Here is a 72089-nt window from a genome sequence, read left to right as displayed (position 1 = left end):
TTCCAGCATACAGGTACTAGTTTCTGTAATTATGCCTCCGGCTCGTTTCTTTCTGAACGTCCCTTATATATCGAATGGTTACAATTTAACGCCAACTTATAACACCATGTATACAAGTAAATTATAAATCTCTATATTCACTGTAGTCAAGAAAATTAACGCGTTCGAGGGAAGTTTTTGAACCACGTGTACCAGTCTGATTCTAGCGAGACTAAGCAGATGTCGCTGACGTCTTGGTGGATCTCCTCACAATGGCAGTTTGTGATAGAGCGATCTGAATTCAATAGAAGTGCTGACTGTAGGTGCCGGTGTTGAACTTCAACCTGGCAGTCCTCAAAAATGGTTCAAATGGCTCTAAGCACTATGGGACTTAACATCTGAGGTCATCAGTCCCCTGGACTTAGAACTACTTAAACCTAACTAACCTAAGGACACCAAACACATCCATGCCCGACGCAGGATTCGAACCTGCGACCGTAGCAGCAGCGCGGTTCCGGACTGAAGCGCACAGAACCGCTCGGCCACAGCGGCCGGCTTGGCAGTCCTCCTTACGAACTTATGTCAGTTGATTTACATGTCATATCCCGCGTTACGTACAATGAAGCAATGGGCCTTTGGTAAATGTGGGTGGATTTGTTTGCACCTGGTGGCCTTGTGCTGCTGATCGGTTTCCCATGCGTTATTCTGTTCTCTTTCGGCCACGTCACTGACTACAACAACTAGAGTATTTGCTGGGATTGCACCGCTCTTGTATTCCGTTCTTTCTTGCGTTCTTTGCCAATTGATCAGCTTTCTCATCGTCCACAATCTGATAGAGGAACAGCTATTTGGTATGCTAAATAGTAACTCCCTTTGTCTGTAGCAACTGATGTCCGCTTTTATGCCGCAGGGAGCGAGTACGCCATCACTGCGGTATGACTAGCTGTGCGAGCCGGGCAATCCCAAAAGTAAGGTCCGCTATTATTTGATTAGTACATAGACCTGTTTATTTCTATAATGGTTTACATCAATTTACAGATTGAACATTAGCTATTTTTCGACATAATCACCATTTCTGTCGATGCATTTTTGTAGACGCTGTGGCAGTTTATGTATGCCCATGTCGTACCAGCTCGCCGCCATGCTGTTCAGAAAGTTATGAACCTCTTCTTTCACCTCGTCGTCGGAGCTGAATCTCTTTCCTGCCAAATGTTCTTTTAACCAAGGGAACAGGTGATAGTCACTGGGCGCCAAGTCAGGACTATAGGGTGGATGGGTGATTATGCTCCACTGAAACTGTTGCAGGAGAGCAACGGTTTGCCGAGCGATGTGTGGGCGAGCGTTGTCATGGAGAATGTGTACGCCCTTGCTCAACATTCCTCTTCTCCGGTTCTGAATTGCCCGTTTGAGTTTTTTCAAGAGTCTCACAGTACCTGTCAGCGTTAATTGTGGTTCCAGCGATTCAGGTCCGACGACTAGGTGAAAGAAGGGGCTCATTACTTTCTGAACAATATGGCGCCGAGCTGGTATGACATGGGCATACAAAAACTGCCACAGCGTGTACAGAAATGCATCGACAGAAATGGTGATTATGTCGAAAAATAGCTAAATGTTCAAGCTGTAAACCGATGTAAACCATTGTAGTAGTAAACAGGTCTATGTACTCATAAAAAAATAGGAGACCTTACTTTTGGGATTACCCTCGTATTAGTGCCCTTTCAGCGGCTAGGAGTTCGACCGCGTAAATTGACTGTTTCTGCAGAGTCATCGTAGTCAGACCCGTCGGTAATACACGCACGCAGCACGTGGCCACGTTCTAGGAGGCTTTCTGAATCGTTATTAACTATATGGGTTCTGTGAGTAGTCCATATTAATATGTACGTCCATTACTTGCTTCGTATATACGTGCTCTTGCTCGTAGTAGTGTAGCAGTTGCGTTCTTCGAATGAGTTTCTGCTACCCGCTTAACATTGAAAAATACTTGCACAAGTGGTGATGCTGTTTTGCTGATCCAATATCGGTTGGCTTAGCATTCCACTGTGAGGTCGCAGATTTTGTCAGGTCATCCACAAAGGTGTTCCTGGTTAAAAAGCGGAGGTATTTTGTAAGTGTGTACTTATCATCCATTGCAGGTCATTTAGTATGTCACTTGTCCGATTTTCCTTCCGCTACGGTTGTGACCGAGTCGCCGAACTCTTATGCGTGGGCCACGTGTTTCTCGCTTCCCGAGCAGCGGTCAAGGTCAAGGTCACGGGTAAACGAGCGAGCCTGATGTGGATGTGTGTGCTGACCGCCTCTGGACTGTGGCGCGGGGACTCCCACGTATACCAGGACTGCAGGTATGTGCCCGCAATCAGACAAAAAATTAATTACGCCGCTTTGTTTTATCTAATAGAACTATATTATCCTGGTGACATATGAGTCTCAGTTTTATCTTCGAGAATGATAGAAGCTGAAGAAATGAATTAAAATCTGAGCCGTAGCTCGTACTTGAACTCAGGTATCCTACTTACTAGCCAGATGTGCTAACCATTACCTCACCATGGTATTGTGGCTAACACGGCTTTATGGACTAGTCAAGTCCAATGCCCTCCCGAACACAAACGAAGCTCACACCTTCAGCCTATGAAGCTGAGGGTCACAAGTCTCCGGGTGGGTGGGAAAGGGGGGGGGGGGGCAAACCTCGGTACCTGCCACGGGTGGCAATTTCAGGGGGCGCCAAATTCATATTCTTGAAGAAGAAAAGCCTTATTTCACAAAGCGCCTAGCATCCAGCGCACGTTGGTCTAGCGATTCTGAATGAATCATAAGTTGATTTTTTGAATGCGTGCATAGTGGAAGCGATGTCACATCAAGATATGAAAAACTCCCGCATACGAAAGGGGACGGTAGTATAAAAGCCGAGCCGAATAAACCCGAACGGGTGAATACCAACCGCTGTTTGTTTATGTGGTTGATTGAATGTGCGAATGATAAACTACGTTATAAAAAAAATGGTTCAAATGGCTCTGACCACTATGGGACTTAACATCTATGGTCATCAGTCCCCTAGAACTTATAACTACTTAAACCTAACTAACCTAAGGACATCACACACATCCATGCCCGAGGCAGGACTCACTACGTTATAATTATTAGTGAAATCCATAGATTAAGACTACCAGAGTGGAAACAAACGACTAACAGGAATAACAAGCAAAGAAGACTACATAGTATCTTCTCGGTGCATCCAAGAAAACGAAATCTTGACATAAAATTCTTGTCAGATCGCTACAATACTAAGGGCCAGTTGTTCAGTCCTCGATTAGCAGCCGCTTGAGTTCTGTTCTCGGAATTGTGCGGAAAGCGCATTGTATGAACATGTACTAATGCCTAACCGGAAAATAAACGCGCGATAATTAAACCAGTGATTCTGGCAGGGTTAATGAAGTTAACCGGAGATTAGGTTTGGCAGTGCAAGAATGGTACAGAATTAGTAATGAGCAGATCGTTCGGTAGAACGAAGCAGGAGAAGAAACGGGGACAACACACAAATTATGTGGAAGAATATGACGATTCCAAATTTGTTTGAAAATTTCGTACTACTAATACCTTTAGGTCTCATGCCTAAAAAACTGTAGCATATGAATGAAATGTGGTACTGTTTCCTAACATAAAACTTTTTGCTTGTAATAGGCCTAACAGTTATTTGATGTTGGTACTTCGTGAATTATATTCTGTCGTGTTATTTATGTAAATGAGGTAGATAAAAATGGCCATTTGTACCTAAACGCTCTCGTTATTTGGCGGGTGTTACAACTGCTGCAATATTAGAGAGGCCTATTTCGTTTTATCTAGCGGAGAGTGACAAAATAGACGTAATCAAATCGAGAAACCACAACAGTCTTGGGTAAGCTTTTTCAGTATGAGACAATGATATATTGATTTTTCATGTAGCAAAACGTTTGACGAACACTGATGATGCAATACATTCTTTCGCACAAAGGAAAGCACGCCTTATAAAGCTGTAACAAGATTAGAGATCAAAAATGCTGAGACCTAAGGATTCGAGAAATGTGTACTGTGTTGCTTGTCTCTTGTCTTTATTGGTTTCATGTTTCCTATAATTAATTTTGTGTCACACAAAAAAGAAAGTTATTAGCAAATAACCAATAAAGAGTGCAAATTTTCTGAAGAGTTCTTATTCACCCGGTCGCAAATAATCCCACCCAGTATTAATTGTGAGTTTTTCGTAGGTGGGTAGGATGTCAAATCGGCCGACTGGGATTAGGAGAGGCACTACAAGACACTTTAATTTCCACTCTCATGAACATAGATTTGACTGCTTTCATTACAAAAGATACACGCCTGAGTTCCACAGAGCGAAATACAGTGACGTGCGATAGAAGAATTCTGCGTGAAGAGGCGTGGTACTGCACTTTGGCGCACTTAGAGCAAATAACATGTCTTACATTTCCTCGAACATAAATGTTTTATATACATCAAGCACTTCAGAAGGATGGGCGCTACAAAACAAACATATTATTGAAAAATCTTTTTTTCTTAATTTTTGACGTCGTATGTCAAACGCTAGAGGGGGAGGGGGGGGTGCCACTATCAAGTTTTTGCCCGGTTCGAAAATATCGTAGATCCGGGCCTGTAATAGATCAACTACGCCTGAGGTACAGGGATTTCCCCCACAATACAAACGGCTGGGGCGCTGTTCCAGTAATAAAGAACCTCGGCAATACTGACGATTCCAAAAAGAGGAAAATAGGCTGAAGGCATGAACTGAAGTGTGTGTTAGGGAGAGCATTGGACTTGGGTTGTCCGTGCAGCCGTGTTAACCATAGTACCATTTACCTCAAAACTGAGAGTCATTCCACATTGTATTACTCCATGTTCGCAAAAGCAACTGCCGGTTACATATCGCTGCGAAGTAAATTTCATTTCCAAACGGTGAGAAGCTATCACCACAGAAGAAGCAACTTTCCTTCCTTTTCTTTACGTTTATTTGTTGTGAATAGCATTCATGCGCAACATTCATTTGGCTATTACGAGAAGAAAGCCACTACATGAACGTGATACCCTCTTCGTGTTCTGATGCATCCAAGTTGGGAGAAAGGATCTTTCGGAGCGTGACGCTGAGAGTTCAGAGAAGATAAACGGAGAAACCTAAACTCGGGAAACCAGAATGTGGATACATAACCTGACACAAAGCGGAAAACCAAGAAACTTGTTCCGGCGTAACGCAAGCTCCGGCACGGCGACGAAGGAGGGAAGAGCAGAGGGGGCTGTCAGCCAGTAGCACGCTGACTGGGACGACACCAAGGCAGGAGCGGCGTCTGTACGGAGAGAATATAAGCGACGCGCCGCCAAGCCGCGGGCGATGCTACAGCCGTGACTTATGAACTGTTTTGTTTTGCTTCCATTGAAATCGTATATGTTGTGGTTGGCAGGAGAGCCAACACCGCGTTACTAGAGGAAGCCGAAAGGCACGAGTTTTAGCTCACGCAGGCTGGCGTGGGGTCTGGAACATGACAAGGAAATTAGAATTTAGAAAAAAACGGACGTAGCTGGTGGAATACTTAACTTTAATCCATTAATGGTGAACGTCGCTCTTGACGGTACATTATTCAGTATTAATAGTAACTGGTAATGGCGCCTTGCTAGGCCGTAGCAAATGACGTAGCTGAAGGCTATGCTAACTATCGTCTCGGCAAATGACAGCGTATCTTGTCAGTGAACCATCGCTAGCAAAGTCGGTTGTACAACTGGGGCGAGTGCTAGTCTCTCTAGACCTACCGTGTGGCGGCGCTGTGGTGTCACCGCCAGACACCACACTTGCTAGGTGGTAGCCTTTAAATCGGCCGCGGTCCGCTAGTATACGTCGGACGCGCGTGTCGCCACTGTCAGTGATTGCAGACCGAGCGCCACCACACGGCAGGTCTAGAGAGACTTACTAGCACTCGCCCCAGTTGTACAGCCGACTTTGCTAGCGATGCTACACTGACAAATACGCTCTCATTTTGCCGAGACGATAGTTAGCATAGCCTTCAGCTACGTCATTTGCTACGACCTAGCAAGGCGCCATTACCAGTTAACATTGAAATTATAAAACGTGTACCATCAAGAGCGATGTTCTCCAATTACGGATTAAAGTTAAGTATTACATCAACTACGTACTTTATTTGCTACTATTAATTCCTTTACCTTGTTCCAGACCTCACGCCAATCTGCGTGAGCTTAAAAGCGTGCATTTCGGCCTCCTTTAGCAACACGGTGTTGGCACTTCTGCCAACACTTCAGGCGCTCGGTCTGCAATCACTGATAGTGGCGACACGGGGGTCCGACGTATACTAACGGACCACGGCGGATTTAAAGGCTACCACCTAGCAAGTGTGGTGTCTGGCGGTGACACCACAGTACATACTGAAGGACATTGGTTATTTCCCTGTTGCCATTTGCTTGCGACACACCTTCGTGAATACGCAAAGTTGAAGGGAGTTAGAACGGAAAAAAACTTCACATTTTCTGATTTTTATCTCAATATAAAACCTGCCATTTTCCGAATAAAATGATATATATATCATATACAGGATGAAAAGTATTTAAACCGACAAATTCTGGGAGGTTATAGGGGACATGAAAACAAAAATTTTTCCCTAAAGTCATTTTTTTCCTATGAGGAGTATTTAAACCGGTAGAGGAAGATTTCTCTGGCGGCAAATTAATTAAACCAACGAACACTTTTCCATTATTATATGACCAGGAGACAACAACTAGGTAGCAGATACGGCCCAATTAAACAGTCCCCAACAACACCGACCCACACATTAACGAAGAACCGTACTAGATGAGCGCTAGTAACTGTGGCATGTGGGTTATCCTTACTCCAAACATGCGATTGGTTCAAATGGCTCTGAACACTATGGGACTTAACATCTGTGGTCATCGGTTCCCTAGAACTTAGAACTACTTAAACCTAACTAACCTAAGGACATCACATACATCCATGCCCGAGGCAGGATTCGAACCTGCGACCATAGCAGTCGCGCGGTTCCGGACTGGGCGCCTAGAACCGCTCGGCCACCACGGCCGGCAAACATGCGAATTGTGCATGTTGAAGACTCCATCACCCCCGAACGTTGCTTCGTCGCTAAACAAGACAGAGGATGGAAATGTAGGATGCATTTCACACTGTTCCAGGTACCACTGCGAAAACTGTGCTCTGGATGGATAATCAACTGGTTCCAGGTTGTGGACACGCTGTAAGTGAAATGGACGTTACAATTGCTCTAGAGGGATTGTTCTCACAGTCGTCTGATTCGTCCCCATGTTACGTGCAATTGCACGAGTGCTGACTGAAGGATCCCACTCCACATGCTGCAAGACAGCTTCCTCAAATCGCAGAGTTCTTACCGCGCGACGGCGTCCCTGTCCAGGTAATCTGCTAAATGACCCGGTCTCACGCAGACGTTGGTACACAGCAGCAAAGGTCGTATGATGCGGGATATGGCGATTAGGATATTGTTGTTGATAAACCCGCTGTGCAGCTCGTCCGTTGTGGTGCGCTACGTAGTACGCACCAACCATATCAGTGTACTCACTCCAGGTGTATCGCTACATTAGTAAACAGAGACAATGCACTACTGCACTGGTGGACAGCAATTGCCTACAGCCTAAGAGCGTAATACGCCCTCTAACAACTGAAGATCGTAATACGGCCCTTAACAACTGAAGAACGTAATACGGCCTCCACCGGTTTAAATAATCCTCATAGGAAAAAATGACATTAGGGAAAAATATTTGTTTTCATGCCCCCTACAACCTCCCAGAGTTTGTCGGTTTAAATACTTTTCACCATATATATATATATATATATATTAAACTCACATGGGAAGTATTTGACTTTTTAAATACAATCTACACCGGATGAAATGTTAAAATTTTTACGTGCATTACTTCAAGAACTAATAAAATCTGTAATTTTTTTATAGAAGGCTGTGAATTGCTGTATTATAAAGGTTAAATTACGTGTTTGTGTTGGTAGCACTGTCAAAAACAGTATCGTATGGTTTCATAGTATAAACATAGTATATAAACTGCCATAAGAGGCAGGCTGACGGAAAAAATGATTGAAGAACTACAGCAGTATTACGGGATGGTCATTAGAAATAATACTGAGGATTTGTTGAAAATGAAGCAGGCTGTATGGGCTATCATATTCCACAGACTGTCAGCTGATGAGGAACCAGTATACCATCTTTGCCCTCCTGGACCTGATTAATGGTGTAATTACCGCAATGTCCAGTACTCAAACCGTTCATACAGCCATAAACATTCCATCCCAGCAGCAGTCATGGATATCATAAAACCTATTCACAGAGACCTGGCAAATCCTGCATTACTGAAGAAGTGTCTGCATGGTCAGACTCAAAATCCCAATGAGTCGTTCAGTAATCTTATATGAACTCGCTTACCAAAAAAATGTTTTTGTTGGAATGAAGACACTAAAGTGATGCTGTTATTGCTTTTAATGATGGCAACATTGGTAGGGTGAAAGTGTTACAGCATATGGGATTTAATCCTGGAGCAAACTGCATCAGAGAACTTGAACGGATGGACAAGGTTTGCATTGATAAAGCAGAGTATGCAGCACAGTAGGCCACTAGGGAATCCAGAAAGAAGAAAAGAAGAAAAAAGTTGGGAAAAGATCAAGAGGATGATATACAGTATGGTGTAGGGTGCTTCTGGGTGACTAAAAATAAAAAATTAAGCATATATTGAGTTACAGTTTTTTGAAACTTTAAAAGTCGTTCCTGAAAATTTACATTTTCTGTTGCATTTTTCCCCAAATCTCAGAAACCACTTCGAGTAGAGTATTTAAATTTTCAAGGAGTAGTAACATACATATCCCGAGTCTACTGAACTAAAAGAAGAAGATAATGTTATGTAGTTGTATAATTAAAATTATTTAGGATAACGTACAAAAAAGTACACAAAATTTTAACAGTGTAATTAAAAAATTGTATTTCCGAAAGCAGTGGCTGAAATGCAATCATTGTAGTTCACTAGACACAGAACATATAGTATAATGTCCTGTAAAAGTTTCATGTGAATAGCTACAGTGGTTCCTGAAATACAGGGAAGCCAAGTCGCTAATTTAACATTGTCGGGATACGGCATTCCAACTCCCCTAGTATTGTCAATAACTTCATTAATATGATTTGCTTGAATTGTTGTCTAGCGATCCGAGAAAACAGCTTCCTAGGCACCCTATATTGGACGAGTGGGCAGGACACTACAAAACTTCCCTTCGAGAAGACCAGCTTGAAGCAGTCATTGAGCTGGTATTTCTCATGCAGCGAAGGCAAGCGTAGACGGCTGCGGCTACATTTCTCGCGGATGCAATACCCACATGATCGACGGCTGTCCTCTGTAAGAAGGAGCCTGAAGCTGTACATCTCGTACAGCGATCACGATCTTACAGTCAAATAATGGAATAAATAGTGAACGTCATGGAAGTCTTCAAAAGTGTAGTTCAGTCTTTTGTTGGCCACTCTCGAACGACTTTCACTTTAATAGTATGTTTTGTTAACATATTTAATGTGGTCAAGCTGTGTAATATCTTATTTGAACAGTTCTCGGGTATCCGACCGGGTAGCGTCGTAATTTCTCTACAATATTTCGGCAGACGTACACGCTGCCATCTTCAGGTGGTTCCTGGCGTATGCTGTACCGTCTAGTAAAGTCATCAGAAGATTGAAACCAATTGCAGAATGATTTAGACACGATGTCTGTATGGTTCGAGAAGTGTAAGTTGTCTCTGAATAAGGAAAAGTGTGATTGTCATCCACAAGAGTGCGAAAAGAAATCCATTATTTTTCGGTTACGCGATAAATCACACAAATTTAAAGGCTGTCAGTTCAACTAAAAACCTAGAAATTACGATTACGACCAACTTAAATTGGAACCGTCAGGTAGATAACGTTGCTGGGACGGCAAACCAAATATTGCGTTTTATTGGCAGAATAGAGAACAACAAGTCTACTGAAGAGACTGCGTACACTATGCTTGTTCATCTTGTGCTAGAGTGCTGCTGTGCGGTGTGGGATCCGCATCAGATAGGATCGACGAAGGATATCGAAAAAGTCCAGAGAAGGGTAGCTAGGTTTGTGTTACCGCAAAGTACAGGAGAAAGTTGGAGGGATATGATAAGCGCCCTATATATACTAGCCCCCAGCAAAAACCTTGACCCTACTGGGTTCAGTGAAAGATGACCGCCGGCCGGTGTGGCCGAGCGGTTCTAGGCGCTACAGTCTGGAACCGCGCGACCGCTACGGTCGCACGCTCGAATCCTGCCTCGGGCATGGATGTGTGTGATGTGCTTAGGTTAGATAGGTTTAAGTAGTTCTAAGTTATAGGGGACTGATGACCTCAGAAGTCCCACAGTGCTCAGAGCCATTTGAACCATTTTTGAAAGATGACCTAGGCCTTCGAATACCGGCCGTTTATCAAATTCCCTGCCAGTGCGGAAAATCATACATTGGGGAGACAGTCCGCCCTGTAGAAGAGAGGTGCCGCGAAAACAAGCGCCATACCGAATTACGCCAGGCCACTAAATCAGCCGTGGCTGACCATTGTATAAAGACTGGCCATAATATGGACCACGAAAAAACAAAAATACTCTGTCAATCCTCCCACTTCTGGGCCTGCGTTACTAAAGAGGTCATCGAAATCCGACTACAGGACGATCTAATTAATAAAGAGAGCGGCCTTTAACTTAGGCTTGGAACCCTGCACTCAGCCTGGAGAGAAGAATGCGGTCCCAGTGATCGAGGACCGCCCCCGACGGTGGCAACAGGGAGACTGCAGACCCCAGTTCAGACCCAGGCGCCGCTTCCCCCACCACCTCCAGCAGCCGCCGCGCCGGCCGCACCAAAGACACCAGCAGAGGAACGGTGGAGGGGGTAACGGCTAATATATATAGGGCGGCGAGAGGAGCGGCACAGCATTCAGCCTTGTCCTGCTTGATGTGTCAAAGGCTTTTGACACCGTATGGCACTGAGGCCTTCTCTACAAGCTGTTCCACCTTGGCATCCCATCATGCTTCGTACGCCTCCTTGCCAGCTACCTCGAGGTGCGTGCTTTTGTCGTCCGGGTTGGCACTACGACTTCTTCTGTTCGCCAAGTCCTTGCTGGAGTACCACAAGGGAGCGTTCTTGGCCCGATCCTGTACAACGTATACACATCTGACCTGCCAGTTTCTCCGAGAGTCGGTCGCGCCATCTACGCAGATGACACGGCTCTCTTCTCGCGACATCGGAACACTGATGCCGTCCTCCGACGTTTACAAACCGCACTGCAAGACCTCGAGCGTTGGGCTGCCGACTGGAGGATCGGCTTCAACGCCACCAAAACGCAGGGCATGATCCTTACCCGCCGTCGCCCACCTGATGCGCAACCACTGGTTCTTTGTAACCAGCCCATCACCTGGACAACGACTGCCACCTACCTTGGAGTCCGCCTCGATCGCCAGCTAACCTGGAAGGCTCACACCGCCAGTGTCCGCCAGAAGACGTCTCAGAGGGCCGGGGCATTATACCCCATGCTCAACGCAACCTCCTCGCTCCCAGTCGACAATGGTCTGCGCCTATACCACACCTGCATCCGTCCAGTCATGGACTACGCATGTGAAGTCTGGGGCAACGCTGATCCCTCGCACATACAGAAGCTCCAACAACTTCAAAACAAGATTTTGCGACGCATTTACCATGTACCGAACGACTTTCCTCACCGTCTCCTACACGAAGCTGCAGAAGAACCCCCTAGTAAGGGAACGATTTCAAGAAGCGGCGCGCCGGTTTTACAATACCACGCGCACTTCCGACAACCCACTCGTCTACATCTACATCTACATGATTACTCTGCAATTCACATTTAAGTGCTTGGCAGAGGGTTCATCGAACCACAATCATACTATCTCTCTACCATTCCACTCCCGAACAGCGCGCGGGAAAAACCAACACCTAAACCTTTCTGTTCGAGCTCTGATTTCTCTTATTTTATTTTGATGATCATTCCTACCTATGTAGGTTGGGCTCAAGAAAATATTTTCGCATTCGGAAGAGAAAGTTGGTGACTGAAATTTCGTAAATAGATCTCGCCGCTTCGAAAAACGTCTTTGCTTTAATGACTTCCATCCCAACTCGCGTATCATATCTGCCACACTCTCTCCCCTATTACGTGATAATACAAAACGAGCTGCCCCTTTTTGCACCCTTTCGATGTCCTCCGTCAATCCGACCTGGTAAGGATCCCACACCGCGCAGCAATATTCTAACAGAAGACGAACGAGTGTAGTGTAAGTTGTCTCTTTAGTGGACTTGTTCCGCCTTCTAAGTGTCCTGCCAATGAAATGAAATGAACTGTCGTGTGGCTAGGGCCTCCCGTCGGGTAGACCGTTCGCCTGGTGCAGGTCTTTCGATTTGACGCCACTCCGGCGACCTGCGCGTCGATGGGGATGAAATGATGATGATTAGGACAACACAACACCCAGTCCCTGAGCGGAGAAAATCTCCGACCCAGCCGGGAATCGAACCCGGGCCCTTTGGATTGACAGTCTGTCACGCTGACCACTCAGCTACCGGGGGCGGACCGTCCTGCCAATGAAACGCAACCTTTGGCTCGCCTTCCCCCACAATATTATCTATGTGGTCTTTCCAGCTGAAGTTGTTCGTAATTTTAACACCCAGGTACTTAGCTGAATTGACAGCCGTGAGAATTGTACTATTTACCGAGTAATCGAATTCCAACGACTTTCTTTTGGAACTCATGTGGATCACCTCACACTTTTCGTTATTTAGCGTCAACTGCCACCTGCCACACCATACAGCAATCTTTTCTAAATTGCTTTGCAACTGATACTGGTCTTTGGATGACCTTACCAGAGGGTAAATTACAGCATCTTCTGCGAACAACGTAAGAGAACTGCTCAGATTGTCACCCAGGTCATTTATATAGATCAGGAACAGCAGAGGTCCCTGGACGCTTCCCTGGGGAACACCTGATATCACTTCAGTTTTACTCGATGATTTGCCGTCTATTACTACAAACTGCGACCTTCCTGAAAGGAAATCACGAATCCAGTCGCACAACTGAGACGATACCCCATAGGCCCGCAGCTTGATTAGAAGTAGCTTGTGAGGAACGGTGTCAAAAGCTTTCCGGAAATCTAGAAATACGGAATCAACTTGAGATTCCCTGTCGATAGCGGCCATTACTTCGTGCGAATAAAGAGCTAGCTGCGTTGCACAAGAACGGTGTTTTCTGAAACCATGCTCGTCCAGCAGCTAGGACGACCAAATGACAATCACGACCACTGTAGGCGGCCCGTTTCTCTGATTGAATAGACAGGTCAACATCGAAGCTTCACCACCACCGACTCCTCTCCGAGACTAACACTATCAAACGAGATGTCCACCACAGCCTACAACCCACAGCAGTGGTAGGAAATGCTCATCGGGTAAATCCTACGTTCCAGATAGACTGGGCTATTCCACGCGCATTCCAGAAGATATGAGGCCGCGCGCGCACAGCATTCGTCAGGAACCACCTGAAGATGGCAGCGTGTACGTCTGCCGAAATATTGTGGAGAAATTACGACGCTCACCGGTCGGATACCCGAGAACTGTTCAAATTGGAAATACGCTGGGAAAACTTCAGATCGCATATCTGTGTGATATCGTTGGTGTGAATGAACCAAGTTAAAAAAAAAGGGGGGGCTGGTGTAATGGTTAGCACATGTGTCTAGTAAACAAGAGACCCGTGTTCAAGTCCCGGTCGTGGCACAAATGTAATTCATTCTTCTATCAGTGTCGAAGGTGCCTTTTGATTTGTCGAGGTGATAATTAAAATTTTAACGACTACGCGTCGTGTTGGCTGCAGCACACGCGGATGGAGACAGTAGTGTGAGCCGCAGCTTTCGGCGGTGTCGTTTGGTCTGGCACACGGCCTGGCTTATCGCGGCCGCGCGGATATCCGCTTGTCGCTGACGGCCGTTTCGCGTGTGCGCAACAGAGCTCAGCAGCGCGCGCAGGGCCGAGCCACGCAGTCGCCACCGCCTCCAATCGGCGGCCGTTTGCTACTTTTACTTTCGGTTCCAGGAATCGCGTCGTGCCGCGTGGAACAGAACGAGAACAGTTGTCGCCACTGAACGCAGCCTGTTATCTCGCACCGGCCGGCAGCTCCCACGCAACACGACTCGTCGAGCTGGGATGACCGGCCAGGGCCGAGGCCGTTGTCCCCCGTTAGTGGGCCACCTCTGAAAAGCACGCCGCGGGCATCGCTGCACGTTTAAAGCGACTTGGACTGTCACCTCCCATACCGAACGCCTCTGTTTTTACAGGAAATTCCTGCCTTAGGCCGGTATTACACTATCAGATTTCTTTGTCAAAGATTTGGTCAAAGATGTGATCAAATATTCCGTCAAATATATTTGACAAAGATCTTTGACGTGGCGCTAAAAAGGGGTATTACACTGTCATCATATTGTTCGTCAAAGTTCAAGATGGCTGACAACAACAACTTGTTATTAACCGCAGCAGTTGCATGTACCACAATTGCACTGTGTGCACATGCGGATGAGAAGTGGGGGAAAAAAAGGAAACATACTCGGGTGAAGCCGTGGGTTTGACGACGACACGATAAAAGCATTCAACAAAACTTGTTACGTGAGCTTATAGTGGAGGACGTCGAGTCGTACATCAATTACTTAAGAATGGATGAGTATACATTTCTGTATGTACTCAAACATTCTGCGTGGTGCCGGCCGGTGTGGCCGTGCGGTTCTAGGCGCTTCAGTCTGGAACCGCGTGATCGATACGGTCGCAGGTTCCAATCCTGCCTCGGGCATGGATGTGTGTGATGTCCTTAGGTTAGTTAGGTTTAACTAGTTCTAAGTTCTAGGGGACTGATGACCTCAGATGTTAAGTCCCATAGTGCTCAGAGCCATTCTGCGTGGTGTCTGTTTGTTCTAATTCGTGTCTCCCTACCACTTTCGCGCAACGACGCTCTGAGCGTGTTTTTTAGGGAATTGACTAGTTCGAACCTGGGACCTGTTGCTGGTAAGGAGACGCCAGACCACACATGACATGTAGAGTTCACAAGAGTTCAGTGAGACTAGCGATGAGATAAGCAAATACTTAATGATTTCAGCGTCAGCTCCACTGCACTCCCTGTAAAAGAATCTTAATACTAACTAAATTTAGTGGAAGGGGTTCAAGGCATTCCTATTTTTACTTAGCTGGTAAAATAACGTCGAAAAAGCAGTTAAGTTTACCATTCGAAATTTTATTCTACTCAATAAACATTGTTTATAAATTGCATTATTGATAAAAGGAAATATTTTAATATAGGAGGGTTAAAACCAACTGCGTTCAACAAAAATGTGAACTAATATTCCCTGAATGGGTTTCCAAGTTCTACAATGGATCGAAGGATGACCTATGCCATATCACATCTACAATCTAGGTTTAAATTAAGTTTCATAGAAGAGAAAACTATCAAAATGGTCTACAGTGACCCTCAATTATCTTTAATTACTTATCTAACTTGTCGTAAATTACAGTGGCTGATGTGGCTTCTCAATAATTATATAACAGAAAAATCATCGCGTTTCAGATTTTTAATTCTAGTGGCAAATGTGAATACCACGATCGACACTAGTATTATGTAAAAAGGGGATGCAGCAGATGAGACTTCTGCAGTTCTGAGAGAAGCCTTATGGCGGCACCGCGTGTGTTCATTACCTTGTCGGTGGTTAGGCAGCGTCAGGGGGCGGCGGGCGGCGCAGCTCCACACACCTCGCCGTCTCGGAAGCAACTCTTCTCTAACCTCTCCTTACTACAATTTACTGAAGTTGGTTTAAAAAAGGTATCTGGCTGTGTTTTCAACTGACCAATCAGGGTCTCAATGTTAACTTTAAGCTCCGCCTACAAAAATTCTGTCTATCCAATGAGAAACGTTATACTTTTCGTGGTGAGGCAATGTTTTTAACGTTTGCAACGTAACAGAGACGCGCATAGTCTCACGCCAAAACTTTCAGCTGGTGTGGTCCTTTTAGTGTTATCGTAACATCTATACTGTTCTTCTGGAGGGCTCTATCTTTTAACATGGGCTGGGGGGTGGTCTTGGCGGTCGGCTAGCAACGTGGGTGTCCGTCCCTTATCGTGGGGCCTCCTAGCCTACACGACTCTGCTCTCGGATTCTGTTCTCGTTTCTTCCCTTGGAATTGCGTCTGTTTCACGGTGGGAAGGTATGACATGCATTTAGGCGTTCTTGTGCTAGTCTGTGGTATTCCATTTGCTCACTCGTTGATCGTATTACTTTGGTTACTTTAATGTCAGGATTTATTCGGAGGTATGTGACATACTGCCGGATTTGCTGTCATGTCAGGGTTTTCATGGAAGGTGTTGGATTTGCCTGACACCTTACAGTACTCAGTGAAGTGTATCCTAATATCACAAAGCACAATATTAACTTAACAACTGCTACATCTGCAGAAGACAGGTTCACTGTAACACTCCGATTCCTTGCTACAGGAGAGGGTTAGGTTAGGTTAGGTTAAGTTAGTTTAGGTCAGGTCAGGTCTTCAATCTTCTTAATCTATTTTTGTATTCAGGGTGCCTCATGCTGTAAAGCGCCTCACCAGCTTCATACATTTCTATTAATTTTGTAGTTGTCGGCACACACCAATTGTATTTACCGGCAATGTTTATAAAAACACTACAGACGACAGAATTCTGCAGCGATGCTAGCGCTCCACGTGGTAACACGTCACATTGCAGTGAACAGAAGACAAGCGACTTCTTTGATCAAATCTACAGCGAGGCCCTAGATTTGATCAAATATTGGACGACATTTGACAAAGTTCCCTATTACACCATCAAATATCTTTGACAAAGATATTTGACAAAGAAATTTGATAGTGTAATACCGGCCTTACAGGTACTGCTCGCAGTTGCATGAAAGACGAGCCACGCCGTTTTGAAGTGAACATAATTATACTTCCGAAGAAAGCAAAAAAAAAAAAAAAAATAAATAACTTTCGAAAACGCAGCAGGGCAACGTCTTCATCAAGCGTCGAAATTTAGAGAGACCAACACCCCGTCGTTTTAAAGCGCTGTGCATTGCAACTTAAAACCTCGGCCGGCGGGACTACGTAAGCCAGGAACCAACATACAGCATATGCGGAAGGACAACACACACGATCGGAACCATCGTTGTAGAAATCGAACTTAATGCAAGCCACCTATGCGTCTCACTTAAGCGTAAATTAATTGTATAGACCTACGTGGCATTCCTTATGTCGAAACGAATTATTTTCATTCTTGCTTCAAACACCATCTGTGGTAGTCTCCATAGATCGCGGTGCCACAGCAAATTTTGAAATACTAATCGATACCACAGACATTAGCGAGGGCTCGTAATCTGCAAAGACGTATGGCGGGCGTCTCTGAAGGCCACGCCTCCCTTCTCTGCAACAGCAGCGCATTCACATAGAGGTCAATATGGTGTTAAGCGTACAACACCTCAGCGCAGCTCGAGATATCAACTACAGCAGTCAGTACCATAGTGTAGGACGATCGAGTCGTTTAACCCTTTCAGACCCTCTGGCTACAGCTGTGTCTCAGCTGCACCAAAAGTATTTTTTCCCACTGGAAACCTGAGGTAAACATTTTTGAACGTTCAACCTTTTCATCATGCGCAAGCGCTGCCAACTGTTGGACATCACTATGAAAACTCGAGAAAGTCAGTGTATCAGTGGACAGCAGCTGGGGTCCACCAGAATACACGGATGTGGTTGGTTCGGTATATTCCACTGTATAGTTGAATACTGTTATTTTACATGGCAATTATTGAATGATCCTTTTACTACTTATTACAGTAGACAAAATCTCATAATTAGTTACTTTAGTACATAAAATGAAGCTGAGTGTACAGAGCATGTTTTGAAAATGGTTACATATTTTCGTGTAAACCGTACATCCAAAAACATGAAAAAAACTCACCTAAGAGCATTACCACATAAAAAATTTTCCTCCCTCCAGAAAAAAATCAGGTCTGAAAGGCTTAGGTTTCAGTGTTAATGCTGAACATTTCACCTCAAGAAAGCGGTTTGTTACTTAGCACATCAGTCCATGACAGTGGTAAATTATCCAGTAGTCGTATGGCAAAGAAGTGTGGCAAACTTAAGGATATATTTTATTCATTTATTCTATTCTAGTTTGATGAGCCTTCTTCTAGAGCAATCCAAGAATCCACAATTGTGACCAGACGAAAGTAATTTCTCCTAGTCACAACACTAACAACCGAAGTTGTTATTCCGCACAATAATTCCATAAAACAGTTTAAAGCAGCAGCGCAGATCTTATGAGAAATGTTTCTGGCATAACTTTGTCAATGCACGAAAAAACTGTATGTTTAGCGTTTGTAATTACCAAAGAGTGTATGTACTGAATTACGTATGAACAACACAAAAGTAGATATTAGATACAGTTTCACAGAGGTGTCGCTTGTTTCTCTTTCCTTGAATGGTGCTCAGTTATTCAAATGTGATACTGCTAGTGGTCTATGAAACTGCCCCTTACTGAAAATGCCATACAACGTGCTCTGCAGTTCTTCGCCAGTCGTGAACGCTTGCCAATTTGTATTAACAGAAGAGAAAACTTTCTGTGAAGAACTGCACATTGTATACCGGGGTCACAGAAATACAGAATAAACTGCAGAGCGACGCTATGATTTGCGGAGAACTTCATTCGCAGAATTCAGGCAGCTGAGTTCCGAAATGACTCCAGGAACATACTACGTCTACTGTATAACATAAAAAAAAGGAAATACTTCCCCAGTCACTCAACGTGTCAAATCTTCAAACCTTCAGCCCATCCAAATCTGCAGTCTGCTGTCCACATTTCATTTCTGCTTCCTGAGTAGGCTTGTAACAAACACATCAACTTTTCAGTGATATATGAAATAAAAGTAAGCAACATTAATTTTTTTTTATGAACTCACCGCTACATTGAAAAAAAATTATAGAAAATGCGAGTGCGTTTCTGGTTGAGACCCAGTCGCCACAATTGCAACCGGAACAAGAAACTTTTGTTTTCTTCCTTCCGTCGGTGACAAATGGAAATGAATCGGCAGCATGTACGTATTTTCTCAAGTGAACGCTTAACCGACATCGAAAGAACTAAAAAATAAAACAACAAAGGAAACGCACAACGAAAACGAACTGACTGTTTCAGAGTTCCGACAAATTCTTTGAGTGACGTCATTTTCTGCCTTTGGATCTATTTTTATTGTGCTATTGCTATTTCGGCGTATGCGCCACTGCCAAACATCTATAAACGTATAATACGACACTCCAAGAAAAATAAGGTAGGAGGTCAGCAGTATGTACACCAAATTTGCAGTCTATTGATTTTCGTATACTTGCGAGATTATATGTCACGTTACAGTAGAGAAACAGGTGAAAAATAACTACTTCCTTGCAGAGCTGCGCCACCCTTTGATAGCTTCTAAATAAATCAAGGGTGCATTCGTCAGATTTAGCGCTACGGATTCAAACTGCTTGTGAGCACAGAAGACCATTGCACCGAGAATATTTGCCATAGAGCCAACGGTCGCTACAGACGTAACATGATGCGTGAACTAGTGCTGTTTACATGCAGGTTGAAAGCAGTGATCTCTACATTACTGGATATAGATCTCTGTTCTCAGACCACGGGACTTCGACGTCATCTGCATAGTCCGTCGTGTTGTAAGTAGGCAACAAAATTTCCGCAGGCAGATGACGCAGAATTCCTTACTTATTTTTGGCTTTGAACTTTATATCAATATGCGATGAATACGCTGGCGTGGCAACGGAATAGAAAAGTATTTTCAGTTTGCTTTCTCGTGACATTTCGTGTCAGCCAAGATGTAATAGTCAGGAAACGAAATACGAGGATATTTTGCCCCGACGTTCAGACCATAGCGTATAAATGTTTATGGGGTGAGCATTCGGATGAGCAGAACGAGAATTCTGTTCGCAACATCTCCTGCAGCTCAAGTCACGTGATTTTGGGACGGCGTATTTTAGCCCGTGCAGCACTTAGTGTATTCTGTTATTACTTCGCTACTACAGATAGATCATCTTCAAATGTACCAGGAAACTTTGCATACGCCTTTTACAGATTGGCCGGCCGGAGTGACCGAGCGGTTCTAGGCGCTACAGTCTGGAACCGCGCGACCGCTACGGTCGCAGGCTCGAATCCTGCCTGGGGTATGGATGTGTGTAATGTCCTTAGGTTAGTTAGGTTTAAGTAGTTCTAAGTTCTCGGGGACTGATGACCTCGGAAGTTAAGTCCCATAGTGCTCAGAGCCATTTGAACCATTTATTTTTACAGATTTGATACCAGGAACTGAAGTTGGCTTAAATGTGTGAAGAGTAATGATATTGTGCTTTTTCGCCACAGTATCATTTCTTAAATTCCACTTTATTTAAGTCGTTTCGATAAAAGGGTAAGAAGTGTCAGTCAACATTTTTTTACGCTTTCTATTGCACTTATTCACATTGTCGCATCTCTGTTCTAATTATGTTACAATGACAGTATGAAACTGTACAGTCAATGCGGTAAGCGATTTGCACTACGCGCTTTTCCGTTATTATTTTCAATTTTTCTGTATTTGCCTTTCGACTTTTTAGACAAGTAAAATATCGATAACATTTTTCCATCTCATTAGAAAATTAAAATCATTCGCTACGCACAAATAATAAAAAATAAAAAATACAAGATCAATGCACGTATTTTGGAGCAATTAAAGAAGTGACAGCCTACAATGTTTTTGGTTTGCTTTTCTATTGCTCTAAATCATATTGCCGAATCTGCTCTAATTAATTACATTACAATGTTTTGTGTAGGAAACAGTCCATGCAGAAATACTTAGAAACACACAATGGTTTCAGAACCTTCAAATACACTCCTGGAAATGGAAAAAAGAACACATTGACACCGGTGTGTCGGACCCACCATACTTGCTCCGCACACTGCGAGAGGGCTGTACAAGCAATGATCACACGCACGGCACAGCGGACACACCAGGAACCGCGGTGTTGGCCGTCGAATGGCGCTAGCTGCGCAGCATTTGTGCACCGCCGCCGTCAGTGTCAGCCAGTTTGCCGTGGCATACGGAGCTCCATCGCAGTCTTTAACACTGGTAGCATGCCGCGACAGCGTGGACGTGAACCGTATGTGCAGTTGACGGACTTTGAGCGAGGGCGTATAGTGGGCATGCGGGAGGCCGGCTGGACGTACCGCCGAATTGCTCAACACGTGGGGCGTGAGGTCTCCACAGTACATCGATGTTGTCGCCAGTGGTCGGCGGAAGGTGCACGTGCCCGTCGACCTGGGACCGGACCGCAGCGACGCACGGATGCACGCCAAGACCGTAGGATCCTACGCAGTGCCGTAGGGGACCGCACCGCCACTTCCCAGCAAATTAGGGACACTGTTGCTCCTGGGGTATCGGCGAGGACCATTCGCAACCGTCTCCATGAAGCTGGGCTACGGTCCCGCACACCGTTAGGCCGTCTTCCGCTCACGCCCCAACATCGTGCAGCCCGCCTCCAGTGGTGTCGCGACAGGCGTGAATGAAGGGACGAATGGAGACGTGTCGTCTTCAGCGATGAGAGTCGCTTCTGTCTTGGTGCCAATGATGGTCGTATGCGTGTTTGGCGCCGTGCAGGTGAGCGCCACAATCAGGACTGCATACGACCGAGGCACACAGGGCCAACACCCGGCATCATGGTGTGGGGAGCGATCTCCTACACTGGCCGTACACCACTGGTGATCGTCGAGGGGACACTGAATAGTGCACGGTACATCCAAACTGACCCATCGTTCTACCATTCCTAGACCGGCAAGGGAACTTGCTGTTCCAACAGGACAATGCACGTCCGCATGTATCCCGTGCCACCCAACGTGCTCTAGAAGGTGTAAGTCAACTACCCTGGCCAGCTAGATCTCCGGATCTGTCCCCCATTGAGCATGTTTGGGACTGGATGAAGCGTCGTCTCACGCGGTCTGCACGTCCAGCACGAACGCTGGTCCAACTGAGGCGCCAGGTGGAAATGGCATGGCAAGCCGTTCCGCAGGACTACAGCCAGCATCTCTACGATCGTCTCCATGGGAGAATAGCAGCCTGCATTGCTGCGAAAGGTGGATATACACTGTACTAGTGCCGACATTGTGCATGCTCTGTTGCCTGTGTCTATGTGCCTGTGGTTCTGTCAGTGTGATCATGTGATGTATCTGACCCCAGGAATGTGTCAATAAAGTTTCCCCTTCCTGGGACAATGAATTCACGGTGTTCTTATTTCAATTTCCAGGAGTGTAGTTCAAATGGCTCTGAGCACTATGGGACTTAACATCTATGGTCATCAGTCCCCTAGAACTTAGAACTACTTAAACCTAACTAACCTAAGGACAGCACACAACACCCAGCCATCACGAGGCAGAGAAAATCCCTGACCCCGCCGGGAATCGAACACGAGAACGCTACCGCACGACCACGAGATGCGGGCAGAACCTTCATAAATTGGAGGAAATTAATTACACTGTCATATTAATTAGAACTGTCATTATCTGCATATGAACATAGCATCAATATGGATGCACTGACTATCAGTTTACTCAGACACACTTCAAATTTACCTAGCACTTGTCTCGTTAACACATGATTATAAAATTAGACAGATTATCTCTACAATAAAAGACTTTATAACACCATGGCTCGATATTTTTCAACATATAAAGGGCTTCATGATATTTGTAATTATACATTTGTTGTACATATCTATGACAACTGGCCTTCATTTCACGTATTTCTCTTTCCATCCATACACAAGAGCGATTACTAAAACTAAGATGTGCAGCAAGGCGTAAAAACATTTAAGTTCCGCAAATAGTAGACAAGCAGCGTCGCCCCGAAATCACGTGACTAACCTGGTCTGATGTTGATAACATGCGCAGTCGGCTATACTCACTCCATGGATATACATACGCTACGGTTCAGACGGCTGGAGTTCTACATCCAGATAGTACAGAGATCAATGGCTGAAAGTCAGCTGCGGCTGTACATAATCAGTCAACGTGGGGCAGAGATAACGACGTGCGACGTGCGTACACAAAAGAGGAATTAGTTAACAATACATTAAAGATCGTCATACTTTAACTTCTTAGATCGCAGATGATAGACACAGAGCATGCATGACGTCACTATAATGAAACCAACATGTTTGAGTCTAAACATTACCAACTGATTGAAGGGGGCATTACAATTCTATCTCGTAAAAAGCACGCGAAAATTTATGAAATATTAATTGTAAACTGTTTCTTTTTTTCTGGTTTCTCTGCAACTTCACGTAATCTCAGGCCGTGTTACTGTTTCCCACTGATGAAGTACGGATAAAATGTTCGGACCTTTGCTTTGATAAGGAAAATTTTTAAGCCAAACGACTACACAAAGCTATGCACAAAACATATTTCACAATTCTTGCAGAAATATTGTCACGAATTGAAAGTTAATGTTATGTTGCTCCTTAGATCTAAAAGCCGATGAATGACGAAGATTTTAAGACGACAGAATGTCAATATCTAAGCTATGGCAAGAATTTTCTCTGTAATCAGTATTTTCTAATATATTATATTTCTTATCTTGATATTATTTCGGTATCTGTAATGGATTAAGCAAAATATACGAAACGTTTACGCTAATTTAGTCTAAAATCCAGACGTTACGGATAGAAACAGAATATAGTTTTTATAAGACCGTAATAAAACATGTGATGCGTATTGCGGACAAATCGTCAGAACATTAAATCCATCGTACAATTTTCTGTTCTTCTGTGGTACCAGTGAACTAAATGAGTTGTAATGAAACAAGTATACTAATTCACTGAAGAACTGCGATTCTGTCACTTGTAAAAAGGAAAAATAAAAAGCCGCCAATATAACGTTTCAAACTGTTAACGTTTCACATGGCCAAATGAAAAAAACAAAGCAAAAACAGTAACCATCACGTTAAAATCGGAAATTACTGAGAAATTAGATTAACTGTATCACAACGTGTGTATAATACTAACAGAACAAGTCTTTCAATTTTTAAAATCGGTGCTTGATTTCAGGTATAATGAGAAAAACGGTAACTGGCAGTGCCCCTTCCTTCAAGTTGTAGTGACAAAAATTCGGCTTTTTGCCCTCCGCCGCCAGACTTGCATGTCCGATTCAAACCTGAACACGGTATTATTAATGGCGTGCGCGGTTTTGATGTATCCGTGGTATAAGCATAGTGGACTAAAATGCGCTGGTGAGGGAGTAAAATATCATGTGTGTGTGTGTGTGTGTGTGTGTGAGAGAGAGAGAGAGAGAGAGAGAGAGAGAGAGAGAGAGAAGAGAAGAGTTGGAAGGTATTTTGGCACGAAAGAAAGGTGAATGACCTTAAAACACAATAAAAATGGTTACAGACGAAAGCATTGTGACCATGTTGCGTCTTCCTTTCCGCCTTATAACAGGAAAAGGGACGAGGGAGGGAAGGGGGGGGGGAGATGACACTGGTATGTACCCTCCGCTACCTATCATTTTCATTGCGAACTCATTCAGACGTCTCTTATATTGGATGAGTCACTGCTCACTGTTGCCCTGCCCTACTATCTATTTCTATCGTAGGTGGACGCTCGGAGCGGGATGGAGCTGGACAGCGCTGGTTGGGTCGAGTGTGGTTTATAAAGGGGATAGCGCCAGCGATCTCTTTGTGGGCTGCCAAAAGCTCAGCGATGGAGGAGGGGGGATTTGGCAGCCCGTGTGTTTACCGGCAGTCGCAGAGACAGCGCAAACAAATCCCAGGCATGCCGTCTCGCCATTCAGCACTGAAGCCACCGTCCTCTGTCTGCTCCGCTTAACCTGACACTGAGGCGGTGGTGTCTAACAGGGACAATCACTTTGGTACTGTCGTTTTGTTTTAGTTTTTGTCGTTTCTTGCTTGCTTCTAGGTCATTATTACTATTATTTTCATCATCATCATCATCATCATCATCATCAACGTCTTGGCGACGTCCATCTATGCAGCTAAATGAAAGCCCATTTATTGTGTTAATAATTTTCACATTTGATTCATCTGTTGTTGTTGTTGTGGTCTTCAGTCCTGACACTGGATTGATGCAGCTCTCCATGCTACTCTATCCTGTGCAAGCTTCTTCATCTCCCAGTACCTACTGCAGCCTACATCCTTCTGAATCTGCTTAGTGTATTCATCTCTTGGTCTCCCTCTACGATTTTTACCCTCCACGCTGCCCTCCAATGCTAAATTTGTGATCCCTTGATGCCTCAAAACATGTCCTACCAACTGATCCCTTCTTCTTGTCAAGTTGTGCCACAAACTCCTCTTCTCCCCAATTCTATTCAATACCTCCTCATTAGTTATGTGATCTACCCATCTAATCTTCAGCATTCTTCTGTAGCACCACATTTCGAAAGCTTCTATTCTCTTCTTGTCCAAACTATTTATCGTCCATGTTTCACTTCCATGCATGGCTACACTCCATACAAATACTTTCAGAAATGACTTCCTGACACTTAAATATATACTCGATGTTAACAAATTTCTTTTCTTCAGAAACGCTTTCCTTGCCATTGTCAGTCTACATTTTATATCCTCTCTACTTCGACCATCATCAGTTATTTTGCTAACAAATAGAAAAACTCATTTACTACTTTAAGCCTCTCATTTCCTAATCTACTTCCCGCAGCATCACCCGATTTAATTCGACTACATTCCATTATCCTCGTTTTGCTTTTGTTGATGTTCATCTTGTACCCTCCTTTCAAGACACTGTCCATTCCGTTCAACTGCTCTTCCAAGTCCTTTGCTGTCTCTGACAGAATTACAATGTCATCGGTGAACCTCAAAGTTTTTATTTCTTCTCCACGGATTTTAATGCCTACTCCGAACTTTTCTTTTGTTTCCTTTACTGCTTGCTCAGTATACAGATTGAATAGCATCGGGGAGAGGCTACAACCCTGTCTCACTCCCTTCCCAACCACTGCTTCCCTTTCATGCCTCTCGACTATTATAACTGCCATCTGGTTTCTGTACAAATTGTAAATAGCCTTTCGCTCCCTGTATTTTACCCCTGCCACCTTCAGAATTTGAAAGAGAGTATTCCAGTGAACATTGTCAAAAGCTTTCTCTAAGTCTAAAAATGCTAGAAACGTAGGTTTGCCTTTCCTTAATCTAGCTTCTAAGGTAAGTCGTAGGGTCAGTATTGCCTCACGTGTTCCAACATTTCTACGGAATCCAAACTGATCTTCCCCGAGGTCCGCTTATACCAATTTTTCCATTCGTCTGTAATGAATTCGCGTTAGTATTTTGCAGCCGTGACTTACTAAACTGATAGTTCGGTAATTTTCACATCTGTCAACACCCGCATTTTTGGGATTGGATTTATTATTAGATTCATCTATAACAACTGAATAAAACGATTTTTTTTTCGTGCCCTATGCGTTTTACCTCTGTCTTTTGATAGGAATCATCAGCGTCCTGAAATATGCACATTTTTCTGTTTGTACTACTTTGTTTTACGAGAGTTGGCCAGAAATTAATGCACCGTATTTTTTCTTCAACAATTATTTATTGAACACATTGAGAACTACACACACGAAAGAATGGTGTTTTATCTACACACCTTATTTTTCCACGTAATCTCCATCGGGTTCTATGGCCTTCCTCCAGCGCGGAAAAAAGGGCGTGTAAGCCCTGTCGGTACCAATCCTTGTCCTGGTGACGAAGCCAATGCTTCACTGTGTGAACTTCCTTTTCTGATTGACAGATGCAGCGCCAACTGGCGAGTCGTAATGTGTCTGTCATCGCGAATGACATCAGCTCGCTGCAACATGGCAGGTGTGACAGCCGCGGATGGTCTACCCGACCGCTGCAAATCGTAGAGCTCCGCCGAACAACCTTCGTATGACCTCACCCTCCGTGCTCAGCGACTAACTGTACTTCTGTTCACAGCAGATGCTCCATAGACTTTGCACAAGCATTTGTGAATATTCCCCACAGTTTCTTTCTTTGCAGTGAGAAATTCAATGGCGGCACGTTGCTGGTAACGTACATCACCTACAGACGCCATTTTGAAACTGTCCTGCAGCTACGCTATCTGACGGAAGTGGCGGAAACTTGATGCGCTGACGCACGAGACTTTTTTTTTAATACATACGTAAAGTTTACCATTCACAGCATTGTTTTCGGCTGGGAAAAAAATGCGGTGCATTACTTCCTGGCCAGCCCACGTATTTTTAGAAATTATACATTGGGGTTAGAAACAGTTCTGACACGTTATGATTTTTCTATGGCGTAACACCTAGTTTATATTCTTATTTACAAAGTTTGTAGAGGTTGCGTGCTGTACACATGTTCATTTTCTTGTTCTGGTTTTATAGCAGCTGATTTGCACGCCTGACATTCGAATTTCATTATCACACCGTTAAGAAATTAAGTTTCATGTTACGTTTTTGGTGTTGTTGCTCTGACGACATAACCGACATTAAAGCCAATGTCAAGCGCGAGTTGAACGACATTCTAATGAAGGTCTTTTCTGAGAGTTTTATATGGTTGTATAAAATGTTATGTGCGTTCTGTCCTAGTGAGGAAAGAATATGGAGAACACCTGAAGCAGTAAAAGCATTATCTTAACGTTTCTCTATGATTTTATTGATCCATTCTGGAAACTTCTTGAAGTGATGCGATATTTGAAATACACTCTTGATCACATTTGGCAGATTTATTGCAGTAACCAGGTACTACTGTAACAAGTCGTCTCCACTACTAAAATTCCTGTATCTTGTTGTGAGAATAACATGTCAATTCGTGAGCATGTAGTTATTGAGGTCACGTAAAATCAAGGAGTAAATTATTAGTTTCGAAGATGACCTATTAGAACCGAAAGTATGCCTGCCACAAGCGAAGTATATTGTCTATACTGACAGGCGTTGTCGACTTCGTGCAGAAAACATCAGGTAGTTAATTATATGATGTGTTTGCTGAAAGACTGTTAGACGTAGAAAAAAAAAAAAAAAAAAAAAACCAGCAGCAACTGATGTGTGTACCAAGTATCATACTGTATAGCCCCAACACACTGTATATATAGTGCCCACTGTGAGTTAACCTGTCTCAAGGTGTATACACAGTTTCTAACTTTAATTCTTGACTCGTATTCTGTTAAACCTTTAATGTAAAATATACCTCTCAATGAACAGATTTTGTAAACTTTTAAATTCGGCCAGTAATTATATGAAGCCACCAATAACCCCGTGCCGCATTCTTTAGAGAATCCAACTCGCACGTATCCGTTTCACGCATCTTAATGTTTATAACATCATGTGTCATACAATGTTGTATGTTTGCACGTACCTTCAGCGGTGTGTATCTGTACTTTCTGTAAAATGGGTTGCGAATAGAGTTAGCTCTTCACACATGGAGATGAAGTTGCAGTGACAAGGCGTGGCCTTTTGAAGGAAGCAGAATAGAATTAGTAGTAAAGAAATAATAAATTGAAGGACGTCATGCCTGATGCTGAACTTTTACTTCATGGGCAACGAAAATGTAGTAAGCAATACACTTTTTTCGTTTCACTGTTTGGTGATGGTGGTGGTGGAGGGGTGTATCGGCGAGAAGAAGTTTTGTATAAAGTTTACTGGAAGTTGCTAAGTGCTATCATTTCATTATTAAATACCGAATGAATATCGCTTGCGTAATTTGCACGCTGTGAGTTATGTTTTGTCCGAAGACATATACACAGCTTCTAACCGTATTGTTTGACTTCAGTGTAAATACCTCTTGATGAAGAGATTGTGACAGAAATTACAGTTTTTAAATTTGTTCAACAGTTATAATAAGAAATACGAGTGGCGGATACATATGGAGGGGCGCCTCCCCCCCCCCCCCCCCCCCTCTTGCGAGGCCGCCTGCATTGCTGCCCTCGCCAGTCAGCCCGCACGCTATTCGTTCATTTCTTTCGTCAGTTGAGTCGACTGAATCGAGTTAGCGAGTTGTTGTAGCACGTGCGTCCGCGTAATCGTATTTTATACGTTTCTGTCTGGCACATACGTTTCTGTGTCACATATACAGGGTGTTTCAAAAATGACTGGTATATCTGAAACGGCAATAAAAACTAAACGAGCAGCGATAGAAATACACCGTTTGTTGCAATATGCTTGGGACAACAGTACATTTTCAGGCGGACAAACTTTCGAAATTACAGTAGTTACAATTTTCAACAACAGATGGCGCTGCAAGTGATGTGAAAGATATAGAAGACAACACAGTCTGTGGGCGCGCCATTCTGTACGTCGTCTTTCTGCTGTAAGCGTGTGCTGTTCACAACGTGCAAGTGTGCTGTAGACAACATGGTTTATTCCTTAGAACAGAGGATTTTTCTGGTGTTGGAATTCCACCGCCTAGAACACAGTGTTGTTGCAACAAGACGAAGTTTTCAACGGAGGTTTAATGTAACCAAAGGACCGAAAAGTGATACAATAAAGGATCTGTTTGAAAAATTTCAACGGACTGGGAACGTGACGGATGAACGTGCTGGAAAGGTAGGGCGACCGCGCACGGCAACCACAGAGGGCAACGCGCAGCTAGTGCAGCAGGTGATCCAACAGCGGCCTCGGGTTTCCGTTCGACGTGTTGCAGCTGCGGTCCAAACGACGCCAACGTCCACGTATCGTCTCATGCGCCAGAGTTTACACCTCTATCCATACAAAATTCAAACGCGGCAACTCGTCAGCGCCGCTACCATTGCTGCACGAGAGACATTCGCTAACGATATAGTGCACAGGATTGATGACGGCGATATGCATGTGGGCAGCATTTGGTTTACTGACGAAGCTTATTTTTACCTGGACGGCTTCGTCAATAAACAGAACTGGCGCATATGGGGAACCGAAAAGCCCCATGTTGCAGTCCCATCGTCCCTGCATCCTCAAAAAGTACTGGTCTGGGCCGCCATTTCTTCCAAAGGAATCATTGGCCCATTTTTCAGATCCTAAACGATTACTGCATCACGCTATCTGGACATTCTTCGTGAATTTGTGGCGGTACAAACTGCCTTAGACGACACTGCGAACACCTCGTGGTTTATGCAAGATGGTGCCCGGCCACATCGCACGGCTGACGTCTTTAATTTCCTGAATGAATATTTCGATGATCGTGTGATTGCTTTGGGCTATCCGAAACATACAGGAGGCGGCGTGGATTGGCCTCCCTATTCGCCAGACATGAACCCCTGTGACTTCTTTCTGTGAGGACACTTGAAAGACCAGGTGTACCGCCAGAATCCAGAAACAATTGAACAGCTGAAGCAGTACATCTCATCTGCATGTGAAGTCATTCCGCCAGACACGTTGTCAAAGGTTTCGGGTAATTTCATTCAGAGACTACGCCATATTATTGCTACGCATGGTGGATATGTGGAAAATATCGTACTATAGAGTTTCCCAGACCGCAGCGCCATCTGTTGTTGAAAATTGTAACTACTGTAATTTCGAAAGCTTGTCTGCCTGAAAATGTACTGTTGCCCCAAGCATATTGCAACAAACGGTGTATTTCTATCGCTGCTCTTTTAGTTTTTATTGCCGTTTCAAATATACCGGTCATTTTTGAAACACCCTGTACCTATGAGAAAAGACACATGGAAAGCTGCGATCATAATGGGGATGCTATCACATATTGGAAAAAAAACTGTTTTTATTCCAACACTGGACCATGTTACGACTGACATGAGAGAACGTTTTACTGAAGAAAATATTTTCTACTTAAAATTCAACATACTTTTGCCCTCACAACTACTGAAACATGACGGTAATGATCTGGCACATATGGCACATAAATTGAGTCAGTGCTTAACGGAACTATCCTTCTTTGAAGAAGAATCACTCTTTGTGATTAAAAAGAGACTAATGGGAGAGATTCTTCAATACAAGCAAACGAGCATTAGCGCCCTTAATTACCGTGATTCTCTTATGCAAGCGTTGTGTGTTTGTCCTAGATCTGACTATCCTGCTTTGCACACGCTGTACAAAATATTTGCTTGTCTACTTGCATCTATTGCTACTGTAGAAAGAAGTTTTTCGAAATTGCGGCGTACAAAGACATGACTGAGATCGACAATGAAGGAAGATCAACTTAATGGCTTAGATGTGTTGAACACTCACCCTGACATTGATTGTCCTGTTTGAGCCGTGCGTAGCTCGTGTTCCCGCCATCACATATTTTACACCCTGTTTTTAACGTACTTCCATCTCACTACGTTAATTTAAATTACTACCGTCACTGAGTTGCCACTTTGCCTGACCCAGAGCGGCGTTAGCAGCGCGTATCGATATATCCCCCTCGTAGTATCTTTGCTCGACTGCTATTACTTCCCGTTCGTTGTCTGTTGTAAGGGAACTGGTCGCAGTTTGGGTGGACCGTCGGTCGGTCGTCCTACCGGACGACGCGTTTTGGCTCGCCGATCGTCATGAGTGGGCTGTGTGTGTATGCATCGACTCCCGATTTGTCTTCATGCGTGCTTAGTGACTGTTGGGTACCGTTCAGGTCTTCGTGCAGCGTTTGTCAGGTTGTGCGTCTAGTTGGTGTTATTTCCACTGACCACTCTTTTAGATGTTGTCGGCATTCCGAGAGCAGTCGGTCGGTTGCTGCGGACCAGGGAAGTTACCTGCGCGCGGTGCAGTCGCTGGGTCCGCTGCCGGTCCCTGCGCTGTCTCGGAGTGTGTGTGGAGCTGACCGTTCGCTACGAGCTTCGTGGTTCACCGACCCAGGACGTCAAAGTTGAGTAGCGGTTTTAAGTACCCAAGTCCCATCCATGCATGTTGTGGTTCGTTTCGGTGGTTCGCTGTTGGGGGAGTTTTTCTGTGAGCAACACCGTGTGTTTGTACATATTTGATTGTGGATAATTACGTCCGTAACATTTTGCATTAGAGTTCTTATGTACCGACTGGTGGCAAGCAATTCGTTTTGTCGGTCGGTCAGTGGCTGTCGCTTGGTTGGGTTCCGACAGATCAAGTGTAGTTGGGCTCACTGCCTGTCGCGCCTAAGTGAACGAGGGCAGACCGACCTCCCAGGAGGCGTGTCTAATTTCAGCTACTTAAAATTTAAGGCTTATGGTTATTTTTCTTTTTTTCTTAAAAATTCTGTAAAATTAATTGTGAGCTTTCAGTTTTGCAACCTTATCCTTAAAATTATCTTTCAAGCTTAAACACTGCGGCCTTCTGCGTTTAATAGATTATGGTAATATATTTTAGAATTTTGAAACTTAATTGTGGCCTTCAGTCATTGGTTTTGGACCTTGCACATCTTTGTTCTATATGCTTTGCCTTGAGGCTTTCCACTTAGCTGTGATACATGTTTTTATAATTATTTTATTTTTTAATTATTTTGTTTGCTATTGTAATTGGATTTTAATCTTTTTTAAGATTTCTTGTTTCGAGGCGTTCAGCCGTGAAAGAGTTGCATTTGGTAAAAGTTCGGCTGTGTGCCGCTTTGATAGTTAATGTGTTATTAAATTATAATAAATTACAATTAGAAGGTGGAACTGACCCCAACCTTATTTGGCCCTTTCCATAATCCTAATTACCTGTTCTGCCCAGAGGATTTAGCGGGCGTTTCACTGTTGACGATGTAATTAAGCAACTTGCCAGGAAGAATAGGGGTGTAGCATTCATCATTAAAGGAAGAGAACCACAAGTGGAACTTTATGTCATAAGGTGGAATTGTCTTGTATATTGTAACCTCCCCGCAGAATTTTGAAAAGGACAATAATTAAATGTTAATGGGCATCGTGCTAAACGTAACCTCCCAGCAGATTTTTACAAGACAATATAAATGTTAATGTGAATAGAGCCAAGTGTAACCTCCCCGCAAATGTTATAAATGACAATAATTTTTCCGCAAATAATGTAAATGACTATAATTGAATGTTAATCGAAATAGAGGCAAATGTTGTTGAGCTCCCACAAAACATCGTTAAATTGAAATAAAAGCGACTGTATCTTCGCTACAAAAATATTGAAAAATAATGGCCAATGTAAACTCGACACAAAAATTGAGAAATGAACATTAATCATTAAACCCACAATAATAGGGCAGCATCGCTGACCTTAGGCCCTGTGCAATAATTAACCTGATAAATTGATTCTGGGAGGAAAAACATAGGAAATATTGTTTCAATTGTAATGATTCTTTTCTTAAAAACGATTGCTTTGAGAACAAAATTATTATTGGGGCATTACTTGAACAAATTAATTACAATTAACATACATTACATTATCAGATGTGCGCAATGCTGCTTCATTACCTTATTTAACAATATACCTCGTCCCGAACCTTGACCAGAGGCCCATGTCGACGCCCGCCGACTCCTCACACACAACTCCGACTGAGTACAATTCACAACTCAACTCTCGCGCAGTCAAGCGCAGACTAGCCACGATAAATAACTCTCTGGTCAGAGATTCTGTCATGCCTCGCCATCGCTGGTACTGTTTCATAACCCTCCACTGGGGCTTGGGGGGCAAAAATTTGGCAGCGATGGTGAGTCATTTGGACTTGCCATGAGCAACAAATTTTTTCTTAACTAATTAACTTTACAAACAGAGAATATATGGATATAGGACATGAAGTAAATGTGATGCACATGCACCAAGTACAAACCATATTAGACAATAACAAAAAGTGAGTACAAAACATATTAAAAAATGACATAAGTGCACACGCACTGAAAAATTCTTTAGCATTTTCACAACAAATAAACATAATGGCAAAAAAAATCATGTTGACAAGTGACATAAGTGCACATGAACTGTAGTTCAGAATATATCAGCAAATCACAAAATGTATATACAATAAGTAGAAATCATGTTAGAAAAATGATAAAAGTGCACATGCACTGTAGTTCAGGATATATCGAAAAAATGTGTAGGCCATGAATACAAATGATGTTAGCAAAAAAAAAATGATTTTCACTATGTTACAAGAATTAGGATAGGAAAGGGAAGGATTGCATCATGGTTGTAGCACTTTAGGTTGCACGCAGCTGCACTGAAAGTCCATATCTTTCCACAGAAGTACAACACCAAGTGAGACAATCTGAAGTTCTTTTCCCAGAAGTGTTTATCAGCGTAGCCAAGACACTAAAATGTCGTAGTAATATTCCATGTTATCATTTTGGCAGTACATCAGGTACACCAAACAGTGGGACATAATAACGTCTTCATCGATCACGGTGGTGGACAGCATGTCATGTCAACACCACGCTCTTACAAGGCACACCAACGTAGAATTAGTGCAAAAACCAAATAGAGTGCTCCATGATCAAGAGGATATACAGGACAAATGGATATTGCAGTAATTCAGGGTAGTTAGGGCAGAAGGTGAAGGACATTAAGTCACATACTAGTCTTCATTGGGAATTACATTAGTAGTTTGCGGCATTCATAGCCCAGTCATTGAACATTTCTGTACCATGTACGTAGTATTACAGAAAAATGTTCATTAATTGTTTTACAGAGAACATTGGCACTCATTCTCTAATTACAAATCATCAGAAGTCATTACTTAAAACAGGAGGTAGTCAATAACATACGAGGGCAGTTCAATAAGTAATGCAACACATTTTTTTTCTGAAACAGGGGTTGTTTTATTCAGCATTGAAATACACCAGGTTATTCCCCAATCTTTTAGCTACACAACACTATTTTTCAACGTAATCTCCATTCAATGCTACGGCCTTATGCCACCTTGAAATGAGGGCCTGTATGCCTGCACGGTACCATTCCACTGGTCGATGTCGGAGACAACGTCGTACTGCATCAATAACTTCTTCATCATCCGTGTAGTGCCTCCCACGGATTGCGTCCTTCATTGGGCCAAACATATGGAAATCCGACGGTGCGAGATCGGGGCTGTAGGGTGCATGAGGAAGAACAGTCCCCTGAAGTTTTGTGAGCTCCTCCCGGGTGCGAAGACTTGTGTGAGGTCTTGCGTTGTCATGAAGAAGGAGAAGTTCGTTCTGATTTTTGTGCCTACGAACACGCTGAAGTCGTTTCTTCAATTTCTGAAGAGTAGCACAATACACTTCAGAGTTGATCGTTTGACCATGGGGAAGGACATCGAACAGAATAACCCCTTCAGCGTCCCAGAAGACTGTAACCATGACTTTACCGGCTGAGGGTATGGCTTTAAACTTTTTCTTGGTAGGGGAGTGGGTGTGGCGCCACTCCATTGATTGCCGTTTTGTTTCAGGTTCGAAGTGATGAACCCATGTTTCATCGCCTGTAACAATCTTTGACAAGAAATTGTCACCCTCAGCCACATGACGAGCAAGCAATTCCGCATAGATGGTTCTCCCTTGCTCTTTATGGTGTTCGGTTAGACAACGAGGGACCCAGCGGGAACAAACCTTTGAATATCCCAACTGGTGAACAATTGTGACAGCACTACCAACAGAGATGTCAAGTTGAGCACTGAGTTGTTTGATGGTGATCCGTCGATCATCTCGAACGAGTGTGTTCGCACGCTCCGCCATTGCAGGAGTCACAGCTGTGCACGGCCGGCCCGCACGCGGGAGATCAGACAGTCTTGCTTGACCTTGCGGCGATGATGACACACGCTTTGCCCAACGACTCACCGTGCTTTTGTCCACTGCCAGATCACCGTAGACATTCTGCAAGCGCCTATGAATATCTGAGATGCCCTGGTTTTCCGCCAAAAGAAACTCGATCACTGCCCGTTGTTTGCAACGCACATCCGTTACAGACGCCATTTTAACAGCTCCGTACAGCGCTGCCACCTGTCGGAAGTCAATGAAACTATACGAGACAAAGCGGGAATGTTTGAAAATATTCCACAAGAAATTTCCGGTTTTTTCAACCAAAATTGGCCGAGAAAAAAAATGTGTTGCATTACTTATTGAACTGCCCTCGTAGTATTACAGAATAATGTTGATAATTAATCAGTGGTCATCCCAATACAGTAATCAGTAGCATTCATTTCCCAGTTACAAAGCATTATTAATTAATCATTGGTCATCCCAATACAGTAATCAGTAGCATTAGCATTCATTTGTCAGTTACAAAGCATTATTAATTAATCATTGGTCATCCCAACACAGTAATCAGTAGCATTCATTTCCCAGTTACAAAGCATTATTAATTAATCATTGGTCATCCCAATACAGTAATCAGTAGCATTCATTTCCCAGTTACAAAGCATTATTAATTAATCATTGGTCATCCCAATACAGTAATCAGTAGCATTCATTTCCCAGTTACAAAGCATTATTAATTAATCATTGGTCATCTCAATACAGTAATCAGTAGCATTCATTTCCCAGTTACAAAGCATTATTAATTAATCATTGGTCATCCCAATACAGTAATCAGTAGCATTCATTTCCCAGTTACAAAGCATTATTAATTAATCATTGGTCATCTCAATAGAGTAATGAAATTATGTGCGTAGTATTTATGCATTCATTATTCAAGTGACATACTATTCAGAGTTAATCAGAATTACTCAGAACTCTCTTAAACTGGTATCATTATTTGGGACTGGTAATACATTTTTTTTAGCAATGCATTGCTTTGGGTAATTGTAGGGGAAAGCAAGAAGAAAAAAAAATTGCTTCTGGGTTGTTCCTGTAAATGAAAATGTGTAACGTCATTCGTCATGAGTCAGCTGTAGCAAGGTTATGAAACAAATAGAGTATATATAATCACATTCATAAATGACATAGATTCAATGAACAACTGCTTATAGCACATTAATTTCATAAATAATTTCTCCTGCAAAAATATATAAAAAAATGGATTATTAAGCTGAAAGAAGAAACGCATTTTATGCTGAAAAGTAGTGAACTTCGAATTAACAGGTAGTGAAATGTGTATAAAAATGTGTTCCATAGCTGTCCTTTCCAAAACCTGCAGTCATTATACTATGCAATATAACACCTGCTGTCAAAGCGAACTGCAACGAATACTTAAATAACTACATAGCATGAATACATAACTTCCACATTATCCTCATCTGTAAAGAAAAAAACTTCATTATCCATCACTTCATTATCTATATTATCATAACTCCATTATTATCATCACCTGTAAAGAAAAACTTCATTATCCATAGTAGCATTATTCTTCATCATTATTCATCAGCATTCATTATCATCTGCAAAAAAAAAATCACTTCATTACTCATTACATAACTATTCCTTATTTCTATCATATTTCATCATTAAAACTAAGATGTGTAGTTCTGTCAGACAGCCTGCATCAATCGCCTTGTATTCTGAAAGAAAAAATTAGTTAAGACTGCTATTCTACGATGTGTATAGTATATTCTTGTTAATGCTTGTTAATCCTGATCCATTTACTCTTCCTCACGAGGTTTGCATCTTCTTTCGATCATTCCGAAGGTGAAATTCCCATTTCTGTTTAATTTATTTCCTTCACGCATCATTTCTTTCTGAAATTGATGAACAGAGATTAATATCTTGCATTTAAATCATATACTCATTAAATAATGACTGGCTTATGGTAACATAATTAACCATACAGCATAACATGACAGAAAACGTAATATGTGAAAAACTTATATAGTGTTCAGAGGCAAAAATGTACTCAGTGTATCACAATGTAACAGTAAAGTAGTCACGATGTTGAGATATCATAAGGCAAAATGTCAAAGTCAACTGGTGTTTGCTATATCTTAACTATTTCATAGTGCATACAAACAAAACATGAAACAATCGTATATACCTAAGAAAGACAAAATGTGACGTTCGTTGTGTTCAGCTTGTATGTTGTGTAGTTAATAGAGGCGAGAATTAAAGACTTTAATGGAGAGAAAATTTAATAAAAATAATGTCACTAGATAACATTGCATAATTATTCATAAGATACGTAAGTTTATCTGGAAAAATGTGCACAGTCTGATATGTAACGACAAGAAGAGCGACCTGCCAACCTTACCTTGCCAGGCACTTGCCAAGAAAAAATACGATAATCATCAATAAGTAGTCATGTGAATATAATTGCATAAGTGATCATAAAATTAGCAAAATGGCATTATAGCATGTTAAATCATAAAGTGTCTTCATTCAATAAAAGGTTTGATGTTTGACCAATGGTGGTTGCCTTTGGATTTTCTGGTTCTCAAAGTTTCGACGTGTACCACATTGGGGTGAGGAATGCTGCGAATCCGATATGGACCTACGTATAGAAGTTCAAATTTACTGCACCTACCTTTTCCTTTGTTGGATAAATAGTGTGTACGTACTAATATTTTCTGTCCAATGTGAAAGTCACGGCGTGTACAAACCTGTTTCTGCTGTCTTCTCCGGCGCTCTGCGGCACGTTTGATGTTGTTCAGCGCAATGTCGATTATTTCGTGGTGTCGTAATCGACGAGATGTAGGAAAGTTTACTAATTCTGTAATTTTGTTAGGTGGTTCAACATTTTTCAGTATAACAGATGGAGATAGCATAGTGGATTCATTTGGAATGGAATTAATTACATCTTGGAATGAGAATATGTGTGTGTCCCAATCAAAATGTCTTTTGTGGCAGTATATTCTACACAGTTTATCAATTTCTTTCATTAATCGTTCACAAGGGTTCGAAGAAGCATGGTACTTGGATATATAGATCGGAGAAATGTTTCTAGCTCGTAACATGCGTGTCCATATAGCAGATCGAAACTGTGGTCCATTATCGGAAATTACTTTCAACACATGCCCTACATGAAATAGAAAATGTTTTACAAATGCTTTCGAAACAGTTTTAGCAGTAACTTTGCGTAACGGAGTGAAGGTAACAAATTTTGAAGTGAGTTCAATAGCGACAAAGATGTAGCAAAAACCTCTGTTAGTTCTCGGAATTGGACCAAAAATGTCTACAGCGGCCATATGTCTCAATTTAACAGGTACAATTGGATGTAATGGAGGAATATGTGAAGTTGTGTCTGACTTAGCATTCTGGAAGATTTTACATGACCCTAAAACTCGTCGTATACGTTTCTCCATGTTGGCAAAATAACAGTTCTGTCTCAGTATAAGAAAACATTTTCGTGCTCCGTAATGTGCGTAACTTAAATGAGTATACCAGATTAATTTGTTAACAAGCTCGTCAGGAATGCATAATAACCAACTGTTGCTCTCAGGATGAGAGCGGCGAAACAGAATGTCATTGCGTACAGTGTAATGGTTTCTAATCGTAACATTATTCCTATCTTGCCAAAGGTGTTTAATTTCTTTCCACACGTTGTCTTTACTCTGCTCTTGAGCTATGTCCTGTAATGACGACGAAATAAAATTTTCAAATGCAACTTGTTGAATGTACATAACGCTGAAATTTGCTTTGCAGAAGTTGGTTGCGATTTCTAGCTGATTGTTGCTGAGAGAACGAGATAGTGCGTCTGCTACAATATTTTGTGTGCCGGGAATGTGAACAATTGTGAAATTAAATTCCTGTAAATAAAGCTTCCATCTGCTTAATCTGTCGTGTGTGAATTTAGCTGAAAGTAAAAATTGTATAGCTCTATGGTCTGTGTAAACGGAGGTGTGTCTTCCATAAAGAAAGTGCCGAAATCTCGTAAAAGCCCATACAACACATAATGTTTCCAGTTCTGTAACGGAATAATTTCGTTCAGCAGGTGACAGAATGCGACTTGCAAATGCGATGTTTTTAATTACTGTACAACCATCTTCTTCAATTTCTTGGAAAATATGTATGCCTAAAGCGGTGTTAGAACTGTCGGAGGCAATCGAAAAATTTCTGGTAAGATCTGGGTGCGATAAAAGTGGTGCATTCAACAAAGCATGTTTCAGATTCATAAATTCAGAATGTGCTTGCTTATCCCAGGACCAAATAGTGTTTTTACCTGTCAATTGGCATAATCTAGGTGTGTCTAAAGCAGAGTGATGAATAAATTTACGAAAAAATTGCGTAGTTGCTTCTTCGTTGTAGGAACAGTAATGTCACGTAAAGCTTGAAGTTTTTCCGGATCAGGCGCAATGCCTTCTGCTGAAATTACATGTCCAAGAAATTTTATAGAAGTTTTGCCAAAATGCGAGTTACTGAGGTTAACTGTGAGTCCTTGTGCACGAAAAGTTTGTAACAGTTGTTCTAGAATCAGATTGTGTTCAGTCCAGTTAGCTTCTGTAATAAGAATGTCATCTACGTACGTCGTGATTCTGTCTTTAAGTTATGTCGGAAATATTGTGTTCAAACCGCGAATAAAAGCTGCAGAAGAAATAGTTAAACCGAATGGTAATTTGCAAAATTGATAACAGTCATCAAAACAGAGAAAAGCTGTGTACTTTCTGCAGTTCGGATGGAGCTGAATTTGCCAAAATCCCGATTTCAGAACTAATGTGGAACAAATAGCAGTACCGTGAAATTTCTGTAGTAGTTCCTCTAGTGTCTGTGGTCGATCTGTTTCATTAATAATTATGTCATTAATGTGACGTGAATGAAGTACGAGGCGAAGTGAGCCATCCTTTTTCTTAACAATATATAGCGGGTTTATGTACGGACTAACTGCCGGTTCAATAATTCCTTGGTCAAGCATATCCTGCAATTCTTTCTTAACCTGTTCTCTGTGGATATATGGAATGGGATAATGCTTTGCTTTAAATGTGTCGTGCTGTTTGACTTGAAATTCATACATAAAACCGGACATAGTACCAGGAATGTTGTCGAAAACTGGAGCTTGCTGTAAAAGAATTTTGTGTAGTTGCGTGCGTTCGTCGTCTGTATTTGCACTGCTTTGTTTAACTTTATCAGAAATCATCTGCATTACGTCGTAGTCGGCTTCGTCTGGAGTGTTATAGTTATGTGCGTACGTATCCGTGAACAATGTGGAATTACAGTCTATGCCACGAGATACGGAAATGACCTCTGTACAATTAATTGTTTGTTCTTCCGCAGATAAAGAGTGCTGAAATTCTAAAGCCAATTGTACATTTTCGTCCTTCAACATTAAATAGGAATTCTGAAAATCGATAACTGCGTCGTGTTGTACCAGAAAATTCATACCTAAAATAACATCTGTTGTCAATAAGGGAACAATCCAAAAATTTGAGTGAAATGTATGACGAGCAATACAAAATGATAAATGCGTCTGTAATTTAACATCTACTCCTTTACTCGATACTGCTCCTTTCACTTTCGTTTTGCCTAATGGTAATGTAGGATAGGTATTCTCTTTGTTACACTCGTTGAAAATTTCTTCATTTATAACTGACATAGGTGATCTGGAGTCGATTACTGCTGAAAATTTCGATGAACCAATTTTAATTTCGATGACAGGGTGTGAAATGGTTTTTTGAACAACTGGTCTTTCCTGTAAAAGAGTGTCTCGGATGTCGTCAAAAGTAATTACATTTTCGTGAACAACATTCTGCATGTCTAAAGTAGTACTTGTGTTACTGGAAGATGCGACCTCTACAGTATCTAGTCAGATTCTATCTGACGTGTTATTATTTTCAGGACAATTCTGTGGCATTTCGGCTATTTGAACTGTTCTGTTATTTCTTCCTGACGTATTACGTTCGTGATGATATCTACTATCTTGTTCATTCATGAGAATATGTTCTTGTTGATCATTTTGCTGCTGGTAAGACCGACTGTTATTAAACGTATGTTGGTAATTATGGTCATTGTTTTTACGTCTGGTGTGATAGTCATTCCTATACGGTGCATTGCGATAGGAATTGAAATACTGTGTTTTCTGCACGTAGTTTTTTCCTTGCTGCCGTGCGTTACTATTTGTTGTACCTGGGACTATACGTGCACGTGGCGAAACATTAAAGCTTGGCTGACCTTGTGCATTACATTGTTGGTTCGGTATGCTAACCGGTTGACTTTCATGCTGTTGCGGTGGAAAACTTCTGTTGTTACTAAAATGTGGTTCCTGTTGCTGATAATTTTGACGATATTGATAATTAGAATTTTGTCTGTTATTAAAGTTCTGGTGGTTGTCATTCCTGAAACGTCTAATACCTTTACTATTGAAATTACGTGACTGATCGTAATTACTGTAAGTTTGTTGGCCTTGGTTATTATGTGAAAAATTTTTGTTTACAAAGGAATAATCCGATTGCTGTACTTCCAAGAGCTGTAACAGATCTCTGAATGCTGAAATATTTTCCTTCTGCTGACCCGTTAAAAGTGATACTCTTAATGACTGTGGTAATTTAGAAATGCATAATTGTATAAGTGCAGATTCACTGTGTGGTTCACGTAGGTACTGGTTTTGTTGCACCATGTGCTCAAAAAATTGTGTCACACTGGGAAAATTTGAGTTCTCATAATTTGGTAAACTAATTAACTGATCTTTAATTCCGCGCTGTGTCGTCTTCGACCAATACGCTGACAGAAAAGCATTCTGAAACTCTTCTACCGAGTAACATTGTCTCGCGATCGGTCTCATACGAGTTGTCGGTTCGCCTTCCAAAAAACTACAAATAAATTCAAGTTTATGTGTTACGGGCCAAGTCGGTGGAAAAGCAAAGCTAAATTGTTGTATCCAATCCAGTGGGTGAATCTATGTTCTGTCATTTTTAAACATTTTAAATTTTCTCACTGACAGAAAATGTTTGTAATCAAAATTATCGTCTTTGTATGATGGAACAGGTTCAGGATTGTAAGAGACTCTATTTGTCTGTGTCTGTTCAGAATCTAAGTCCTGTACTCTTTGTAGATTACCCAAATTATACACGCTGCGTGAGTCTGACAAATGTTCGCAAAGTGGCGTCTGCTGTGATGTGTTATTAACTGAAATATTTTTCATCTCTGTTACCTCTTGCTGTAAACTTGACAATTTTCTACGCAATGTGTTATTAGACGAATCGATCTCATTGATTGTCTGTTGTAGATTTTGGAATTCAGGTGTTTGGTTAAACGAAATCGGTGCAGTATCGTCTGATTTGTTGTCATTATTACTTTCGATAACATCAATACGACTGGCCAATTCATCATATTTTTCAGTCAGTATTTTTGCCTGATCATCGTTTTTACTGTCAGAAGCATTAATCTGTTTTTGTAATTTACGTGTGGTTTCGTTCAATTTTTTAACGTCTGCTTTAATGTTAGTTCTAATTGTTCAAGTCTGTCTGTTACAGTCTGAAAGTCTGCTGTGTGTGTGTCTGTTTTCGATTTAAGATCGGAAATGTCATCACGTAATTCTGTGTTCAACTGTTTGATGGTGTTAATTTCGTCGGACACTGTAGCAATATTGTTGTCTACGTATGTTTTTGCTTTCGCGAACAATTTACGTTTGTCTTCCTGTCTCTGTGCAGTGATTGTTTCCATGACTTGACGTTTTACTTTATTTTGATCCTGTATAAATTTGCGGAAACGGGTATCACTGTTTTGTATGTGGTGATTAAAACGTTCGTCAATCTGAGTGTTCTGTTGGTCGAATTTCGCGTCTATCTTTGCATCCATTGTGCGCAAAAGTTCTGCTGTCGTTAGTTTAAACGCGTCGCGTAATTGTGTAGCTTTTTCGGAGCATTGTTTACTGACTGTACTAATTTCCTCTCTAAGTGTTTCTGTTGTAGCTGTTTGCATATCCCTTAATTCTTGAGCAACAGATCTAATTTCTTCGCTACTTTTCCTAGTACAAACCTCAATTTCCTCGCGTAACTGTTCCTTAGTATCATGACATTGTGGGGCAACGGCTCTAATCTGATCACTAAGCTGCCTGGAATTGTTGTCTAATTTTTCATTTAACTGTCTGGAATTGTTGTCTAATTTTTCATTGAGCTGTTGTTTGAGATTTTCGTTATTTTCATTAAGTTGTTGTTTGAGATCTTCTTTAAGATTGTCTTGTTTTTTATCTAGTTGTATGAAATGTTCATTAAGTTGTTTGAAATTTTCATTATTGTTGTCTAGTTTTTCATTCTGTTGTTTGGTAATCTCGTTTTGTTCTGTCTTAAACTGTAGCAATACAGCCATAATTTGATTCAAGCCAAAAGTAACCACTGCATTCTCTGTGCCGTGTGATGCTGTATATGCATTTGTCACGTTTTCTGTATCCATTAGGATATTCTGTGATTTGCTAATCGGATGTGCATAGTTAGTCACTATTTCATTAGAAAAATTTGACTGTACGTTACTGGAATTTTCCAAACCGGGTGTGTTAAGCTGGGCAGCGCTCATTACAATAGAGCGCCCCGCATCATCAATTGTCGTCAAATTAACAGAGGAGACAATTGAGTTCGTTTGTTCATCATTAAGATAAAAATCATCATTAGTGGTTGGAACGCACTGATTGTCAGTGAACGCAGGATTGTCATCATTACACTGCGTGTCACAAGTACTATCGGTGAAGTTGTTTAAGTCGGTAATTTCATTGATTACACCTCGAGATGTGCTATTAATAGTTTTTCACGGCATTTTAACACAAATCACAATTATTCACAAATGAAACAAAGACAATGCAAAATTCAACAAATACAAGTACAACAAAGAGCAACGAATTGCCGATAATCTGAGGAAAGAAAGTCACAAAATTAGTAAAAGCGTTGCGCCAAATGCTAATGATATTTAAGTATACAAGAGCAGATATCTGACTACTTTTCAGAAGATTCTCAAAGAAATACGATCCTGGTCCGGATGTCGCCAAGTGTAACCTCCCCGCAGAATTTTGAAAAGGACAATAATTAAATGTTAATGGGCATCGTGCTAAACGTAACCTCCCAGCAGATTTTTACAAGACAATATAAATGTTAATGTGAATAGAGCCAAGTGTAACCTCCCCGCAAATGTTATAAATGACAATAATTTTTCCGCAAATAATGTAAATGACTATAATTGAATGTTAATCGAAATAGAGGCAAATGTTGTTGAGCTCCCACAAAACATCGTTAAATTGAAATAAAAGCGCCTGTATCTTCGCTACAAAAATATTGAAAAATAATGGCCAATGTAAACTCGACACAAAAATTGAGAAATGAACATTAATAATTAAACCCACAATAATAGGGCAGCATCGCTGACCTTAGGCCCTGTGCAATAATTAACCTGATAAATTGATTCTGGGAGGAAAAACATAGGAAATATTGTTTCAATTGTAATGATTCTTTTCTTAAAAACTATTGCTCTGAGAACAAAATTATTATTGGGGCATTTCTTGAACAAATTAATTACAATTAACATACATTACATTATCAGATGTGCGCAATGCTGCTTCATTACCTTATTTAACAGTATACCTCGTCCCGAACCTTGACCAGAGACCCATGTCGACGCCCGCCGACTCCTCACACACAACTCCGACTGAGTACAATTCACAACTCAACTCTCGCGCAGACTAGCCACGATAAATAACTCTCTGGTCAGAGATTCTGTCATGCCTCGCCATCGCTGGTACTGTTTCAATATGTGTATAATCAGTTTAAATAAAACTTTCTTAAACTTTGCATGTGAGTTGATTATTTTTTATTAAGATAAAAGTAAAGGTAGCTCAAGATATCTTCAGCGCCCCCTCCTTTAGGTTTTTCTGAGAAATAATGAAAATAAAATTCTAGTTGCGTCTGGCAGCCGTAAGGTAGGCAACCAGCAACGAAAACTGGGTGACCGTTATAGCCGTTTGGCGATACAAACACGCCTACTTTTGTGTGGGACGAAAGACAGACACAGTGCTATTAAGGGCGAACACCTAACAGGGGCGCCCGGCGAGCAGCTGTCTGCATTCGGCGGGGTGGCCGCCTGGTTAGAGGCCCCATGCCACGGATTGCGTGGTCCCTCAAGGCTGAGGTTCGAGTCCTCCCTCGGACGTGTGTGTGTGTGTGTGTGTGTGTGTGTGTGTTTGTGTGTGTGTGTGTGTGTGTGTGTGTGTGTGTGTTGTTCTTACAAGGGAACCTACCCATCGCACCCCCCTCAGATTTAGTTATACGTTGGCACAGTGGATAGGCCTTGAAAAACTGAACACAGATCAGTCGAGAAAACAGGAAGAAGTTGTGTGGAACTATGAAAAAAATAAGCAAAATGTACCAGCTGAGTAGTCCTTGTGCAAGATAGGCAACATCAAGGATAGTGTGAGCTCAGGAGCGCCGTGGTCCCGTGGTTAGCGTGAGCAGCTGCGGAATGAGAGGTTATTAGTTCAAGTCTTCCCCCGAGTGAAAAGTTTACTTTCTTTATTTTCGCAAAGTTATGATCTGTCCGTTAGTTCATTGACGTCTCTGTTCACTGTAATAAATTTAGTGTCTGTGTTTTGCGACCGCACCGCAAAACCGTGCGATTAGTAGACGAAAGGACGTTCCTCTCCAAGGGGAACGAAAAACATTTGATCGCTAGGTCAAGGGTTAACCGATTCCTCCACAGGAAAACACGTCTGATATATTCTATACGTTACATGACAGGAATATGTTGTCTACCCACCTAACTTGTACACTTGGCGAATGGGTAAAAAGATTCTTCTACCTTGCCCGATTTAGGTTTTCTTGTGGATGTGACAATCACTCACAAAAAAGTGAATCGCATCGGACGGACGGACGGACAGATAATAATTGTCTGAAAATAAAAAATTAAAATTTTCACTCGAGGGAAGACTTGAACCAACGACCTCTCATTCCGCAACTGCTCACGGTAACCACAGGACCACGGAGCTCCTGAACTTACAATTCCCTTGATGTTGCCTCTCTTGCGCGTGGACTACTCAGTTTGTATATTTTGCTTATTTTTTCATAAAAAAAGGTTCAAATATCTCTGAACCCTATGGGACTTAACATCTATGGTCATCAGTTCCCTAGAACTTAGAACTGCTTAAACCTAACTAACCTAAGGACATCACACAACACCCAGTCATCACAATTTTTTTTTTTTTTCATAGTTCTACACAACTTCTTCCTGTTTTGTCGATTGATCTGTGTCCAGTTTTTCAAGGCCTATCCACTGTGCCAACTTATAACTAAATCTGAGGGGATGCGATGGGGAGGTTCCCTTGTTAGTATGTTAGTTTACGTAGTGCGTAAGCCTAGGGACCGAGAGAGCTCTCTCGGTACGCGTCGAATGCCGCATGTCCGGCGCCGCTGAACTGGCAGTCAGTCGTGACCATGACGCGTTATATACAGGGCTATTACAAATGATTGAAGCGATTTCATAAATTCACTGTAGCTCCATTCATTGACATATGGTCACGACACACTACAGATACGTAGAAAAACTCATAAAGTTTTGTTCGGCTGAAGCCGCACTTCAGGTTTCTGCCGCCAGAGCGCTCGAGAGCGCAGTGAGACAAAATGGCAACAGGGGCCGAGAAAGCGTACGTCGTGCTTGAAATGCACTCACATCAGTCAGTCATAACAGTGCAACGACACTTCAGGACCAAGTTCAACAAAGATCCACCAACTGCTAACTCCATTCGGCGATGGTATGCGTAGTTTAAGGCTTCTGGATGCCTCTGTAAGGGGAAATCAACGAGTCGGCCTGCAGTGAGCGAAGAAACGGTTGAACGCATGCGGGCAAGTTTCACGCGTAGCCCGCGGAAGTCGACGAATAAAGCAAGCAGGGAGCTAAACGTACCACAGCCGACGGTTTGGAAAATCCTACGGAAAAGGCTAAAGCAGAAGCCTTACCGTTTACAGTTGCTACAAGTCCTGACACCCGATGACAAAGTCAAACGCTTTGAATTTTCGGCGCGGTTGCAACAGCTCATGGAAGAGGATGCGTTCAGTGCGAAACTTGTTTTCAGTGATGAAGCAACATTTTTTCTTAATGGTGAAGTGAACAGACACAATGTGCGAATCTGGGCGGTAGAGAATCCTCACGCATTCGTGCAGCAAATTCGCAATTCACCAAAAGTTAACGTGTTTTGTGCAATCTCACGGTTTAAAGTTTACGGCCCCTTTTTCTTCTGCGAAAAAAAACATTACAGGACACGTGTATCTGGACATGCTGGAAAATTGGCTTATGCCACAACTGGAGACCGACAGCGCCGACTTCATCTTTCAACAGGATGGTGCTCCACCGCACTTCCACCATGATGTTCGGCATTTCTTAAACAGGAGATTGGAAAACCGATGGATCGGTCGTGGTGGAGATCATGATCAGCAATTCATGTCATGGCCTCCACGCTCTCCCGACTTAACCCCATGCGATTTCTTTCTGTGGGGTTATGTGAAAGATTCAGTGTTTAAACCTCCTCTACCAAGAAACGTGCCAGAACTGCGAGCTCGCATCAACGATGTTTTCGAACTCATTGATGGGGACATGCTGCGCCGAGTGTGGGAAGAACTTGATTATCGGCTTGATGTCTGCCGAATCACTAAAGGGGCACATATCGAACATTTGTGAATGCCTAAAAAAACTTTTTGAGTTTTTGTATGTGTGTGCAAAGCATTGTGAAAATATCTCAAATAATAAAGTTATTGTAGAGCTGTGAAATCGCTTCAATCACTTGTAATAACCCTGTATGGCGCCTCAGAAAGCCGTGTGGCGTTACGAGGCAGGAGGAAGCCGATCGAGGGCCGTTATAGGCTGTGAACACTGTGGTACTACATCGCTGTATATTGGCAGGAGTCGTTGTGTGTGTGTGTGTGGGGAGGGCGGTGGGGGAGGACACTATATATACAGGCGGCCGCGTAATGAAGCTGGCGGACCTGCCCCACCTGTAACGGCCCAGCCTGCGTGTATACTCAAGCCGCCGACCTCGGCGCCGCGCCGTCTCTGGCTGTGACGTCATTGTCGGGCGAGAGGAGCGTGGAGGGGGTGGGGGGCCAGCGTTAGGCAGGCCACAACAGTTTCTTCTGCTGCTCTGGCCCATGGCTGACTGGGGAGTGCGAACTTTCAGGCTGCGGACACAGCGGCACCGCTGTCGGTGGATTCCGCCGGCGACCGACATCGTCCGAAGGCGGCCGATCTTTTCAAATGAGTACGCCACAACGTGCGTGGCCACAATGTAACCGATCTCATCGCCCCAACGTACAGATTTCGGAAATTGGTAAAATTCAAATCAGTTTGTTTTTTTCGGTCACAATGACCCGTACGACACGAAATATGGATTGCGAGAAACTGATAAGTTTAGTCAAAGGAGTGCTTTGTGGCATTCTGAGGCTGAAAAATACAATTCGGATATATAGTAGTTCCCAATCCAAGGACTGAAATCGCAGGTTTATTGGAAACCACAAGCAGACAAAATCTTTATCGGAAATTTTAGGTGTAGATTATAACCTTGAAAAATAATTTGTCCAAGTGACAAGGATGGTATATCTTATGATTAACATTACTGTGGCTGATCTTTTTGAGTTGTGGTAGGTGGACTTCAGCTGTCTACATATTATTGTTACTGCTTACTGGCGTTTTTATGCCAGTAGGCTGGTTATTCTGTTACGTGAAGTGGTTTGCAAATGTGGTGTACGTATGTGTTACCTCTTTGCATTCCTTTAGGTGTTCAGAGTATATTATTCCAGACTATGTGTTTATCTTTCACATGTATGCTGAATAACAAAGGTTAACTGACGTATGTTTGCACAGCTTCATATAAATTCGAGTGCTCGTAGAGCTACTGTATGGTTTGAGCTCTATTAAAAAAACCAGTACTCACATTAAAAATGCAAAGTAAAACAAGTCGCACTTTGATATTTAAATCTGGCGATAACATCTTTCCAATGATCAAAGTTTTTGTATAATGTGTTAGCTGCTATTTACGATACCCTAAATTCTAATTTTAAAGCAAATATTTTCACTCTTGCACCACAAATACTACAAAATTTTTATTCCCTACCGAATTTTGGCGCTACGCTTCTTGTAAATGCCCTAAAAGGCACTGCAATATACTTGATTTTCTTTATTAAGAGCTACACTCAGTCTGAAATAACACTGGTACTACTTGTTCGTCCTTTCTCAGATCTGTTGGGGGAAGTGCTCAAAAAGCAGTGAAGTTTCTTGTACTAGAATCTGATTATACCAATTACCAGTATTGCGTTAATATTCAGCGTTTTTAGAATAAAGTGAGGCGCTGTGAAACAACAGATCTACCTCTCATTAATTAAATAATACTTGCTTACTCACTCACAGATTGTATACATTCATCATATAACAGAAGCATCTGCTTTCACTACGTAAGTTAACCATTATGTATTCGTAACCTAAGGGCAAAACATTTATACACCGAAGTCGCCGCTGCAACACAATAAACCATACTCTGAACAACGGCCGCGCGGGATTAGCCGAGCGGTCTTAGGCGCAGCAGTCATGGACTGTGAGGCTAGTCCCGGCGGAGGTTCGAGTCCTCCCTCGGGCATGGGTGTGTGTGTGTTTGTCCTTAGGATAATTTAGGTGAAGTAGTGTGTAAGCTTAGGGACTGATGACCTTAGCAGTTAAGTCCCATAAGATTTCACACACATTTGAACATTTTTTCTGAACAACGCGTTTTGTAGAGATCCTTAGCGCGGTGTATCGTTGAAACTACATATTTGCGTAATACATGGGTATTTCGTAAAACTTGTCTAGTAATTCCGATAACTGAAGACGGAGTGTACAGTATCGATACGTTTTTTTTTCGACACAGATATAGCTCATTCGGCAATTTTGTAACACCAAAGGCCGAACTGCAGCACTCGTCTCCAAGCACAGAGGCGTTGCGATATCCATCCCACCCTGACCGGTTAAAATCTAACCTGCTTCATGCATAGCAATATTATGAGAAGGAACGTTGCTACTCGCTACATAGCGGAGATGCTGAGTCGCAGAGAGACACAATGAAAAGACATTCACAGTTAAAGCTTTCGGCCATTGGCCTTCGTCAACAGTAGACACACACACACACACACACACACACACATACACACACACACACACACACACACACACACACACACACACACACACAAATGTGAAACCAGTGTGGTTTCAGTTGCCGGAGACTGCAGTCGTGTGTGAGTTGCGTTTGCGTGAGTGCGTATGTGTGTGTGTGTGTGTGTGTGTGTGTGTGTGTGTGTGTGTCTGTTGTTGACGAAGGCAAATGGCCGAAAGCTTTAATTGTGACAGTCTTTTTGTTGTGCCTCTCTGCGACTCAGCATCTCCGCTATAAGGTGAATAGCAACTTCCCTTCTCGTAGTATTGCTGCATTCCATCCTGGATTTTCCATTGTCTGACTGCTTCATACATGGAACAGATTCACACCTAACCTACTCGACCCCGCCAAAATCTGACGAGTGATATCGGAAGCACCGTGACCAAGCTGTCGTCCGATGTTATCGGGCAACCTCTGGCGACGGCTTCCGAAGACCGCTGTCGGTGCCACTGTGACGCAGCCTAAGGGCCCACACAAACGACGGATCGTTGGCAGTGTCGCCTGCAATCGCCCTCTCGCTTCTAGACCGCCATACGCGAGCAATACACCGAGCAATTTCGACCTGTCCTGTGCAGTCCACCGTGTTCTGCTATGGAAAATGATCTGCTATTTTAGCAGCAGGAGCAGCTGATTTCCGTATCTCCACGAACTTTTGCACATCATTTACAGAAAACGGGAATTGAATTTTATTACGCTTTTTTTTGAATCGCTCCTCATGGGAAGTGTAAATTACTTTGAAGAGTATGTTACATTTTTCATTAACGGCAACTGCTTGTGCACACCTTTCCATTGTGCTAATACAATGAAGCGCTAAGAACCACAAGGCTGAGCTGAGACTGTAGCTCCTTGTATCTGTTTATTTTACAGTGAACCATCTTTGTCGGCACTGTACCCCTAAACTGTATATATGAACATTTTTGCCGGCCGGTGTGGCCGTGCGGTTCTAGGCGCTTCAGTCTGGAACCGAGTCACCGCTACGGTCGCAGGTTCGAATCCTGCCTAGGGCTGAATGTGTGTGATGTCCTTAGGTTAGTTAGGTTTAACTAGTTCTAAGTTCTAGGGGAGTGATGACCACAGATGTTAAGTCCCTTAGTGCTCAGAGCCGTTTGAACCATGTATGAGCAAGCAGTAAAGGAAACAAAAGAAAAATTCGGAGTAGGTATTAAAATTCATGGAGAAGAAATAAAAACTTTGAGGTTCGCCGATGACATTGTAATTCTGTCAGAGACAGCAAAGGACTTGGAAGAGCAGTTGAATGGAATGGACAGTGTCTTGAAAGGAGGATATAAGATGAACATCAACAAAAGCAAAACAAGGATAATGGAATGTAGTCTAATTAAGTCGGGTGATGCTGAGGGAATTAGATTAGGAAATGAGGCACTTAAAGTAGTAAAGGAGTTTTGCTATTTGGGGAGCAAAATAACTGATGATGGTCGAAGTAGAGAGGATATAAAATGTAGACTGGCAATGGCAAGGAAAGCGTTTCTGAAGAAGAGAAATTTGTTAACATCCAGTATTGATTTAAGTGTCAGGAAGTCATTTCTGAAAGTATTCGTATGGAGTGTAGCCATGTATGGAAGTGAAACATGGACGATAAATAGTTTGGACAAGAAGAGAATAGAAGCTTTCGAAATGTGGTGCTACAGAAGAATGCTGAAGATTAGATGGGTAGATCACATAACTAATGAGGAAGTATTGAATAGGATTGGGGAGAAGAGAAGTTTGTGGCACAACTTGACCAGAAGAAGGGATCGGTTGGTAGGACATGTTCTGAGGCATCAAGGGATCACCAATTTAGTATTGGAGGGCAGCGTGGAGGGTAAAAATCGTAGAGGGAGACCAAGAGATGAATACACTAAGCAGATTCAGAAGGATGTAGGTTGCAGTAGGTACTGGGAGATGAAAAAGCTTGCACAGGATAGAGTAGCATGGAGAGCTGCATCAAACCAGTCTCAGGACTGAAGACCACAACAACAACATGAACATTTGTGAAAAGCTGTGTCTCCAATTTCCAAGATATTCACTGAACCCGAAGTACAAATTTTCATTGCCGTGGGAATGCTCACTGGCTACACTAACGCCTCTTTCTTCATGAAACCTGGAAGCCCTTGAAGGACTGCCTCACGATACCCTCATGTCTTCAGCATCCCAGTGTGCAACATGGATGATGAGGATTTCGTACCCCTTAAGAGTATTACCGACGTTAATACCAAACCAAAAGTTGGTGTTCGTGGTAACAATGCACATTTCAGAAATTTTACCATTATGAAGAAGTTTCTAACGATCTGTTGTTTACGAGTTAAGTAACGATATTTTTCATTGAAGTCATTGGAGGCTACCAGTTTCTGCAAATCACATCGAGGGAGACCACAATTTACAATGAATAGCTAAAGAAACCGGTACAGCTACCTAATATCGTGCAGGGCAACCGTCGACACGCAGAAGTGCCGCAACACGACGTGGCATGGACTCGCCTAATGTCTGAATCCTACACGGCTGTCCGTAAATCCGTAACAAATCTAACAACTCCACCAGACACTTGTTGTCTTATATAAACGTTGCCAACCGCACCGCCGTATTCTGGCTGTTTTCATATCTCTGTATTTGAATACGCATGCCTATACCACTTAGTTTGGCGGTTCAATTATTTCTCCACATTTTCTAGATGCCTAGTTTAATCTGGTGCCAAAATACGGAGGTGGAAGGCTAATATCAACCTTCAAACACAACGACTTAACAAAACTACTAGGTCAGGCTTCAAACACAAAACTAATAGATTTCGTGCCTCAAGTAAACAGACAGTTTTATCTGAACCTCAAACCAGAAAATGTAATGAAAACGATAATAACGAGGACCATGAAGTGCTGGGATAAATCATAATTGTGTGTTCGTGAGTGGTACATTTAGTATAATTACGAACTACACAACATCGAAATGACACTATTGCCAATAGCCTGCATGTGAAAATTTTCTGGATTAACGTTAATAAAATGTTCAAACGTATGTGAAATCTTATGGGATTTAACTGCTAAGGTCATCAGTCCCTAAGCTTACACACTACTTAACCTAAATTATCCTAAGGACAAACGCACACACCCATCCCGAGGGAGGACTCGAACCTCCGCCGGTTGGTTCAAATGGCTCTGAGCACTATGGGACTCAACTGCTGAGGTCATTAGTCCCCTAGAACTTAGAACTAGTTAAACCTAACTAACGTAAGGACATCACACACATCCATGCCCGAGGCAGGATTCGAATCCGCGACCGTAGCGGTCTTGCGGTTCCAGACTGCAGCGCCTTTAACCGCACGGCCACTTCGGCCGGCGAACCTCCGCCGGGACCAGCCACATAGTCCATGACTGCAGTGCCCTAGACCGCTCGGCGAATCCAGCGCGGCTAACATTAATCATAATGATTCTATACATTGTATTGTATGTTAACCGGGGACCTAGAAACGACGGAGAGGCTCCGTCCCCGCCGCAGCCGCAGTGGTCCACAATCTCACGACGACTACCGCAGTCCACTTCAACCATCCGCCGCCCCACACCGAACCCAGGGTTACTGTGCGGTTCGGCCCCCGGTGGACCCCCCCGAGGGAACGTCTCACACCAGACGAGTGTAACCCCAATGTTTGCGTTGTAGAGTAATGGTGGTGTACGCGTACGTGGAGAACTTGTTTGCGCAGCAATAGCTGAGGCGGAATAAGAGGAACTAGCCCGCATTCGCCGGGGCAGATGGAAAACCGCCTAAAAACCATCCACAGACTGGCCGGCTCACTGAACCTCGACACAAATCCGTCGGGCGGATTCGTGCCGGGGACCAGGCGCTCCTTTCTAATTGTTATTAATTATTAGAATAGTATTTATCATTCTTAGGCTGACAACAGTGAAATTCGGTATGGAAGATGTTACTGACATCGCAAAACAGAGCGGCTGGCTTTACTGTGTCCTGTGTATCTTGCACGTCTCTCCTTAGTAGCTCCGTGACGGTTTTTAGTAGGTTATGAACGTGCGCGGTGCGTGCGAATGTGCAGTGAATTCTAGACAGGGAACGGTGCGGCCAAGCAGGTCGGTGACCGGTGTACGGGACCGCGGCCTGTGTGGCGTGAGGTTCTATCTGGGAAGTGAGGCCGGATCGCAGCGTCGAAATGAACGCTTTTTTGGGTAGTAAGGCAGAGTTTCAGGTTTTCATTGGAGGTAGGAAAAGGCGCGCTATTTTTGCCGTGATTGTCTGTTGGAGGGAATTTTCGTTGTTGTATCGCAGTGCTTCGTAATTTTGCGACTGGCGACTGGCACCGTTTTGGCGGCAAGCAACACGCAGGGCGTAAATGAGCGCCTCGTGAGAAGCGTTTGTCAAGAGGATGTGAAGGTGTCCGCATCGGTGAACCATTTGAGAGTAGGATATGAAAGTGTGCGGATAGACCTGGCGTAGCAGCGCGTTGGTGGGTGGTGAATCTTGCAGGCCTTCTCACAAGGGAACCTCCCCATCGCACCCCCCTCAGATTTAGTTATAAGTTGGCACAGTGGATAGGCCTTGAAAAACTGAACACAGATCAATCGAGAAAACAGGAAGAAGTTACGTGGAACTATGAAAAAAAAGCAAAATATATAAACTGAGTAGTCCATGTGCAACATAAGCAATACAATGTTAATGATAGATTGAGAGTACCGTGGTCCCGTGGTTAGCGTGAGCAGCTGCGGAATGAGAGGTCTCTGGTTCAAGTCTTCCCTTGGGTGAAAATTTTACTTTATTTTCGCAAAGTTATGATCTGTCCGTTCATTCATTGACGTCTCTGTTCACTGTAATAAGTTTAGTGTCTGTGTTTTGCGACCGTACCGCAAAACCGTGCGATTAGTAGACGAAAGGACGTGCCTCTCTAATGGGAACCGAAAACATTTGATTGCAAGGTCATAGGTCAACCGATTCCTCCACAGGAAAACACGTCTGATATATTCTATACGACACTGGTGACGGCATGTGCATCACATGGCAGGAATATGTTGTCGACCCACCTAACTTGTACACTTGGCGAATGGGTAAAAAGATTCTTCTACCTTGCCCGATTTAGGTTTTATTGTCGATGTGATAATCACTCCCAAAAAAGTGATCGCATCGGACGGACGGACGGACATATAATAATTGTCTGAAAATAAAAAATTAAAACTTTTCACTCGAGGGAAGACTTGAACTAAAGGCCTTTCGTTCCGCAGCTGCTCACGCTAACCACGGGACCACGGCGCTCCTGAGCTTACATTACCCTTGATGTTGCCTATCTTCTCACGGACTACTCAGTTTGTATATTTTGCTAATTTTTTTTTCATAGTTCCATACGACTTCTTCCTGTTTTCTCGATTGATCTGTGTTCAGTTTTTCAAGGCCTATCCACTGTGCCAACTTATAACTAAATCTGATGGGGGTGCGATGGGGAGGTTCCCTTGTCAGGTGCTGGCGGTTCCGTCTTCGCGGAGGAGACTGCACGCCTGCAGCACGCAGCTCTGCGCATCACATTCTTGCTTACGGTGAGCATAATCGGTAGCACCGGCATAGCAGTTAAATTGATTCTACACTTGTGGAATCCTGGACGGTCGCGTGTCTGATCTCCTTTGCACTGGTAATTAACTGTGCGCTCCTCTGGACTTCCAGTCACTGTTCCGATCGAGCATTACGGGATTCAATAATTGTTATCACTGAAAAACGGGAGGGAGTGAGGAGTAATGACTGAGAAGGGAATGACATTGCTTCCCATTTAATCTGAACAGAGCTAATTATATGTTGACGTCATAAATGCGTTTGTGAATAAATGTGAGTATCGAGATTAATCACTGTTTCTGTTCGACCCTTTCACATATTTTAAGTTGTAGGTTTCTAATCTATATCCTGGAAGATATTAGCAACATATTACTACAGTCAGATGGTGTTATTCAGATATTTGTTTTCTGCTTTAAAAGCTATGCCTAAAGTCGTAATTTTCCCGTTTCCATTTAACGCTGCACACAACCTTTTAGAGGCGAGTTCTTCACGAGGTGGCCTGCCTACAATTAGTTTTGGAGGATTAAGGGAAATTATTCACCACGGGATTTTGAAATATAAAGTTATTAAACAACGAAGGCAACGAAACTGCGCAACCACGCTTAATAACTACACAGGCGAGCTGCAGCCAGGTACCCATGCGATTCATCATATTCCAAGATATGAGCGATTGGTCGCTGCGAGCTGTGATTTGCCCCCATCCATTCCCCTGCCGACGGGTCGCACGAACTGGCGCAGCACCTGCCGGGGGACGGATCACTGCGATCCATCGCTCTTACGCAAGGAAGGCCCCTTAGCGGTGGAAGAAATCAATGGTGTTATACAGTGACGTGACAGAAGTCATATGTAGCGATGTCTATATGTACAGATGGCGGTCGAATCACTACACAAGGTATAAAGGGACAGTGCATTGGCGGAGCTGTCATTTGTACCCAGGTGATTCGTGTGGAAAGGTTTCCGACCTGGTTTTAGACGTACGAAGGAGATTAACAGACTCTGAACACGGAATGTTAGTTGAAGCTAGGCGCACGGGACATTCCACTGTATCTGAGTTGCCTTTATTTGTGTGTGTGTTATTGTAAACACAGACCTGGGTATGTGAACTGACAATCTACACTACTGGCCATTAAAATTGCTACACCACGAAGATGACGTGCTACAGACGCGAAATTTAACCAACAGGAAGAAGATGCTGTGATATGCAATTGATGAGCTTTTCAGAGCATTCACACGAGGTTGGCGCCGGTTGCGACACCTACAACGTGCTGACATGAGGGAAGTTTCCAACCGATTTCTCGTACACAAATAGCAGTTGACTGGCGTTGCCTGGTGAAACGTTGTTGTGATGCCTCGTGTAAGGAGAAGAAATGCGCACCATCACATTTCTGACTTTGATAAAGGTCGGATTGTAGCCTATCGCGATTGCGGTTTATCGTATCGCGACACTGCTGCTCGCGTTGGTCGAGATCCAATGGCTGTTAGCAGAATATGGAATCGGTGGGTTCAGGAGGGTAATACGGAACGCCGTGCTGGATCCCAACGGCCTCGTATCACTAGCAGTCGAGATGACAGGCATCTTATCCGCATGGCTGTAACGGATCGTGCAGCCACGTCTCGATCGCTGAGTCAACAGATGGGGACGTTTGCAAGACAACAACCATCAGCACGAACAGTTCGACGACGTTTGCAGCAGCATGGACTATCAGCTCGGAGACCATGGCTGCAGTTACCCTTGATGCTGCATCACAGACAGGAGCGCCTGCGATGGTGTACTCAACGACGAACCTCGGTGCACGAATGGCAAAACGTCATTTTTTCGGATGAATCCAGGTTCTGTTTACAGCATCATGATGGTCGCATCCGTGTCTGGCAACATCGCGGTGAACGCACACTGGAAGCGTGTATTCGCCATCGCCATACTGGCGTATCACCCGGCGTGATGGTATGGGGTGCCACTGGTTACACGTCTCGGTCACCTCTTGTTCGCATTGACGGCATTTTGAACAGTGGACGTTACATTTCAGCTGTGTTACGACCCGTGGCTCTACCCTTCATTCGATCCCTGCAAAACCCTACATTTCACTACATTTCAACAGGATAATGCACGACCGCATGTTGCAGGTCCTGTACGGGCCTTTCTGGATATAGAAAATGTACGACTGCTGCCCTGGCCAGCACATTCTCCAGATCTCTGACCAACTGAAAACGTCTGGTCAATGGTGGCCGAGCAACTGGCTCGTCACAATAGGCCAGTCACTACTCTTGAAATAAATGAGGTATCGTGTTGAAGCTGCATGGGCAGCTGTACGTGTACACTCCATCCAAGCTCTGTTTGACTCAGTGGCCAGGAGTGTCAAGGCCGTTATTACGGCCAGAGGTGGTTGTTCTGGGTACTGATTTCTCAGGATCTGTGCACCCAAATTGCGGGAAAATGTAATCACATGTCAGTTCTAGTATAATATATTTGTGCAATAAATACCCGTGTATCATCTGAATTTCGTCTTGGTGTAGCAATTTTAATGGCGATTAGTGTAAATGTGCTACTGAGCTCAAAGCCGAATCACTTACATGAAACTGAAAAGAATCCTGTGCGTGTGAAAACCGACCTCAGTCATAAGCAGATAAATAAGCAAACCAATAACTTCACGCTCGGTAGACCTGGTCAGTGCGAAATGTTTGAAAAAAAAGTAAGTGTATAAAAGAAAACTGTAATGTCGACCTGTTTAAGAATGTAACCTGAAACACACGAAAATTTCTGCGCTGATTAAAATAAGGAAACTGACAGAACCTGCACTGCGCAAAGGGAACAAGACAGTGCATCTTACCTGCAAAATGAAGTACTGGCAGAAACGGCAGCAGCTAAAAAAATGCTGCTAAAAACTAGCTACTGTTGGTCCAGCGAAATTGGATTCATGATCTTGACACAGATTGCCAATGAAATAGGCTAAATGAATCAACCTTTAACTTTTGAAATTTCAATTACTAAGGAACTTATGAAAAAATAGGTATGCAGTAAGTTCCACGATACAGTAAATTAACTCAGAAGATCAAACAACAGCATAATTATCAAGAACTTGACTGTGACGAGAGTGAATTCATGTCTACAGAAATAAAAATAAACTTTCTACCTCAATAGATAACACCTTGTTCTTCATTTCAAAACCTTTTTTTTTATGTCCGTATGCTATCCAACCATTGTTCTGAGTCGTCATTCCTATTCGTAATAAATCTGCAACCCACATAGTTCCGAAAACGCGTCCATGAATCACACTGTACAGCCAACGAAAAATCCGCTTGACTGGTGCACACCGCAGCAGTCCACTGCTGGCTGTCAAACATTCTACGACTCTAGAGTGCATCGCACACACAGATACTGTTGCCTAGCAACGGGTTTCTCTGACCACAATTCTTCAAATGTAACACTATCCTTCTCAAATATTAACACATCCAATAACATCATCAAAAAATAGCCATCTTACACCATATCGGAAATCGTTAGGGAATTCAATACTCCGACATTTACAGTCTCAAGAGTGTACGATAAAACCAATTTTGAGGCATTACCTCTCGCCATGGTCAACGCAGTGACCGGCGGCGTCCACTTAACGAGCGAGAGAAGTGGCGTTTGCGTAGAGTCGTCGGTGCTAAGAGACAAGCAACACCGCGTGAAATGACCACGGAAATTAATGTGGGGCGCACGACGAACATATCCGTTAGGTCAGTGCTTCGAAATCTAGCGTTGGTCTACGGTGGTGAGGGGAGGCGGTGCTGGGAGAAATCAGTTTCATAATGCTCTTCCCCCGTAAATATAATTTATCGTAATGCCCGCTTTAACATACTGCAGATACATATGACTTTTTAACTTATTATTTAAAAAAATATTCCAAATGTTTTAATGTACTAATAATAATTTTGTATGCCTTTGTTCAAAACATTGCCTTAGCAATGTACAAGAAATTGTAGACAAATGTTGATGGCGTTAGGACAGCAACCAGCCACAAATTCACTTTCAATTCCTTTATTCAAAGAAAATCGTTACCGGTTTCGAATCGTTGTGATTCATCCTCAGACGGTTTACACGCTTTCTTTATGACATTTGGTGTGTTTTCTAGATTAATTGTCCTAAAATATAAATAAAACATAATTATAAACACGCCACACACAGATGGTTGCGTTACAGATTTTCGTTGCGTGTGGCTTACGTGAAACGTAACGCAACAATATGTGTGTGGCGTGTTTATAATTATGTTTTATTTATATTTTAGGACAATTAATCTAGAAAACACACCAAATGTCATAAAGAAAGCGTGTAAACCGTCTGAGGATGAATCACAACGATTCGAAACCGGTAATGGTTTCCTTTGAATAAAGGAACTGAAAGTGAATTTGTAGCTGGTTGCTGTCCTAACACCATTAACATTTGTCTTCAAGCAACAGCCACGGTCTCCATCATGTCATCATATGACAAAATTGCAAGAAATTGTAATCATAAATCTAGAGTTAAAATTTGAGAAGTACACTTGTTATGCTGTTGATTTAGGGTTTATAGTAGTATCAAACTCTTACACATTTCACAATATAATAATTAACACAATCGAAGTAGAAAGTCACCTACAAGTCGTTGGAAGTACCCCCCTCCCCCCCCCCTCTCTATAGACCTCCATAATAGCTGAAGTGTTGCCAGTGCAGGATGTTGTGCACAAACTGACGTAAATATTTGATGGGATTCATGTCGGGAGATCTGGGTGGCCAAATCATTTGCTCGAATTGGCCAGAACGTTCTTCAAACCATTTGCTAACAATTGTGGGCCAGTGACATGATATAGTTATTTGGGAACATGAAGTCCATGAGAGGCTGGAAATGTAGCCAATCATAAACATTTGTAGTCGATGATGAGTTCACTTGAACCAGAGGACCCAGTCCATGCCAGGTAAGCACAGCCCACACCACTACGTAGCCACCACCAGCTTGCACAGTGTCCTGCTGACAACTTTCCACGGCTTCGTGGAGTCTGCGACGCACTCGAATCCCACCATCAGTTCTTACCAAGTGAAATCGGGAGCCATCTGACCGAGCCACTATTTTCCAGTCGTCTAGGATGCAACCGATGAGGAGACAAACCCAAGAGAGACACTGCAGGCGATGTCGTTTGCTGCCGTACCCCATTAACGCCACATTTCGCCTCACTGTCCTAACAGATAGGTCCATCGTACATCCCACATTGATTTCAACTGTTATTTCCCATAGTACTGCTTTTCTGTTAGCACTGACAACTCAACGCAAACGCCGCTGCTGTCGGTCGGTAAGTGAAGGCCGTCGGCCACTGCCTTGTCCATGATGACAGGAAATGCCTGAAATTTGGTACTCTCGGCCCACTCTTGACACTGTGGATCTCGTAATATTGAATTCCCTCGTGAATTCCGAAATGAAATGTCCCGTGGATTTAGCTCCAACTACCAATCCGCCTTAAGAGCCAGTTAATTGCCGTCGTGCGGCTATAATCGCGTCGGAAATCTTTTCATACGAAACACCTGAGCACAAATTACAGTTCCATCAATGCGCTGCCCTTTTATTCCTTGTGCACGCGATACCACCGCCATATCTATTTCTGCATGTCGCTATCCCATGACTTTTGTCACCTGAGTGTACTTCTCTTTTCCAGTACAGTTTGCTTGCTATAAGTCTGTGTTTTATATACTTCTGCCATAGTCTGCTGCTTTTCTGTGTAAATAGCAAAATTTCTACTTCTCGTGTTTCATTTCCTATTGTAACTCACTCAGCGTTACCTAATTAGATTACACCCAATACCCTGGTTTTACTTTTATTTATGTTCGGCTCATAACGTGAATTCTACCCAATTCACTCGATTTAAGCGATCTTGAAACTCTCCGATAGCATTACTTTGTAATTACCATACGGTAAACTGTTAATTGTTTTTCTCATGGATTGTAATTCGTTTTCCAAATTTCTGCTTTTACTGCATGAGCAGAACAGGGATTCGTCAACATGGGCGTATGCTAGAGTCCTGTCTCACTCCCACAGGTGGCCATCTATCCCCAACGGAAAGAATTCCCAGGTATGGAGTTACTATACTTTAGGCTGAGAATGAAAATGGAAGGAAGAAAGATTACGTTTTAAGGTTCCATCGACATCGAGGTCATTGGAGACACCGCACAGGCTCGGAGTATGTCAAAGATGGGGAGGGAAATCGACTGTGCCCTTCCAAAGGAACCATCCTGGCATTTGTCTGCAGTGGTTTAGGTTGGTTGGCTGGTCGGTTGATTAGAAGGAGGGGAACATTACATTTCGGAAATCGATACGGAATTCAGTATTCCGAGACCCAAGGTGTCAACAGTGTGCAGAGAACACCAACTTTCGGGCATCACCTCTCAGCACGGAAAACGCAGTGGCTGACGGCTTTCACTTAACAACAGAGAGCAGGGGCATTTCGGTAATAGTTTTCAGTGCTAACGGATAAACACTGCGTGAAATAACCGCAGAAATCAATGTGGGACGTACGAGGAACGTATCCGTCATAACAGTGCAGCGACATACGGCGTTAATGGGCTACGGCAGCAGACGACGGACACAAGTGCCTTTGCTAACAGCACGACATCGCCTGCAGCGCTTCTCCAGGCCTTGTAATCATGTCGGTTGGAGCCTGGACGACTGAAAAACCGTGGCCTGGTCATCTGAGTCCCAATTTACGTTTGTAAGAGTTGACGGTAGGGTTCGAGTGTGGTGCAGATCCAATGAAGCCATGGACCCAAGTTGTCAACAAGGCAACGTGCAATCTGGCGGTGGTTACATAATGATGTAGTATATTTGCATAGAATGAACAGGGTCCTCTGGTCCAACTGAACCGACCATTGACTGGAAATGGTTATGGTCATTTACGTAGAGCCATTTACAGCCATTCATGGACTTCATGTTCCGAAATAACGATAGAATTTATACGGATAACAATGCGCCATGTGAACGGGCCACAATTGTTCACGATTGGTGTTAAGAATATTCTGGACAGTTGGCCACCCAGCTTGCATGACAAAAAATCCCATCAAATATTTGTGGCACATAACCAGGCGGTCAGTTCGTGCACAAAATACTGCACTGGCAACATTTTCGTAATTATGGTCGGCCGTCAAAGCAACATGGCTCAGTATTTCTGCAGGGGGGTTCCAATGACTTGTTGAGTCCAGGCCAAGTAGAGTCGCTGCTCTGCACTGGACAAAAGGGACTCCGACACCATATTAGGAGATATCCTATGACTTTTGTCACCAAGGTGTAAACACCATACACAGCTTGCACAAAGCCCTCTCATAGTGAATTCTCATATAATTTGCACCAAAGCTTCACTACGTCAGGAATTAGGGAGGAAAAGGTTTTAGGTAAGTATTAGGGTAATCATTTTGGCAGTAAAGCAGACGGCTCACTCCAAAGCAGAACCGCTGAGTCCTCGACAGACAGGCACAAAATAGAAAGAAAACTTGCTAACTTTTCGAGTAATACTTTCTCGAGCCTGTGGCTCCTGCCACCCCTCCCTCCCTCCCGCATTCTTAACCGGAGGGGAAACGGGCTCCTCCCCCTGAGTCTCTAGCCATCCCACCTGACACAACTCCGACACCACCCTAGCCCACTGCTAAAATGCAGCACCGGCATTACGTGTCCAGCAGTGCCATTTAGGGGCATAGGCGTGTGTATGTGTGCATGTGTGTGTGTCTGGAACGAAGGGGGGGGGGGGGGGGGTTCTCCCTTACTTCTATTTAGGTAATGTTGATGAATAGGGTGGCACATAATTTCAACGTGACACACGTTCGTTATTTTACATCAGCAGTATCGTGGTAAGCGGCGATGTCTGCTACTTTTTTGCTGCTCCTTGTTTTATGAGACGGACTTGCTGCGGACTTGCTTTACTTTAGCTGATCCTTAGTTACACGTTCTGTGCATCTTTTGAACGATACTTTCATCTAGATGATACACGTATAGGAAATTATTTCTTTTTTTGGTAGTCTAGTGAGAAACTGTCGACTTTGAACGTCTGTATTTGTAGAATTATTGATCGTACTGACATATACTGTTGAAACAATCGTTAGCTCACTCGACATTTGTAGCTTACAAGTTGTGCCAAGTAAGTTTCCGTGTGAGACTTCCGTTGTTGAACTACACTTACCCTGCCACCGTTCACAAGGTTGGCAATCCGGGGAGTTCCGATGTTGAGCAGGTAGGTAAACGTACGGAGTTTGTGTGAGCCCATCTGAACAGACGATGGGAACATTGACGCACTGTTTATCTTGACGGTTAAGTTCCAGCTTACAATTCCAATTTGACACTAGATTGTTTGTAGATTTTCTTTTCCTTTTTCTAGTATTTAACAATTTACAACTTTGCCATTTCTTCGTGTATCTGTCACTGTTGATCGAATTCTCCGCCTACAGTCACACGTATGAGAAAGACGAGTGCAACCACTGGATCGACAAATACATGTCTTTTGGAGTTTCCTGGCAGATTAAAACGGTATGTCGCATCGCACTGGAAACTGCGATTTTTCCCCATCGTTGTCAAGTGCTCTACCGATTTAGCTATCCAAGCACGACTCGTAAAATCAACATTCTTTATCTTATACACTACTGGCCATTAAAATTGCTACACCACGAAGATGACGTGCTACAGACGTGAAATTTAACCGACAGGAAGAAGATGCTGTGCTATGCAAATGATAAGTTTTTCAGAGCATTCACACAAGGTTGGCGCCGGTGGCGACACCTACAACGTGCTGACATGAGGGAAGTTTCCAACCGATTTCTCATACACAAACAACAGTTGACCGGCGTTGCCTGGTGAAACGTTGTTGCGATGCCTCGTGTAAGAAGGAGAAATGCGTACCATCACGTTTCCGACTTTGATAAAGGTCGGATTGTAGCCTATCGCGATTGCGGTTTATCGTATCGGACACTGCTCCTCGCGTTGCTCGACATACAATGACTGTTAGCAAAATATTGAATCGTTGGGTTCAGGAGGGTAATACGGAACGCTTTTCTGGATCCCAGCGGCCTCGTATCACTAGCAGTCGAGATGACAGACATCTTATCCGCATGGCTGTGACGGATCGTGCAGCCACGTCTCGATCCCTGAGTCAACAGATGGGGACGTTTGCAAGACAACAGCCATCTGCACGAGCAGTTCGACGACGTTTGCAGCAGCATGGACTATCAGCTCGGAGACCATGGCTGCGGTTACCCTTGACGCTGCATCACAGACAGGAGCGCCTGCGATGGTGTACTCAACGACGAACCTGGGGCAAAACGTTATTTTTTTCGGATGAATCCAGGTTCTGATGGTCGCATCCGTGTTTGGCGACATGGCGTGTATTCGTCATCGCCATACTGACGTATCACTCGGTGTGATACTATGGGATGCCATTGGTTACGCGTCTCGGTCACCTTTTGTTCGCATTGACGGCACAGTGGACGTTACATTTCAGGTGTGTTACGACCCTTCATTCTATCCCCGCGAAAACCTACGTTTTAGCAGGATAATGCACGACCGCATGTTGCAGGTTGTGTACAGGCTTTTCTGGATACAGAAAATGTTCGACTGCTGCCCTGGCCAGCACATTCTCCAGATCTCTCACCAATTGAAAACGTCTGGTCAGTGGTGGGCGAGCAACTGGCTCGTCACAATAGGCCAGTCACTAATCTTGATGAACTGAGGTATCGTGTTCAAGCTGCATGGGCAGCTGTACATGTACACTCCATCCAAGCTCTGTTTGACTCAGTGGCCAGGAGCGTCAAGGCCGTTATTACGGCCAGAGGTGGTGGTTCTGGGTACTGATTTCTCAGGATCTGTGCACCCAAATTGCGTGAAAATGTAATCACATGTCAGTTCTAGTATACTATATTTGTCCAGTGAATACCCGTTTATCATCTGCATTTCGTTTTGGTGTAGCAATTTTAATGGCCAGTAGTGTAGTCTTGTGTGTCTACAAGCAACTCTGGAAGTTGGTGCAGGAAGAGGAGCCGTTAGGAGCCGTGCTGGTGGCGCCTGCTGCAGGGTGTTGTTTGACAGCTAGGCGGCAGCGCCGAGTGCCGCTGTATGTTTGATTTACGTCACCTGTTGTGGCGATGCGGCCAGTGTATATCGCTGGTTCGCGTGCCGGCGCACCGCTGTCCCATCAGCCGTCTGACCATGACGGAACCGCAAGGGCAGCAGGAAGCAGTCGGCCCTGCTGGGGCGCCCAGCTCTTCGTACCGACGACCTTAAAAGTTGTGGCTTGTAAGGTAGCTGAACCTCACTCACTGGGAGTAGAAAATTTTCTGATGTCTTACGCATTATTACACCGTCAGTTTCTACAGTTTTTGGTTATACTGAACGAAGGAAATAGGAAGAAAATAAAACCGACAAACTGCAGGGATGGATTCCTGATAGGAAATGGAGAAAAAAGGTCCTGTAAACGTGTGTCCGGATATGCATCGTTGCTGCGATAAATGGAGCTTAAGAACGAAAGCTCCTCCGACTACGTACAGTGTGTTCCTCGTGTTGTAGCCTGTGTGACTGACGCAGCGCACTGGAAGTAGCTGAATGGTCCAGTATTCATCTCGGGAACTAGCCAAGGTGGTGTTTGTGCATGGCCAAGCGGATGGAAAATGTCGAGAGGCAGCGCGGCTACACCAAGGCAAGTACCCTCACAGCCATCAACCACATCACACAACATTTCAAGCCCTTTTTGGGCGTTTGTGTTGTAACGTCCCCTTTGGAAAATTATGAATGACTGTGCTGGAAGCCGGCCGATGTGGCCGAGCGGTTCTAGGCGCTACAGTCTGGAACCGCGCGACCGCTACGTTCGCAGGTTCGAATCCTGCCTCGGGCTTCGATGTGTGTGCTGTCCTTAGATTAGTTAGGTTTAACTAGTTCTAAGTTCTAGGGGACTGATGACCCCAGCAGTTAAGTCCCATAGTGCTCAGAGCCATTTGAACCATTTTGAACTGTGCTGGAAAACCTCTTACGTTATTTGATTTTCAAACAGCTGAGCAAAACTGATCATCACTAAACTGACACACAATATTTTTAGCGCAACGCAATCTGACTTTCAATAATCCCTAAAAAAAAAAAGGCCCTAACTAACAATAACCTATACCTTTCATGAATCACATACCTCACAAAAATCTTCGTTACTTGAACTGCTGCAATACAACGAGCGCCAATACTGCCAGCTAAATAAAAGATTCTAACTACTGAAGGCACTAACTACTGATTGGCATAGTTGGCAAATGAAAGATTTTGATAGAGAACAAACATTGTATTTACCTTAATAATATTCAAAAGTCATCATATATATATCTATCAATTCATGATGTCCATCTTTGCAAATTTCCTTTTCCTGGCGGACACACTTCCAGATCGTCCGCTTATAGCAACCTCCCAAAACTCTGCCATCTCTCTCTCTACATCGACCACTGCTGGCGGCTCACCTCCAACTGCGCAACGCTACGCGCTGTTCACATCCAACTGCCCAACACTACAATAGCGAATATTCCAAAATGACAACCAGCGACAGACTGCACACAGCACAGCCAGTGATTTTCATACAGAGCGCTACGTGGCGTTACCAACATAAAAACCTAAACAGCCTACTTACAGTGTGATCATGGGTTACATCACGTAGGCGGTCCACTTGCCCGCAACTACTACTAGGGTTCGTCTCAACATCGTGTAGAACCTGGCTCTCCAGATCTTGTGTTCGCACAGTCCACCGCCTCCCTACACGTTCGACCCTTTACATCTGCTTGTCCGTACACAACCACCATCTCGGCTTGTTCCCGACATGAATATCGGACCATTCTGGTGCTTACAGTACGCTACGCCAATCACACAGCCTGCAACACACAAGGAGCACACGGCAGGTGGTCAGAGGAACTTTCGTTCGTCAGCGCCATCTACCGGGGCAACGATGCATTTCCCGGCACATGTTTACAGGATCATTTTTCCTCGATTTCCAGTCAGGAGTCTGTCCCTGCAATTTGTCGGTTTTATTAATGTTCACCCTGTGTATCGCTGAGAAGTAAGCTGGTTAAATCGTAAATCGAGGGCTTCTTGTCGCGGTCTGTGCGGCTCCCCCGATCGGACACGTTCGAGTGCTCCCTCGGGCGTGGGCGTGTGTGTTGTCCTTAGCGTAAGTTAAGTTTGATTAAGTAGTGTATAGGCTTAGTGACCGATGACCTCAGCAGTTTGCTCCCATAAGACCTTACCACAAATTTCCAAAATTTAAATCGAGGACCTGGAACGATTTTTCGATTTAAGGCTCGCCATTGTGGCCCTTCAGAAGGAAAAATGAAAGCAGGAATCATAATTAGAAGGACTGAAACGGATAGCAGCCTCGCACTTTTACTAGACTTAACCGACACTTAATCGCTGTCAGTAAGAGGTTTGTTTGATGGGGAAAGTTGATGCGATTTTTTAAAAAATCGCATTGTAGAAGCGATAACTTCTGGAAAGGTACACCGTCCTTTTCCGTAAAATCTCTGGTCGTAAAGAAACGCGAATTTTGAAGGTCTCATTGCGGCACTGAAAGACGTACAGGAATAATGTTCTAAACGGTTTTAGGAAACCGCCCATCTCACATTTGCTTTTGAACTGTTTTCGAGATCGTTTGCCGTTTCAGTTGAAAGCGGCCTTGTGGATGTGCAGATAGAACTGATCGATCCTGTAATGCAATTCCCATTTAAAAGACGAATTATTTTACGTTATAGCTGTCCAGGACCTCTACGAAGTTTTGATCGGGAAGGGTTTTCAGATCTGTATAATGAGGCTGCAAACGTGATACCAATGTTTCGGTAGACACAGGGGCGTGAAAGACTTTTTTCGATTAGAAAACTGAATAAGTCGCTACTGCATGGCAACCAGAGTGACGATAATCTGCGAAACTGCCTGGGTCTGTTCGTGTGCCTATAATTTTTGCTAGATATAAATTTTACTATATCTTTGGCGAACCAAAAACAATTAAGTAATAGTGATTTTGTCGTTGTGAAATGCGTAATCTGAAAGCAAGCCGCATTAAAGCCGTTGAGTTGTTGTTTGCGCGACTGTAGTGTCCAATGCGGCGCGTTCGCAGTTGTCCCCTATTCCCCCTATGACAGCGTGGCCTGGTACAGGTGCAGGTGTGCAGTCAAGCGAGAGAGATTCGTGCAGAGCTCTTCGCCGTCCCTTTCAGTCGTGCATCAAGCGGGACGAAAAGCAAGTTAGTTTGGTTGATTTCGTGCAACAGTGCTCCACAATATCAGCTGACGTTTACTTCGAAATGCTCATCAAAGTGAGGCGCACCATTCAAAATATTACGTGGATGCATAAATGCGTAGTGTTTTTCTTATGCGTGTTGGTATTCCGGTTGCTACGGTTTATTTATCAACTGTAATTTTTTTTATTTGAAGTTACCAGTCGCTATTTGAGTTCACATATTGTCATTTTGTCATTTGCAGATAGTGAGTGAAACTGTTCAAAAATGGTTCAAATGGCACTGAGCACTATGGGACTTAACATCTGAGGTCATCAGTCCCCTAGAACTTAGAACTACTTAAACCTAACTAACATAAGGACAGCACACAACACCCAGTCATCATGAGGCAGAGAAAATCCCTGACCCCGCCGGGAATCGAACCCGGGAAGCCGGGCGTGGGAAGCGAGAACGCTACCGCACGACCACGAGCTGCGGACAGTGAAACTGTGAACGCTAGAAAATGGACTGCCAAGTGGAGAAACAGTAACATTTCAGACTTATTGTATGATTTCAGTGGAGGGGTGACAGCAGCGTAGGCAGCCAGGAATATTTGCGCCGTGTATGGGGATAACGCTATTTGGCACAGCACGGTGCGAATACGGTTTTCTCGTTTTAAGAAGGATCGTTATTACTGACTCTACACGTTCAAGAAGACATTCGGGGTTTGATGAAGATCGTGTAAACGCATTGATTCACAATGCTCCACTCGAAGACTGGCAAATGTGATGAACTGTGAGCATTGCACGATCGTGCGACATTGTCATGCTGTGAGGAAGGTTCAAAAATCGGGTGTGTAGCTACCGCATGTTCCAACCCAAATTCACAACCATCAACTGCGCATCGTGCTCGTAGTCAGTTGACTCCTGAACAATACCGACCATTCCTATCATGTATCGCTATTGGTGATGAGAAATGTTGTCTTTATGTGAACGTAAGGAAATGGAAGGAATGATTGCGCCCAAGCAAAGCAGCAACTCTCCGAACCAAGGCCTGCGCACAGCCACAAAAGAGAATGTTGTGCATCTGGTGGAACAGCGACGGTGTAGTCATTGCGAATTGCCTCTCGGAGGTATAACCAACGCTGCTGACATTTACTGTTAACAACAGCGACGTCTGCCAGTCACAATCCAGGAACAACGACCAGAAAGACTGCTTGAAGGCCGGCCGTTGTAGCCGAGCGGTTCTAGGCGCTTCAGTCTGGAACCGCGTGACCGTTACGGTCGCAGGTTCGAATCCTGCCTCGGGCATGGATGTGTGTGATGTCCTTAGGTTAGTTAGTGTTTTTTTTTTGTCATTAGTCTACTGACTGGTTTGATGCGGCCCGCCACGAATTCCTTTCCTGTGCTAACCTCTTCATCTCAGAGTAGCACTTGCAACCTACGTCCTCAATTATTTGCTTGACGTATTCCAATCTCTTTCTTCCTCTACAGCTTTTCCCCTCTGCAGCTCCCTCTAGTACCATGGAAGTCATTCCCTCATGTCTTAGCAGATGTCCTATCATCCTGTCCCTTCTCCTTATCAGTGTTTTCCACATATTCCTTTCCTCTCCGATTCTGCGTAGAACCTCCTCATTCCTTACCTTATCAGCCCACCTAATTTTCAACATTCGTCTATAGCACCACATCTCAAATGCTTCGTTTCTCTTCTGTTCCGGTTTTCCCACAGTCCATGTTTCACTACCATACAATGCTGTACTCCAGACGTACATCCTCAGAAATTTCTTCCTCAAATTAAGGCCGGTATTTGATATTAGTAGACTTCTCTTGGCCAGAAATGCCTTTTTTGCCATAGCGAGTCTGCTTTTGATGTCCTCCTTGCTCCGTCCGTCATTGGTTATTTTACTGCCTAGGTAGCAGAATTCCTTAACTTCATTGACTTCGTGACCATCAATCCTGATGTTGTTTCTCGCTGTTTTCATTTCTACTACTTCTCATTACCTTCGTCTTTCTCCGATTTACTGTCAAACCATACTGTGTACTCATTAGACTGTTCATTCCGTTCAGCAGATCATTTAATTCTTCATCACTTTCACTCAGGATAGCAATGTCATCAGCGAATCGTATCATTCATATCCTTTCACCTTGTATTTTAATCCCACTCCTGAACCTTTCTTTTATTTCCATCATTGCTTCCTCGATGTACAGATTGAAGAGTAGGGGCGAAAGGCTACAGCCTTGTCTTACACCCTTCTTAATACGAACACTTCGTTCTTGATCGTCCACTCTTATTATTCCCTCTTGGTTGTTGTACATATTGTATATGACCCGTCTCTCCCTATAGCTTACCCCTACTTTTTTCAGAATGTCGAACAGCTTGCACCATTTTATATTGTCGAACGCTTTTTCCAGGTCGACAAATCCTACGAAAGTGTCCT

This window comes from Schistocerca piceifrons, chromosome 7 (assembly GCF_021461385.2).
Source record: "Schistocerca piceifrons isolate TAMUIC-IGC-003096 chromosome 7, iqSchPice1.1, whole genome shotgun sequence".
NCBI lineage: Eukaryota > Metazoa > Arthropoda > Insecta > Orthoptera > Acrididae > Schistocerca > Schistocerca piceifrons.
This window is presented reverse-complemented; position numbering follows the sequence as displayed.